Genomic DNA, 72089 nt, shown 5'->3' on the forward strand with positions numbered 1-72089 from the left:
GCAGTCACCTGCACCCCTGGCCGTGGTTTGAAAGTGTAATATAAAATAAATTCTGTAAGTCATATGAGACATCCATCTGAAAACACAAATGAGCAGCATCAGTATGTTTTTAAAATTTAACATATTCCCTATATTAACATAAACGTAACATTATTTAGCATAATTTTCATATTAACATATAGGGATTTAACAATCCTCCAAACAGCTGACCTATCCAGGTGGAAGAGGAACCATGTGAAACAAATAAGGATGTGTATAAATACCAAAAAAAAAAAAAAAAAGAAAAAAGAAAAAAATTTTGGGTGGTCAGTCATTAATTAGTTATATTAATTACACTTCCACTAAACAAAACCAGATCAGTCAGTATTTAGGCTCAAATAGAGCAGTGTTCAATAAATGAACTCCCTGACCCCTGTGGCAGTCTGATGCATTCCTGGAAGCTGTTTATCCTGTAAAAAGTAGGAGTGTAACTTGTTCTCAGGAGCAAGCCCAGCAAAGACTAAAGGAGTAATTAAAGACCAAAACTTCATGCTATATACCATAAAAACCTCTAAACAACGTTGGCCATAGTGAAGCTTTATATTATAAATAGACTGAAACGCTAGGTTGGCTGTCCAAGCACTCTGTTTTCAGATATATTGCTGAACTGAGAGTTTTCACTGGATAATTAGCTGTGGTAGAACAAATTTCTGCACCTTAGGTTGATTTAGTCCTTGGAGTCCCCATCTGACTTTCTGAAAAGAAAGTATGCGATTAATTGCTCAGCAGCCTGACTGGAGAGTTGTAAGGAAACTACAAGTTAATACCCTTTGAGTGCATTTGAAAAACCTTCTGTGTAGGTAAGCTAAACGAGAGATCGGCACGCAGGAAAAAAGAGGCATATTTGTACTCTGGTTTACTGATGCAAGACAGACCACCACGCAAACATTGTGACCCCAGGAGGTGAAGAAATGCATTTTCCCAGTTGTTGTGCTTCTGGCTGGCAGCTTGGGGGCAAGAAATGTATCTGCATTGTGCCAGGGCTCATCAGCATATGAAATAAAGTTTATCCTCAGTGCCTGTGGATTACTGGGATGGGGAAACATGAAGAAACATCTCACACCTGACCCCTATACTTGCCTTCCAGTGTTCCGATCAGTGAAAGCTGTGAACTCTGCTAACCAGGGAATTTCCCTGGTTTAACTATCAGAAAACAAATAGTCTGTGAATTCTATGTAAAAATAGTATAGAAAGACATGGGCAAGTACTTAAACTTTCCCACCAACCGTACAATTGTGCTTGTGTGGGCACTGGCACATAGCTGTGACATCATCTGCCTGGGTCTGTGTACAGTCATGGTTTGCAGAGAAAATATGCAGTGTGTGAGATTCACCATGGGTGTGAAGCTTGGCATGGTCAGTGCCTTTGTTTGCAATCACTCAGAGTCAGGAAAGGAGAGGGAAATGGAATCTGTCTTTTATTACAAAAGCACAACTGGGGGCAGTTCTGTAACGTACAATAAATAATAATAATAGTACCAAAGTAAAAGTCTTCTATCTAACAGCCTGTTTGGTGTGTGAAACACTTAATTTAAGCATTTCCCTTTGTGCATGAATCTTTGAAAAGCCATTTTTAACATGAAATCTGACAGCATTCATTCATATTCTCCAATTAAATTTTGCCATTTCATGGCTGTGATGCAAAATTTAAAGGCTTCATTTTTAATGCCAGAGGAGGTCATACCACAGAAAAATAGTGATCTCTTTTGGCCTTAAGGTGTAGGAAGAGCATAGTCTATATATGCGTAGTGTCATTTATGGAAAAAAAAGACACATTTCTAACACAAGCAGAAAAAAACCTTCTCTCTATCACATATAACACCCAGAAAAAGTAGTGATCTAGTAATTTGTGGGTGAGAACTCTGTTTTCTAGATACCTATCAGTAAGGAAATGTCAGGTAGTGAGCAATTTCATCACTTTTTTCTGTATCTCTTTTTTTTTGTTGTTGTTATTACTATTATTACTATTATTATTATTACATCATCATCATTATTATTATTATCATTATTATTAACATTATTATTGTCTTTTCCTTTTCTGCCTTAATGAACACCCCTTATCTCAACACACAAATTCTACCCTTTTTTTTTCCCCACAACTCTCTCCCCCACCCCCCTGAGAGGGAAGAAGTGAGCAAGAATCTGTGTGGCATTAACTGCCAGGCTAAGCCACATCAGGAATTGCAATTACTTTATTCCCATAAATATGAATACGTTCTGAATAAGTCCCATCCTGGTTAGATGAAAATTATAATAAGCCTGGAGAAGAGAAGTTTCAGAGTGACCTAACTGTGCCCTTCCAGTACCTGAAGGAAGCTGACAAAAGAGATGGAGAGAGACTATTTACAAGGGCATGGAGTGACAGGACAAGGGGGAATGGCTTCAGACTGACAGAGAGCAGGGTTAGATTGGATGTTAGGAAGAAATTCTTCTCTGTGAGGGTGGGAAGGCCCTGGCACAGGCTGCCCAGAGAATCTGTGGCTGCCGCATCTCTGGAAGTGTTCAAGGTCAGGCTGGATGGAGATCTGAGCAACCTGGGATAGTGGATGGTGTCCCAGCCCATGGCAGGGCAGTTGGAACTGGATGAATTTTAAGATCCCTTCCAACCCAAATTATTCTACGATTCTGTGAAATGGCCAAGATGCAAGGAGGAAGTGAGGCCAACATTAAAGTTCACCCAAGAGTTCATGTACTCATTTTCATATCTGCTACGTGGATCCTTGTGGGAGGCATGCGAATGCGGGAGGGTAAAACAGCCTCTAGCAAGCACCCCAGCATGCCTCTTGCTCTGTAGAAAACTTGCCTGTACAACTATTTCTTTTGGCTGGAGGCTCCACAGTTCTGAAACTTCTTATGAAAAGGGAAAAAAAAAACCAAAATGAGAGAAAGAAAGTATCCCTAAAGGCCTCATTCCATGATTTGAAAGCCAATTTTAACAGCACACATAACTTTCAAGATTAGATGCCCCGAAGCAAAATAGAGTTCAGAAAGTTTGCATTTTTTTCTCCACAGGAAATGTTTGGAAGTTCCATGAAATTGTGTGCAGGGACTGCTGGCAAGGGGTGGGAAGGGCAAGCCCCAAAATAGAGAAGTGTAAAAGCAGGACATGTTTTTTAAAAATACAGTGTTGGGCAGCTGCCTTGGAAGACAAACATATTTCAGGTCTGAAAGGTTAGAGTGCTTGTCCCACCATTTTAATCATGGAAAGGCTTCAGACAACTGACCCCTTGCAGTGATACTGTGCCTCATTTAGATCTCTTTTACAGCTGTTTGGGCCAAAGTGAGTCAATTCACTTAATGAAACTCCTCCTGATTTACATCATGGTAAGTAGACTTGGAAGCAATCAGAGAGAGTAATTCTGGCATATTCCATTAACCTACATTCACACAAAAATGCTGTCCCTTTCTCTTCTCCCTTTAATTTCTATTATGCTCAGTTCTGATTCATGAGGCTGGAAGTTGGTTCATTCCTGTCTTCACACTTAAGATAAATAACATAACAGATGTGTCACTGTGACGCCCTACATGGATCGCTATTTTTCTCCCACTGAATTGTGACTTGGAAACAATGTTGGATGACAGTTGTGGACATTGAAAATTGCTTGAAATGTGAGGGGAATATTAAATTCTGAACTCAGTCCAGCCTTTAATAGTGTGCCAGCCTTTGTCATCAGTTACTTAACAATAGATATGCATTCTACTAGAGAAAAATGCCCCGTGGTATTATCTCCATATACACAGACTGTAAATTATCATATGGCACTACAGAACATGGCTGCAACATGGGCCTTTGTAATCTTTTGGGTTTTGTCTACTGGAACCCTCTTTGGCTAATACAATGCAATTTGGCACCCAGTGATGAAGAGGAGGTGCAAGGTACTTTATTCATACAGTTCTTTGTGCTTGGAGATTTTATTTTTGCAGTTTGTTGGGGGGGGGTTTATTATTTTGTTTGTTTTCTTGTTTGTTGTGGTTTTTTAATGTATCTGTGTCACAGTAAGTCTGGACATCATGGCTCCTTCATACTGGATGCTGCAGAAATCTTCCACTGCTATTGTGGTTCTCCGTGGGGTTTCCTTTTGCAAGTAAATATATAACCACTGGTTATATATTTTTATTAGTGATAAGAAGAAGATAAAGAAACTGTGAGAAGTAGCAGGGTCACTGTGTTAGAGCTGGCTTGTGGCAAGCATTGCAAATGGAAACAGGGCTTCTCCATGTATTTCTATGAAAGGGACAAAAGAAAGGGGTGACATAAAAATTCAAGAGGACTGGGAATACTTAAAACCACATAGTAGAAGAAGTAGTGCATCTGTTGAAAACAGTTATTTCAATGTTATTTCAAGAATAACTACTTCCATAGGAGTATTTCACTATTTACCACTTGCAGAAAGTCTCTGTTGACAAGCATACATGCATTAAGTCCTCAGGTCCTTGGCAAAATGGACAAAAATTATTTTCTGTGACACACCAACCCCTTACAAGGGAAAATTTTACTATGATAAAAAAAATTGCTAACATTTTGTTTTGTAGAAACCATTTTGAAATATTTTGAAAGCTGTTCTGCACCAGGACACTTATTTTTTACATCAGTGAGAGAGGAAATGGACATTTGCTGAAAGCAAATGAAACCTGTGGAAATGTTTTATAGACAGTACATTGCCTTATTCACACCACAGTTTCCTTAAAACATTGTAACAATGACTTTCTAATGTTGAACTTATATTTTATAATTTATGCTGCTTCATTTCTTTTGGCATATCATTCAGTGAGAACAATGAGGAGGTCGGTCAATCCTATGTTTGTTTCTATTGATTGTCATTATTTATTCATTAGCTCATTTATTTGTGTCATGCTGGCAATACACATGACACTATACAGATAAGAAAGCATTGACAGTCAACATGCAAATGCACAAAAGGAAGTTACAATTCAACATTATCAATTCGACTAAGGACTGTCTTGCTAACTCCAGTAATTTTAAGAATTCTGGGGTTTGGTAATTTTTTTTTTCATTGTTTTTCTGGCTGACATCAGTGAGACTCAGCTGGGGTTTTGCACTGACATCAACATGAACTAGTGACAATCTATGGGAAACTGGGGAGACTTATGGCTTAATAGGGGCATTATGAAAAAATATTTGATGTGCTTGAAAGGGGAAGCAACAGCAGAATTCTGTTTCTTCCTTAAGGACCAGGTAAAACAAGCAAGCAACACAATGAATGTAAAATTTTATAGAACCATGATAAATATTTAGCACTGAGACTAAGTACTGGGAGTACCTTAAAGTCCTGGTTGGGAGTCACCACTGTCACAGCTGGACCTTTGGGAAAAATTTCTTATTGTTTGCTCCAGCCGTAGCACAAGTTGTGACTAAGTGCCATGACTTTGCTTTTAAACACTCATAATATGACACTTTTTTCTTCTTTTTTTAACTTTTTAATGTTTTTCCCCCTATATTTCTTCCTTTTTTTTTTTTAATTAGTAACTTTCAACATTTATGTCACATTCATAAGTGGGCACTAAAATCACAAGAGGACTGGATTCACAAACCTGGCCTTATGCAACCTTTCCAGATTCTACAGTCCATTGTTTAAGATATAGTTTCCTTAAGGTGTTGGAAACTTAAATTCACATTCGTACTTTCAAGCAAAGAGGAAATTTAAACTCCCATCTTCCTCTTCCCAGACAATTACCCTGGTCATTTGAGGTGACATAGAAAAGTACAAATTTATTTGACACTTCTTTTTGTTGTGGCATCTGAATTCCTTTGTGAGTCTATCACCCCAGTTTGAAAATACTGTATTTAGTATTGTGTATTTTGGACATTTCTAGTTGTCCTTCAATTCTGCTTCCCAATTGACACAGTCTAACCCAAATATGTGAAAACTTTAAGCTGAAACTGTGCCTTCAGGAAATAAATGCTTTCCTGAAGAGAAACTATTCACCATGTTGCACTCCAGGCTCAGTCCAGCAATGATTTATGTCTATACTTAATTTTGCACCAGGGGTAGCTGTGCTGAAGTCAGAGGGACTGCTTAGAGTTCAGAAAGTTAAGCACATACTAAAGATTTTGTGGGATTGAGCTGATGAAGAAGAATTCTGCTATTAACAGGCGGTAGAAAGAGATGAGCAGTTTGAGTCCTTCAGCATCCCTTAATCCAGCCATTAAACCACATCTATGTCTTGCTGTGCTTATGAGGGTCACAGCAGAAATGGAATAGTTCTTAAAGAACCTGAAGTGCCTGAGATCCCTGTGGTTTCAAGTTGACTGGATTTGTGCTGCAGCTGCTCTTTCCCTCCAAGTTGTCCATCTGCATGCTCTGTGTCCAGTCTGGCACAGTAGAGAGAGCCCAGGTTGCTGGAGGGGCCAAGAAGCTAATTCTTGAGAATTAGTGTTTGGACTTTGTACCCCAAAAGGACAGGTGTCTCCAAATCCATGGACTTCAAAACTGTCCCAGGATTTCTAGAGGTCTTCCAAAGGGCGTTAGTGAGAAAATGCACGTGGTTATAGACAATAGGGCTACAATGATGGTGAAGGGTCTGGAGGGGATGCTACACAAGGAGTGGCTGAGGCCACTTTGTTCACCTTGTAGAAGAGGAGACTGAGAGGAGACCTCATTGTGGTCTTCAACATCCTCGTGAGGGGAATTGGAGGGGCAGCACCAATCTCTTCCTCTCTGGTGACCAGGGACAGGACCTGAGGGAATGGCTGGAGCTGTGTCAGGGGAGGGTTAGTTTAGATATCAGGAAAAGGTTCTTCCCCCAGAGGGTGCTGGGCACTGCCCAGGCTCCCCAGGGAATGGGCACAGCCCCAAGGCTGCTAGAGCTCCAGAAGCATCTGGACAATGCTCTGAGGCACAGGGTGGGATTGTTGGGGTGTCTGTGGAGGGTCAGGAGTTGGATTCGATTATCCTGGTGGGTTCCTTCTGACTCAGGACATTCTATGGTTACACAGGTGGTAGGAACACATGAAATAAATAAAAATTAAATTATTTTTGTTGCTCCTTAAACACACAGATTACTGTTATGTCACTTGTGACAGAAGAGCATAGGGCCAAAATCTGGAAGTGTACTCATAGCCCAGGAAAAAAAATGCCTCCTGTTACCTTCAGTTATGACTACCTTCAAACTCCTTTTTCTAAGCACAAAAAAGAGACCTGAAAAAGGTCTTAACACTTGGTATTTGCTTTTCCCAGTTGTGAATAACCAAATCAAAGGTATATGACTATTTCTCATTTAAATAAAAAAAAAAAATAAAGGTACTTCCCTCCTCTGTGATTTTAGTCCTTGGAAAAAAACCACTATTCAACAGTCAGGAAAAGGTTCATCCTGAGTTAGGAAATGGTTACAGATCTGAGGTAGATCAGTTCAGCTGCTTCCCCACCAAATAATTCCTCTATGACTGCACAAATCACCTGGACACAGCTCCTCAATCTTCTAAGATTTCCCTTGGAATCGAAGGGATTTAACTTCCAAAATTATCTTGAGGCTCTGGGCTACAACCTGTTTGATACTTTGTTTCCAACAGATAAAAATATGGAGAATATTTCTTCTATACTCTTTTGACATGACATCAGGTTAGAAAACATTTGATGCATGTAAGAAACTTAGGGTAGGAAATAGTAAGACAAATGGCAAACAAATCCTGTATATATCTAAAAAGGTGCAACTTGACTTTGAGCAGCTGAATATGGCTTGAATAAACTGGTTGCACTTATTTACGTAGAAGTTTTTTAAGCTAGCTGACAAAATATCATTTGATCACTTGACAATTAAAAATATGTTCAACAGTATCAATAAATTAGTACCTAGTGCTTGTTTCCTAATGTATTGTATCAAGTGAAGGGCAAAGATGAAAATCCATAATATGAAATCAATTCCATTCAAAGCCAGTAAGCCCAAACAACATTAGGAGATTTGAATTATTTCCCCCTGACCCCACCATCTTGTTTTTATTAAATAGGAATCAAACTGGGGCTTTTGGGAATAAGATGATCAGATGATTTTGCTTAGTAAACAGTAACACCTAGAGATTTGATTTCTGGCCAGCTCCTGTGTTTGGCAGGGATGCTGTTTGTCAGGGAGCACTGCTTGCAGACTGATTCATTGTGCACTTTGATTCACAGATAAGAAGTTCAGTCAGTGTGTTTCCCACAAAACCAAATTCCTGTGCTTTGGTGATGAACCAGCTGATGGAAGAGAGAGAATGAAGGAGAGAATCCAGTGCAAACAGATATGTGTTTGTAGGGAGCATCTTTGATTTCTAGGTGGTGGTTGCGTGGTTTATCTCAAAGGAGTTACTCAATGCTTGGTGTAAGCAGAGTATCATTAGAGTGACTAATGCACCCCTAACAAAAAGTACAATGCAGAGGAATGTTAGATCTGTTTTTCTAAAATATATCTGTAGTAAATCCAGTGAAACTGTTGTGTCTGCAGCAATGTTACCTTAGCAATGAATGTGCAACCCAAGGGGAGGGCTTACTGACTGTAGACTTGCAGTGAAGTATCCTCAAAGTCCCCAACTTTGAACACAGAAAACAGGTAATGCATCCTCTATAAAAATGTTCTGCAGGTTCTCCTCTTTCAGTTCTAAATCACATCCTTTTTCTTGATTTGCTGATTTCAAATATTGCATGCATCGCCTGTATCTTCTTATTAGTAGTCACAGTCCACCTAATGTACAGCTGCATTTCATGAGCAGAGCACCCTCTTTACAAGCTCTCTCGTTTGCTTATGTGCCTATAAATATATAAATGCTTTTTAAGAAATGTTTAGGGTTTTTCTTTTGCGTTTATTGCAAGGGAACACAAAATACATGAAAAAGCACAAAAAGAAGCCTTTGGGTGTCTCTGAAATTCAGTCTCGTTCTCCCAGGAGAACCGGTGGGTGTGGTGATATGCTGTGCTATTTATGGGTGAGTAAGGATCAGTATGGGACTTCCAGAAATGCATGGTGCTTTGTATTGCTGGAAAAATCTCTGAAACTTTTGGTCGTGCTACTGACAGTGAAATCCCACAAGCCCTCAAGTCCATGATGAAATTCGTGGCTAGAATCATTTTAAGTCTCCCCATTTCAGCTCCCATTTAAAGAGATCAGTTGCCATTTGAAGCCTTCAAATAAATGATGACATGCAGACATAGCCTTTACAAATTACTGTTATTAATCATTCTTCTTCCATCCTATGGCCTTTAAAACCCTTTTGGGAAGAGAACCATTACTCAGAATCTCAACATGAAGGGATGTGCACAGCAGCAGTTCTCCTCTGGAGAGGCTGTGCAGCCATGCAGACATGTGTACATCATGTCCTGAGTCTCCCTGTCCTACAACAACCAGTCCTAGCCAGGACACTGGGTGACACCTCTACCTACACTGCAATGAAACCATACTCCAATTGCAGACTGGATAGTGTCTGTATTATATATTGACATCATAGGACAGTTTGGGTTAGAGTGGACATTTTAAAGGCCACCTAGTCCAATCCACAGCCATGGGCAGGGACACCTTACACTTGACCAGGTTGCACAGAATCCCATCCAACCTGACCTTGAAGCCCTGTCCAGCCTGACCTTGAGATTCAATGTCCTTTGAAGCAAAGCTTTAATCAGCTCATTCTCCTTAAGCTTCTCATAATTAAGGAATATGTGTTTGGCATTGCAATATCAAGTGTTTGATATTGTCCTCAATAACAGGATGAAGAACCTGGTTTCCAGCCCAGAAACACATTTAGACCAGAATAAACAGTCCAATATATGATAGATATCCAATGGGTATAACCAGGGGAAAATTAATTTCCTAAAGTTCTGACCAGTGGGAAAAGAAGTGGGTACCCAAAAAATGCTGAATGTCCTTTCATCAGGGTCTACCCCTTGCTATTGAAGAGGCCAAAACCCTTGTTTGTTGCAGGCCAAAGCTGAGGTAAGATGAACCTTGGCTTTATTGGCAATGGATGGAGGCCACAGAAGACACCAAACGAGCCATGAAACAAATGTTAGGAAAGATGAGGATAGGTCATGAAGATGAGTGATCAATGCAGGTGTGGGACACCTTGGTGGAAAAGGAATTGTAGGTGTTCTGTCTTCCCCATTACCTCACGATTTATGTATTTATATAGCGAAACTGAGATCGTGTATCCAAATCAGACACTTACATTTCTACATGAAAAACTGCATGTTGAAAAGCTGGAATTACAGAAAAATATCACACAATTATTTAAGAGCTGGCAAAAATGCCTCCTACTCAGAGACTTTGGGAATACAATGTGCTTAATTTTTCAAAAAGACTATGTGGAGTTAATTGAGTACCTCTGGAAGAAAAAAAAAATGCCAAAACTCTTAAAAAAACAATGAGAAAGGTTGAACAAACCTAGAAGCTGAAGTCTGGTAAAATCAAAGGAGAAATCAGGCACAGAATGTGTAGTTGGCAGGGGGTTTTGTGTTTATTTGAGGGGTGGGGGGAGGGGTGGTGGGGATTTTTAATTCATTTGCTTGTTTATTTTCTGGGGTTTTTTCAGCCAGGAAAGTCAATCTAGCACTGATTCCACAAGTTCAACTTAGACTACAAGCAGACAAGTATTCATCAAACACAAATTATTCACTAAGCCAAAACCCCTTTCCACAGCCTGGCTCAGTTATCTCACAGAACTGCATGGTGAGGTCTGTGGAAGTGCCTGGTGGAGGTCTGACTTTCTGCTGGCTCCTGCAGCCAACCTCTGGCTTTTCCAGCAGCTCTTTTCTATCTGGGATGGTCCTGGCAAAATCCCAACCCAATGAATTGGAACAAGTGTTTTTAGAGGTAGATATGCTGAGTATATACTGCTTGAGGGAATCTTCTGAGACTTGGGCAATCTTTGACCAGAAATTGAGCAACCAAAGGTCAAGATCCTGGGAGTGGCAGGAGGGAAGTCTAAAAGAAAGGAGGAAAATTCTACATAAATCAAGAAAAAGTGGAAGTTGGAAGACGAGTGATGTTAAGTGCAGGAACAATACTAAGGGGGTGATGCTGGAGAGTCAGACTGGAACAAAGAGTTGGAGAGAAGTAAAATCCAAGAAAATAATTTTGCAAACTATGCTGGAATCACTGGCCCCTACAGAGGGGTAATTCAAGGCCAGGCATACATTATAGCTGGGGAAAGTTAATAATGGCAGTAAAGCCATCATTCCTGCAGTAACTGGAAGTGGTGAACAGGAAGCTATTTTCAATTTGGTGACTATGTGAGACTTTCAATAGCTATTAGGAGGATAATTAGGGGTGAAATGAACATTAAATCAATGTTTGCGAGCTAAGCTTTATGTGTGTGTGTATGAATAAGCACGTCTGCTTTTGCTTTCACTAAAACAGGACAAAACTTTCCCCTCAAAGTCATATTTTTTTTCTCACAGAAGCAGCATTTTGTCTCATTTTCTGCACTAAACCCACATTATTTCCCTTTCAAAGCACTTTTCTTATTTCCCTGAATTCCTCATGGCTACATTTGTGTAGGAAGGGAGCTCTGCTACATGACAAAAGGAGACTGGGTCACACTGGCAAGCTGGAATCTTAAGGGTAAATCACTTACTGATGCAAATCAGAAACCTCCCAGGTCCAGATTGGAGTAAAGAAGGGCTTGGAGGCAAGAAACCACACATATGTATGAATCTGCTTAAAACCAGCCGTGGCTGTAGTGAATTTCTGGATAGAGTTGTCTTTTACTAGGGAATTGTTTATTAATAATGACCCTGGGCTCACCGAGTTTTCAAAACCCTCTTTCAGAGAGTACAGTCATCTGCTGCATACATTTCACTACTACCTCCTCACAGCGTGGATTTAAAAGAAAGCACCTTATTATAACAAGGGGAGAAAATGGGTAGCACAGAGGTGCTTGGCTAAATGGAGCAGCTGCTTTTGGCCTGAATAGCTGCTCAGTGTAAATAAGCCGTGGCAGTTTTTCAACTGGGTTCGGAGCCAATGCAATAAGGCAAGAGAAGAACAAAACTAACCAGGTAATTAAAAAAAAATAAAATTAAAAAAAAAGCAGGGAGGGGAGACACAGTTGTGGACTGCATAATATCATGAAATAAAACAAAAATCCTCCTCCCGGGTGTTCTCTTGAGCCGGGTGGAGAGCACTTCTCCCCCCTCCCCAAACTGATGGTCTAAAGAAGACGTCGGTGCTGTCAGGGCCTGATGAACTGCTTCCAAGCCACAGGGCAGGGCTTCACGCTGCCTTCACACAGGGAAAGTTTTCTGCGTTTGTCTATGCAGCAACACACATTCTCTCAGATTAATTCCAGCTGTGCAGTGCCTCGCTGGCAGGGTCGTTATGTATTAGTAATGCTATCCGATTTGAGCAAATGGTCTCCCCTCGCACATCTCACTCTCTTACCAGTGCTTTCTCTCACATGTACATACTAACACAAACCTTGATTATCTTCTTTCTTCCCCCCCCCTCCTTTTTTTTAACAAAAGAGACCTGATTTTTCTCTAGTGATTTCGATACACAACTGCTCTCCTCATTAGCACAAAGTCCTCACCAGCTTCACCTGGAAGTAGCATCAGACAAAGCTGTGCTGACAGCTTTGTCATTTAGAGGCAGGAGACTGCAAGGACCACCCTGGTGGTGTAAATTAGGAGTAACTCCACTATCAGGGGCTCTTCTGTGTGTGAATCCAGATAGGATGAGAATTGTGCTGACAGCACACAGTTGCAAAGCTTAAGGATGCTTAGTCCTGATTCTTAATTTTCCAACCTATTCATCGCAACCATCCACTTACACAGAGCTGATATCCTTATACATCTACATTTTTCATTTCTTAGCCATGTTATTTTTACAGCTTGCTTCTTATCACAGAGTTATCTTCTGCAGCGGTGGCACACTGTGGGTCATTTCATTTCCACAACAGATATCCAACAGCTCTGAGACTGTCTTCCTCCAAGAATATTACAAATACTTGTTGCATTGGCCGTACATACACACACACACATATATGTGCAGCACTTTACAACACACTGTAAGAACCTACATGTTAAAACTGAGATACGCATCTGTGGTGTCTTGCCGCAAAACAATCCTCGAGGTGGTTTGCCAGAGAGCTTTCCAGCTTCCTTCTTTTCTGAGCGTTGTGTCAGTCTGCAAGCCAGTACATGGAGAAAGTGTTTGTTTAAATCAACAGAAATATGATAGTACTCACTAGAAATCTAGTAAAATTCCGAACCATTAATTTTGCATGTTACAGAATCATCTTTCAGCAAAGACTGTAGAATCCTAGAGCAGTTTGGGTTGAAATGGACCTTAATGCTCATCTCATTCCAATTCTCTGCCATGGAGAGGGACACCTTTCAGTGTACCAGGTTGCTCAATACCCCCCCCAACCTGGCCTTGAATGAACAGTCTTCTAAGTTCTAAAATATGTGAGTCAGCACTCAACATTTCATTTATTTTGTTCTTGATCCTTTGCTCTTCCGGCCTTCTCAATTCCTTCTCTTCCTAAAACTGCTGAAAAACTGTTAAAAGGTGTATTTGAAACCAAGTGAGAAATAAGGTTGAAAAACTGAGAAAATTAATTGCAACACCCTATTTCCATGTCCTGGAACTTTTTTCCCCAGGCTTGGGGAAATTTGCTACCACAGCCTTTAGGAGTGATCATGGGCAAACCAGTTCAATGTGGATCCTCAAAGACTTTCAGAAGTCCTCTTACAGACTACCTTCCAGTTGTTGGCTTCTTTGTCCCTCAGTTTTCCACATAAAATGGGAATTGCTGTATGAAAATGGGGATTGCTGTGTTAAAATGAGGATTGCTGTATTGTCCTTCCTTGCAACTGATCTTTCCAGAACTTCAGCGTGTAACACAGCTGTAAGACTGCAGCAGGAGCTCCACATCATTGGTTTTGGAGAATATATGAATAGGGTCAATCTGTGCTGATTTATAAGCTCTTACAGACCAGAGTCACCATCTGTAAGGCTGGAGGGCAGACCACCACCCTGCTCCATGGAATCATAGAATCATTAAGGTTAGAAAAGAACTCTTAGATCACCAAGTTGAGCCATAAACCCAGCACCATGCTCGCCATTAAACCATGTCCTCAAGTGCCATATCCACATATTTTTGAACACTTCCAGAAATGGTGACTTCACCACTGCCCTGGGCATCTTTCCTAATGCCTCATCTGAACCTTTCCTGGTGCAACTTGAGGCCAGTTCCCATGTGTAAGATCTTTATCTGACTTCTGAAGATACTGTGTTGGAGTAAAGGTAGAGAGAAACACTCTGCTTCTACTGCTGAGAGCTGTGGGCAGCTATGTGTGGTTCACAAATACATTATGTTCTAACTTTTGAAATACTAAGCTTAAAAACTGACTCTGAATATGTATAGTAGCAGCAAAATGCTCAGAGAAAGAGAAATATCAATCATAACTTTTGTATAATGTACCTGCCTGCTGCAAGGTCCTTCTGAAACTCAGTTTAGTGTCAACACAGTTTCAGGCCATGCTGAGAAACCTTATCATACTGCCAGGGAATACAATAGAGGTGGTGGGGTTTTTGTGGGGGTTCCTGTGGCTCACATATCTGTGACTTGACAGCCATGTGGTTCTGGTTAACATTTTGGAGAGCTGTCCAAAGTGGAAAAATGCTATAAAAACAGAGAATGTTACTGAAAATGTGCCCAGCTATTCTATCTTGTCCGTGTGACTGCTCTGGGGGGCTGATTTCTCATTGTTTTGGTGTGCACATCCCCCTTGGGGAAGTCAGCCTGCACATTTTATATCTGCTGCGGGATGAGGAACTGCAACACATCTACTTCTTGCAGAGGTTTCTCAGGTGCCATGTTTTGAAGTAACTGTTTGCCCACCCAGCCCATGAAGCCCAATATATCTGCCCTAGCCTCAGGTCTTGGTTTGTAACCTTAATATCTCCATGTATTTTAATATTCATCTCACAGTATTAATCCCTTTGCTTCATAGGTCTGGGCTGTATTAGTAAGTTAGTAATGTCCATTGCCAAAATATCCAACTGCCTTTTAAATTTGCTGCTGAGGCCATGCTGAGTGCTTGGACATTGCTCATGTTCAGTAACATGCAAAATTAAATATGTAAAATGATGTGTAAAATGGGATCCATTGCAATGGATGTTGATTTATTTAGTGGAATGGATGTCTGCAAGTTTGTTATTTTCCTTGATCAGAGAGAAATATTCTCCTTCTACTGCCATAAGTAGTGATACAAATTATGTTCATAAATGATTTTGGGTAGAGTGGTTAGGAAGAAGCCTTTGATCCTTGAGCCATCAATAGTTCTTTGCCTTCTTTGGAGCACATTAAAATGCTGGCCTACTATTTAATTCTACAAGCATCCCTAACACTCATTTCTTATGTAGGTAAGAGAGTCCCTTGTGTACAGTGTCCTTCAGTTTCATTTCCATGATACAGCTTTTGAGGAAATCAGAGCCAGAGAACTATATGCCTCTAGTAAAGGCCAATGTACAATAGTTCAGACATATTTAGGACAAAGCAATGGCATAAGCTAAATAAATAAATAAATAAATACACAGCCCTGCAGTGGATGAGGGGAAAAAAAAGAAAAATAGGTTTCTGGTATAAGGTTATTGAGTGCCAAAAGAGTGAGGCTGAACTTCCTCAAGATGGCAGGAATAAAAATATTGATAAAAGCAGTAGCAAAATAAAGTGTTCCAATTTAGTGACACTAGTTCTCCAGAAATAATTTAGAAGACTATGCGAGAAGGAAGCACAAAGAGAACTAAAGGTGAAGAGTAAAGATAAGAATGATTCATAAATTGAAGATGATATTTTTATCCCTTCTGCTGCTAAGAAATAATGCGCAATGTAACAAGTACTTCTTCAAGGGCACTGAAGGAGCGCTGCACTTTAGATATTGAAAATAGAAAAGCCAAGAAGAATATGTCCAAAATGCTTGAAGGTGTGGGGTAATAGTATTTTATTTCCTCAGTAATTGCCATGTATTAAAGCTTGAACTGACTCTGAAGATGCATTCTTGTAAAGAGGAACAAAAGATTAAATGGAAGCAATCTACAAAAATGGACTGAAGAGAAGTTTGCTCATAACCATAGGAAAGGAAAAATGAAAGTAGGAGGAATGTAAGAACATATCTCCTACCTTCATTTTCTCTAACCAGGCTCTGGGCACTTTAACCTCTTTTGTAGGTAAGACACCACTGCGAAAGGCAGTACAAAGGTTGTTCAAGGCAGAAATGAACTGCCAGTCAAAGTGTGTTTCAGAGAGCAGATTAAATATGTCTGTATTTATTATAAGTGTACATCTTGAACAGATCTTTGCAGGATGACAGAGAGATAAAATTGGCAGTTTCTTGGTCTTGAGTATAAATGGTTTAACCCTTTGCAAAAGTGTTGAATTCAGAATTACTTTTGTAGAACATTAGAGGAGAACTAGTGTTCTCGCAATCAGTGGCTTGGATTAAGAGTTCGGCTTCCAAGATTTAGTCCATACTCTCCATGTGCATTGGTGTTGACTTGCCCAGAGGACTCTTCACTTTTTCTGGTTTGTCTTCTGAGTTGTCCATCTCATCTCTCAGATCTTTGGTATTTCAGGGCTTGCCTCTTCACCATGTTACGAACAACCAAAACTCCTTGTGACTCATAATACCGAGGAGTATAATTTTATTAATTAAATAATACAATTCATGCATCATCTCAAATTGAAACCATATCCTCCTGCCTTTTAATTTTTAAACCTCTGAGATAAGGCCTGGGAGAATGAAATCTGCCAGGTAGGAAAGAGCAGGGACTGCTTTTTCAAAGGCACAGTAACCTTTCACTCCTCTTAAGCAAGTGGGAGCAAAACATTTTCAAGATTAGGGAGTACAAGACCTGTGATGGCTCCACAGATAATGTCTCAGGATCAGAATCAGAAAGTAGAAGACCTGTATCATTCTGTATTTTTCCATTAACTGGTGCGGTCTGACTCACCAAAGCTGACAGAGAGCTGACTTAACTCTAGAAAGGCTCTTTTTCCTAGCAGAATGAACTGTGTAGAAACAGGACACAGCTTTTTTTCTTAAACTAACCATGCAAACTCGAGCATATTGGTTTGATCACAAAATGCTAGTCTAGAGCCAAATCCTTCCCTTACTTAAGAATTTAAACAATAATGTGCAAATTGGCCCTTGGCAACTCCTTTCTCTTGAGTATGTGAGCTGTGACCTTGATGGCAGCATATTCTGTGTTTTCTCACAATACAATTTTCATTACTTTTTTCCCTAAGTACAGTAGCCTTACTAACAGTGGTGGTGAAACACAAATTCTTGGCATGCTTATCAAGAGAGAATTTTAAAAATTCTTGAGAAGTGTTGGTGAAGTGGTTGAAAAAATTTGGCATGGAATTTCAATGCCTTGCTCTGTTACAGATTTGGGATTTAGGGTTTTTTGAATAATAATAAAAAGGCCCTGAAATACTGCAAGTTGGGTACCATTGACTGACAAATCTGTTTCCTTTGTGAGAAAAGAAGTACAATTCCAGTTGAATTGTTCATGTTTGATGAAGATGTAATGGAATTTAACAGCAAAAGGCACAAATCAGGAAGCAAGGAAAAGAAACCTTTTCTCCACCTTGCTGAAGAATAGATGAATGTCCTCTGTTTTGAGGAATACTTTTCATAATCTGGTGACATCTAAAATATGAGTTTTAGATATGTATTAAAAAGAGGTGTGAAATAAGTTATAGCATATCTGAAAAAAAAAATCATAATGTGGAGAGGTTAAAACATGAAAATATATAAAATTCAATTATATAATATATTAGGGACAAAAAACCCTCAGTGTTTGCTTTTCATTACTCAATGTGCATGCAATGATGCCTTAAAATGTTTTCTATCATATATTAAAAATGTTTAAAAGCAAGTAGTTCTGTCCTGTGAGTGATGTGAAGCAGGAGAATGATCCCAAGAGATAAAGCAGTGGTACAGTGGTGGCCATCTGGTATAGAAGAAAATACAAGTCACTGTTAAATAATCAGAGATAAATAGGTGTTAGGGTGACAGAAAAAGAAGTAGCTGTCCAAACCAGATTTTAACAAGTTTTTGAAAAGTTGAGGAAATTTCCTGAAGATTGGATGGCTGCCAGTGAAATCCCTGAATTTGAGCAGATCAGAAGAGATGGCTCAGTAAACTGGTTAGTCAGATGTCAGTCTGACCAAACTACTGGAATGTTTAATTAGGGATTCAGTCAAAAAATAATTAGAGGCTGAAAATACACATATACTGGTCAACATGTTTGCATGAAAGTAGGTATTGTCAAACAAACTTTTTTTGGTTTTTTTTCAGCATTGAAGGTCTGATAAAAACAATGGTGTTGACATAATAGACTTGAATTTCTCTAATGAATTTGACTTTTAGATTAAAAACCAGCGCATTATATTGAATTAACAGGGCACACATTAGAGGGATTAAAACTCCCTGTCTGACAGGTCTTGAAACAGAGTCTTTAATGTGGAGAAATCCATGAGTTGAGTTACTGCTAGTGCAGTCTTCAAGGGATTAGGGTCTTAATCCAGCTCACTTCAGCATTTCTATCAATGAGATAAATCTTTACCAGTAAAATCTGCAGATGCCACAGTGGTTTTAAAATGACAAGTAATGAGTGCAGTAATGAGTGAAATGCCTAACCAGAGGTTCAAAATCTATTAGAGTAAGTTCATAAACAAAACAAAATGTGCAACACCCATCAACAGAAACTATGGATCAAATTTATAAGGTGGAAGACAGTGAAAAAGAAAAGCAAGTGAAAATTAATCTCAAAAGTAGGAAATATAAAACAATGACTGTCTCAATATGGGATTTAGGATTGATATTTGAATAACTATGGTCTCAGAAAATACCAAGAGGGGAATATCATAGAAAATATGAAATATTGTCATTGTGTTATAATTATAAGATTGTTTTTAAAGGAAACGTTTTCCAAATTTTCAGATAAAATGACACTTGGAAAGAAAAATGGCAGTCTTTTCTTCCAAAAATATCAATACAAAATATTAGATATTTCCAAATGTTCTTTCAGCTCTCTTGGTCACAAAATTTATGTTGATTTTGACCACACTTCATGAATAACTCACATCCCTCTGGAGCCATGCTTTGTTGATGGGTTTGTTGGGATTTTTTTCCTAACGAATGCACTCATTCAAAACAAAACTCAGTCATCTCCGATCATTACTCAGCATTGTTAGAAAAGCTACAAAATTTCTTGTGGCTTCTTGAAATATAAATGGAGTAAGAAAAGAAAAGCATATGGAAGGTAAGTATTATCAATTTCTATTTGGGGAAAAAAGCCTTTCTGTGTAATTTTAGAACTGTGTGTGGCTAGGGACATGTGGGAAAATTACATAGCAGTAGAATGGGCAGAAATGGGTATTTTAATTTTCAAGACCCAATTATAAGAATCCTCTTATATTAAAAGTAAGAGAAATTCAAACTTGAAATTGCACCCAATTTTCTACTAGTGGCAGTTGCAGTATATTGTATCTGCTCATCAGCCAACATGGCAGATTCCCTGTTATTCAAAATCTTTAAGGTATCTCTCTAAAAAATGTTTGGTTTAATCCACCTTTAGGAAAAAGAAATTCAGACAACACACCTTACATACAATAGATCATCATTACCTGTCTTTTCATGTACAGAAGATGGAAAATGAAATCAAATCAAGCTGAAAAAAAACCTCACCATTAAAAAAACAACCAGAAAATTGTTTGAAAAAAAAAAAACCCTCTCAGAATTAGTGGACCTTTTGTAAAAAGGTTTGAATTTAAACTTTTATAATTTTACTCTAAGGTCATGCTCAGACAATTTAGAATGCTTTAGATTTCTTATTAAAGAAAAAATAGAGTAACTCCCAGCTCAACCTCTGAAACTCCCTCTAGAGCATCAGTGATACTCAGTTACAGTTTCTCTCCCTGCAACTGGGGTAAAACCCCTCTTTCTGCCTGTAAGTGCTCTGACCTTCCCCTGTAAACGCTGGTCTGCTGCCACATGGTTCCCCCTGTCCTCAGAACACTCTTTTGTAGTTGTTTTATCTCTTATATCTGAGCACTGTCTATGTTTAATTCTAAGTCATTTTTCTAAATGCACCCATGAGCACACGCACTGTGCATCCAGTTTGGTCGTCTTCTTACACATGCATGCAGTTATATGCATTTCACTTAACCTGGATCCCAGCAAGGATGTGCTGGTGGGGAATGTGAAGCTCAAGGACAGCAGGAGTGGCATCCTGGGCTGGCATCACCCAGTGTGGGCAGCAGGGCAGGGGAGATTCTGCCCTGCTCAGGTGAGACCCCACCTGCAGAGCTGCCTCCAGCCTTGGAAATAACAGCACAAGGACCTGGAGCTGCTGCAGCCAGTCCAGGGAAGGGACCAGAGTAATCAGAAGGATGGAGATCCTCTGCTGTGGGGAGAGGCTGAGGGGATTGGGATTGTTCAGCCTGCAGAAGAGGCAGCTTTGGGGTGACCTAATTGTGGCCTTTCAGTACCTGAAGGGAACCTGCAAGGAAGATGAAGACAGACTATTTACAAGGGCCTGGAGTGACAGGACAAGGGGGAATGGCTTCACACTGACAGAGAGTAGGTTTAGGCTGGATATGGAGAATGCTAAATTACTAAGCCACTATCCAACATATTTGTAGAAGTGATGTGGTGAAGTCTGCACTGACTGGAAAAGGGAAAACACAGACCTTGTTCCTAAAAAGGGATAAAGGAAGACCCAAGGGACTACAGACCAGTCAGTCTCACCTAGCAAGATCATGGAGCAGTTTGTTGTGGAAACTGTGCTAAGGCACATGAAACATAAGGAGGTGACTGCTGGCAGCCAACATGGATTCACTAAGGGCAAATTGTGCCTGGCACATTCAGCAGCCTTCTCTTTGGGGTCACAGTGTTAGGGGATGATGGAAGAGCAGCTGACTTCATCAGCCTGGGCTTCTGCAAAGCATTTGACTCTATCCCACATGACATCCTTGTCTCTAACTTGCAGAGACACGGATTTGACAGATGACTCTGGTGGATAAGGAATTGGCTGGATGGTCTCACTCAAAGAGTTGCATTCAACAACTTGATGTCCAAGAAGAAGCCAGTGGTCAGTGGCCTCCTCAGGGGTTGGGATTGGGACTAGTGCTGTTTAACATCTCTGTTGGTGACACAGGCAGGGGGATCAATGCACCCTCAGCACAATTGCCAACATCACGAAGCTGTGTGGTGAGGTCACACACTTGGCGGAAGGGATGCCATACAAAGGGACCTGGACAGGATGGAGAGGTGGGAATGTGCAAACCTCAGGAAGTTCAGCAAGGCTGAGTGCAAGGTCCACCTGGGCTGGCGCAATCCCCAGCACAGGTACAGGATGAGCAGGGAATGGACTGAGAACAGCAGTGGGGAGGAGAACTTGAGGATGTTGGTTAATGAGAAGCTGAACAAGCCAGCCATGTGCCCTTGCAGCCCAGAAACCCTCTGTGTCCTGGGCTGCATCCCTAGAAGTCTGGGCAGCAGGGCAAGGGAGCATCCTGGCCTAGTGGAAGGTGTGCCTGCCCATGTCCGTGGGGTTGGAATGAGATGATCTCTAAGCTGCCTTTTGACCAAAACCATTCCATGATTCTCTGTTTCTACGTGGCTCATTACATCACACTCTCTGTGTCTGACATGATAACTTATTTACTAGCTCCATAACTCAGCAACTAATCCACTGAAACACGGCAAATCGTTTTTTCCTTCTGTTTCTTTAAATATGAAACACTGCAACGCAGAAGTGTTTGGACACGTTGCAATACCCTATTTTGATATTCTTTCAAACCTAAGTGTTACTGCAACTATCTGAAAATATGTTGTGAATACTTGGCAGGTACTTTTTTCCTCCATTTCCCTACTGTATACAAGGTGAGTTGTGGACTTGGAGGATGACATTTTTGACAGATAAAACTCCCATCAGAGTCCATGCCTTGTATTAATTCATAGTGATATTTTGATATAAATGTTAAAAGAAAGAGTCTGTGTGAAAGAATTTTTGACTGCAAATACCAGACAAAATTAGAATGACAATTACTCAGATCTTAATTCAGTGTAAATACAAATATCTATTTAATCCTGTGTTGACTTAGTAAACCAGAGATGCAAGGTACTACTTTTCTGGCCTATCCCTATTTTCATATAATGCAGAGTTTTGGTGAAAATCAATAAAATTTTTCAAAAATTATGTGTATATTAGGTTGCCTAGAGAGGTTGTGAATGCCCCATCCCTGAAAATGTCCAGGGCCAGGTGGGATGGGGCTTGAGAGAACCTGGTTTAGTGGACGGTGTCCCTCCCCATGGCAACTGGATAATATTTAAGGCCCCTTCCAACCCAAATCACTCTGTGGTTCCATATTTGCCATTTCCAATTCTTCCTTTCTCAAGGCACTTTATGTTGTTCTTTGGCTGTTAGCAGCTTGGATAGTCCACCTGCAAAACAAAAGGTCAAACAGAAAGACAGAGGCAAGCTGATAAATATAAATGGTTCCTAAAAACATCTACAGAGAAGATTAAACCTTCTGAAAGTTCTGGAGGAATCTTGAATATGAAGAGCAGGACTTGCTAGGATTTTTTTCTTCTTTTTCTTCCCAAACATGGGAGACCCAGTTTAATGACATATGAAGCTATTTCACGCCTGTAGTGCAAATGCTGTTATCTTCCACTGACTCCATCTTAGAATCTACTGCTTCTTTCTGAGGCAGGATTTTGCTGTTGTCGCACATGTCTGTGGCAGTGGTGGTCCTGGTGGTTTCCACTGTAAATTACATTATTTCTTGAAACATTAATTCAATGCACAGTTCATGAGAAGCTCATGGTGCCCGAGTCTGTCTTTAAAAGAGAACAAACCATTCAGTTATAGATGGACATATCCCCGGATCCTTCTCTCCCAGTCAGAAAGTTTCCAGCACACTTTGGCTGTTGGCTACATTTCACAGGGACAGCAGAGATGCCCAGTCTTGGACTTTTGGAGTTACATGGAAACTTCTGCTCATAACTAAGAATTCCCTTGATGTTTTCCATTACCAGTGCAGAAAAACCTGGGGCATAGTCCAAGTTTCTTTTGTCTCTGTTTTAGCCAGTTTTTTGTTTGGTTCTTGTTTATAACTTGTTTGGTTTGTTCTCGTTTGGTTTTGTTTATAACTTCATATGCAACAATCCCACTCTTTCCTTTTATGTTGTGACCACCAAGTTGATCTTCTTCAGCTTTACATCAGACTTCTGATACCACAAAATCACTTTTTTGTGTGTTTTGAGACTAATTGGTGCAGAGCATAAGAGAGTAAGATGAGGATGAGCAAGAGGTTACCGCAAGTCTGCTCTGATTACTGGAGTTAGCAGAAATTTCTCCTTTCAATGCAAAAGATTAAAAAAAAATAAACTTCACCTTTAATTACTCCAGAGACCAGAGTCTGTACCACCTAGGAAAGAACATTTCCCACTCAAATCAATAAGTGTTTTTGAGAGGTGAGAAAAACATACCCAGCAGCCAGTCTATCCTGTTTATGTTAACTAGGATGTGTGTGTGTACCTCTGTATTAATATTGCTCTGTGGTTTTCCAGTTTCTTTTTGTTCGTTCCTCAGCAAGGACAAGGATCATCACATGGTACCATGTGTGCTGTGTTACATAATGATGATTCACCCCCCAGAGGTAGCATAGGGCTGGAAATGATGAAAAGGCTATGCCAAGTTAAAAAACACTCTGCAAGCATTAAAATGCAGCTGTGAGTTTCCACATAGACATCTAGGAAAAAAAAAAAAAAAAAGAGAGAGATAGATACATGTTGATTTATTGAACAGGTTGTCCAGCCTATGTGTAAAATCTTTGTGACAGCAGAGTACATCTTGACATCCTGCAGCTATCCCTCAGCTTACTCATCTCCTACTGGGAAATGCACTGTCCTTGTTCACTGCCGCCTCCTCTTTCCACAGATATACATTTGCAAGTTGTCTTCCTTTTGTACAAAATAAAAAATAAATCAAGCATGAAAGCCTTTTTCAGGTTTATTATCTTAATTTATAACTTAATATATTCTTCCTTTGCACATGTTCTGATCTGCTTTCTCTCCTTTAAGCATCGTAGCAGCATAAAGCAAGCAGTCAAAATCTGAAGTATCTTCTTCTGATAATGGGTTTCTTTGCTGGTTAAATAGGGGTGTTGCAGGCTGTAAACACAGTAGAGACAAAATCAAGTTGCCTGCTTCTTAAAGGGTCTTTTCATGCCAAATAAGGTATCCCTGGCCAAACTCATCTGGTTTGCTTCACCTGATGAAGAGAAAGTCAATGGCAATTAAGCAGTCAGGTCTTAGCATCAGAGGGATATCTCCAGACCTGCTGAGAGCTTTGTTAAAAATTATTTCATTCAAAATAAGATTTTAAAAAAAAAATAATGAAAGGGTATTTCATCCAGATGGAGATGTGTTTTTGAATGAATTCTGTTTGTGACAATATTTTCCCAGTTTTCGTCAGCTTTTGTCATCTGTTTAGTTTATTTGTTGTCTGACAACCTTAGAAATAAAATGTTTGCACAAATGTGAAAACTTCCCATTGCCTGTTTTCCATGTCATCCAAAAATTATTAAAAGAGAAAACACAAGAACAAAAGAGTTATGTGATCTAGATGTTTTCCTGGTCCTTAAATCTCTTCCATTGAACACAGCTTTCTACGGACTCAGGAAACAAGCTCATTCCTATGACAAGGAGCTGAAGAGGAAGGTATTAGTCAAGAAAAAGACTAAAAAAGAGGGAAAAGAAACTGTAACACTTCATAAAGCAAGCAGAAATTCAATCTGTTTATACTCTGTTGCCTTCCATATCCTTGGCCAGCCACACCAGGGCTCGGGGGCTCCTGCAGGATGCAATTGGCCTTATGAGCAAAAATATGCACAAGTCTAACAGCTCACCAAAACTGTGCTCATCTCCTCCAGCCCCAGGCAGATGCATGTGTGTACCTGGAAGCTGTAGGCAGCACAACAATGTAATATTGCAAATAGGAGCCAAAGCCAAAGCAGAGCTGCAGTTGATCTGCACGGTAATACAGAGTACCTCATGAAGATCTCCTGATGAAGAGCAGGATGTTTTCCACAAGCCACATTCATATGAACATGGTCCAGTGCTGAAAACAGTTATGTTATAAATGTGGACAAATTGTCCATGAAAAGAGCAGGAGCTCAACAGCCAGACCACAGCAGACAGCTCATTGCACTGCTGTACTACTGTTGAAGCAATGCCTGATGCTTTAACCGTGAATCCCTTCTTTTGGGTGAGAGAAAAGATACAGGTCAGTCCAACGAGTTCAAAGCAAAGATTCTTGTTGAATAGGCTCATCCTTTGCTTGCCTCCTCAGTTGCAACAGAAAGGCTTATGACAACATTGTGCATACAGATTTTCAACTGTTCTTACATATTCTAGAATGCAGAACTTAAATTTTTACCAGAAAGCACCTTAAGGTTTCAGATTATTGACAGTGAAACTGTTTATCTAGTGGGCATTTTGCATCTAGACTTTGTGTGCAGAACTGTATTAAGCATATCCACAGTGTCTGTGTTGAGAGGCAGGTGGAAAACATGGGAGACATAATCATTCTATTCCTTGTTCTTTTTTGATAAGTAGTGAAAGACAGTAAGGGCGATCCCTCATAAACAAAGATAAAGTAGGTTCAATTTTCTAAACCTGTGTTTGTTGTTACTAAACCTTACTCTTTTAAGAAAAGGAGGCTCAGGGGGCACCTTCTGGCTCTCCACAACTCCCTGGCTGGAGGAGGTAGACAGGGTGGGATTGTGCTCTGCTCCCAGGGAACAAGGCAGGGACAAGAGGAAGCAGCCTCAAGCTGTGCCAGGGTAGGTTTAGATTTGAAATTAGGAAAAATTTCTTCACCAAGAGGGTTTATTAAGCATAAGAACAGGCTGCCCAGAGTAGTGGTGGAGTCCCCATTCCTAGAGGGATTTAAAAGCCATGTGGATGTGGCAGCTGGGGACATGGGTTTGTTGTGGGCTTGGCAGCATTAAATTTATGGTGGGATCTTGAAGGTCTTTTCCAAACCAAATGATTCTATTATTTGTTAGTTTGTAGCTATAATATTTATCACCCAAAAAACATGAAGACCTACACTTTGATAAAAAAATATGGTCCAAGAACTCTGAAGTCCTTTGGGCTTCTGAGCTCTCAAATCCTGAGGTGTCTTTCATTCCATTATCCATGTTCCTGCATTCATGACCAAGGGTGAACAAAATGAAGGAAGATAGACTACATTTGTAATGGGATTAATGGAGATTTTAATGGATAATTTATGCCTGATCAAATGCATTCGGATGGGATGCTGAACCAAAATGTCCTGGCAGACATTTAAAGGAAAATAATAATGACAAAAAACTTTCATTTCCATTTATAATCTACCTTTGCTTGACCTTAATCAGTTAGTTTATGCAATATTCATAGCAGAAAAAAATCCTTCCTATATCTTTCTTAAATAGTTCCACTGTAAGCCTGAGTGGATGCGAAAAGGAAATAGTAATAATGAATAGAGAGTTTTGAAATATTCATAGGGAAATTCAAAGGGTTCAGAATCTGATCTTTCTCCATTGCTTCAATTTTGCAAAATTATTCTGTTTTGGCAGAATTTCCTGAGAGATATATATATATCGATATAGGTAGGTAGATAGATAGATAGATAGACATAGACAGACAGATAGATGTAATTCTTTTTGTCATTCACGACATAAGAAAACTTTCATTCTCACATTCTCATCTCTGTTTTTGAGCTTAAGTTGGTCACAATCAGTTTTCACAGCACAACATCCTAGGCAAAACTCTAAGTCATAAAAACAAGTATTTTAGGGATGCAAAATTTACCAGTCTGAAATTGCAGTTTAGAAATATGTCTTTTCCTTTAAAAAAAAAAAAAAAAAGTGCTACGTAAAAGCTTCAGATTGCAGTATCTTGACAAAGACATTGTAAACTCTTTGTGTTATACAGAATCAAACTAAGCTTTTCTCTGCTGTTCTTGACCCTGTCACAATATTGTGTGAATATCCTCAACTTTATTTAAGTCATTGCAGTCCAGATGAAGTCTGTGAAAATGAGAGAGTTGAGGTAAATGAAAAACAGGCCTTGAGCCTTTGATTAACACTATACATCCTTCAGTTGGCTTTATATTTGATATATTAGTGTTTAAAGTGTGATTATGACCACAATGCTGAGCACAGAATATCCTGAGCTGGAAGGGACTCACTAGGACCATCAAAGTCCAACTCCTGGGCCTGCCCAGGACAATCTCAGTTTGTTCACAACAGATAGGTCATCATGGGATGTGGATACAGAGCTAAAAATCTTACTCTCTCATCACCTTCTTAGCTTATAGGTTTGTCATATTGGAGAACCATCCACACCACCCACCTGCCAGTCCCCTGAAATCTTTGGTTTCAGACAGTAGAGAAAAAAACAAACGTGTGCTTCAAGGAAAATCAAATTTCTGGTGAAAAAAAAAATAGAATTTTGTGAAAATCAAGACCTGGAGAACTAAAAAAGATCTGAATTATTGTCCCTTTCAGGGTAGAAGTAAGCAGACCACAATGAGTATGCAGCTGACATTTCCAACCCATATTAACACAAAGTCATGTCATGACTCTTTCACTGGGCATCCCTGGACCTGGCTCTTGCAGGGAGGAAGGAGCCTCTGGAAAAAGTGTGGGAAGCAGAATTATGGATAGGTAGGGGAAATCTGGGGGATTATCTACCTGACTGTAGGAAACTGGACTCATGCTGCTCATGAAACAACTTATTGGCTCAAAGTTTCTGCAGGGGGAAAGAGTAATCCCACAGTCCTGCTCCCCACCAGGAGGCCAGGGAGGTTACTGTCTGGCCTTCTACATCCCAGCCATCCCAGCCCTGGGAAAAAGAGATTTTGTTATGATTTTTTTTCAGATTTTTAATTAAAGTGTTTATCATTCCACAGGAGACAAGTGCACAGATTGAGGGGATCCTTTTAGTTTGCTTATTTCTTTTTCTTCAGTGCTTCCTCCCTTATGAATAGTACCTCTTCAAGTAAAATAAAATTCACTCTTTGGTCAAACACACTGGTATTTCATTGGAAACAAAGCATCTGAAGTTGTTTCCATCTTATTTCTTTCTCTCTAAGTGGTTTGCCCACACATTTTAGGAAGGCAATCCCTTTCATGTCACATAGCACATCCTCACTGGCAGCTACAGTGTGTGCACTTTATTAGAGCATTTTTTCCCCCTAGATATAATGGCACCAATTAAATTACCTTGCAGCCTGACCTTAATCTGGCAGGAATGATTATTCCATGAAACAGTTAGGGCTCTAATTGACATGAAGTGCCTGCAAAATATGTCTTTTGCAGCAGACCCTGTCAAAGTCACATTGATATGCTAATACCTATAGCTGGCAGAATCACTTCATAAAGAGAGACACTGAAAATTGAATTATTTCAATTTCAGTACCTAGGAATCTAGTGATCTGTCTGTATATGGAACTAAGTAGGTGCAGTACTTTATATGGGTAAACAGCTGTACTAGGGCGTTGCTATGGAAACTGCTTGACTCATGACAATTGTGTTAGTGATGAAGTCATTAGTGGTGTGAAATGTACTTTGAGGTTGTCAAGTGTACACTCCAGGAATATTTCAACAGTATTAGTGGAGCCTTTTCATTTGCATAATTTAGGCTTTCACATGCGATCTCGTTACGGTGCGGGGAGATGGGATGCCACAGCCGTGGCAGCAGGGCTCTGGTGTGGTTCTGCAGCAAAAGGCACTCGGTCCCTGCATGCACAATAAACCTCTCTCTGTAACAGAACCTTTCTTTCCCTGCCTTTTTTTTTTTTTTTAATAAAAATGTTTTGAGACACAGCGCTCTTCAAAGGATGAACTCCTTAAACTTTTATGGTGCCAAGCTGGCTTTGAGCGTCTGGACCTCTGTTGTTTCTTTTTACTGCAATTGCTCCAGATGTACTCCAGAGAAAGCACGAGTAGGTTCAGGATCATAGGGGGCCACTTTTTCCTCATCTCAGCTATTCACTATTTATTACAGTTAGTGTGATTTCCTATGCTATAAAGATGAATTATGAATCCCAAGGCTTTTCTTGGAGTCATATGTCCTTTCTTCTAGTTTTAAGTATCTCAGACTATGGAAAGCTCTCTTTTTTTCTGCTGGCAAGGGGATGAAAAGAAGATCTTAGCAGGGCCTTGGCAAGTTGCCTGAAGGGACTCCTCTAGTTTTCATGTACCCTTTGGCAGTAGAGTGCTGGCTAATCCTGGATTTATTCCTTTACACGTTCTGCCTCTTCTACTGGGCTGCCTTTTAGCAGGCAGGCGGGGAGGGAGCACCAGCTCTGCTTCCTGGAGGGACACTGCTTCTGCCATGGCAATCACTTATCAGGCCCATTTCCAAATAAATGGTAATGGTTCCCTGGGTGACATAGCCCCAGAGGATGGTCAGGCACTGGAACAGGCTGGCCAGGGAAGGGGTCACAGGTCCAAGCCTGCCAGAGTTTAATATTTTGGGCAATGCTCTCAGGCATATGTTGGGTTTCTTTAACCCTGTTCAGGGTGAGGAGTTGGACTCAATAATGTTTGTGAGTGCCTTTCAACTCTGAATATTCTATAACTCTATGAATCTACAAATTTCCAAAAAAAGTTAGTGGGGAAAGAGCACCCGTTTAGTCTGGATGTACACATATAAGCACACACACACAGAGATGCAGAAGATGCCACCTGTAGCAGGAGATCAATGCAAGAGCTCAAGATTGTCACCCAGATAAGTTAGCAGCCTGCTAATACCAGACCTTATGAGTTGATCTTATTTCTTTACAGTGTCTGATCTATTGAAATGCAATCTAATGCTGTATGTTCACTCTATATGTTCAGCCTAATACTGTATAATCACCAGTATTAATTACAGCTTAACTTTACAATTGGGATGAGCAGAAAAGTAAGCATGAAATCAAAGCTGGATTTGATTAGCATACTTTGACAGGATCTTTACCAGTCAAGGGTATCTTTAATATTGTATTTAAAGTGTGTGCTTCTGTGTGTGAGGTGCTGGAGGAGACATTTCAGAAGACTCTGGTAGCATAATAACAAACTATTGCAAATCATTACTAGTTTGAAGAGATTTGAGCTATTCATAGAGTTCAATGGCCTTCTGAATCAATTTGTTTTCCTGTCCAGTGTCCCCTGCTCCACCTGAAAAAAAAAAAAAATCAACTTTTACCCTTGAAAATTCTTTTAATGATGACAGAAAATTCATCTTTCTTCTTTTTTTTCTGAAAATTCAAGATGATCTATTGGTGTTGGTAGGCTAATGGAAAAGTGAGTAGGACAAGAAAATGAGACTCTCATACCTTGACATAAGAACTCCATATTAAGGAAAAAATTATACATCAAACTTCATACTGAAATCTTCCATTTCTTTCAAACCTAGTTTCTGAAGCCATATTTCACACATTCGTCATTGCTTTGGTTTTGATTTTTTTTCCTAATACACTGACCCCTTGGGATTTTAATATTTTGGACCAGCCAGGAGAGAGGATTTTGCATAACAGATCCCTAAATTAACTTCCTTCTGTTGCAGAATGGGAATGCTGAAATCAGCCCTAGAGATCTGGCTGGAGAAATTAAAAATATCTCCATAGTAAACTGTGATCAAAAAAAGATTCCATTTTTGCATTAGTCATTCTATGATTCCTCCATATGCTTTGTGCAGCAAATTGTCTATGTATTTTTTTTAACAGCAACCACAACAACAACCACACAGATAGAAATTTTTGAGTTAATCTTCAGGGTCCTATCCAAGCATAAGCAGTTAGCTGGATTTAAGACCATGAACAAGATCTTTACATACAGGATGGCCACGTATCTCTCCTAAATTCAGTTTAACCTTGAGAACATCTGTGTGGGGATATGTGGTTTACAGGGAGTTGTTGTGAACATCCAGTTTCCAAATCAACTTTCCTGGGAGAGAGATCCTGTCAGTTCTTGCATGTTCACACAAACAGGGAATGCCTCCAAGTGTCAAGCACCTATCACTAGGATAAGAGGATCAGGAGATCGAACAGGAACCAAAACTGGCTGTAAACCGTATTTAACTTTGGTATATTTGAAATTGCAATGGATAAGCTTTAGGACATGGATGAATGGCTTATGCCTGAGTTGTGGCTGGCCCCAAAAAAGTTTTCTTTATGGAGGATTGCATATATAACAGAAACCTACTCAGGTCTCAATTTGCTGGAGAAAAGGACAGCCCCATATTCACTGCTTCAGCCGTATGCTGAAGTTCCTCATCATCATTAAGGGGTAAAACTGACTCATTTATTTTGGGAGCCACATTCTGAAATAAAGATTTGCAAGGGGGGAAAAAAATCAGGTTTGAACATCTTCTACTGTTCATCTGGCCTTTTAGATGGATTGAGCAAGATGTCAGGGAACTTTTTCTATCACGGAATCCTGTGGAGAAACTCTGGCGCAAAACTCAGTGCTGATATTGTGTGGCTAACACACCTGAATTTAGCTTAATCAGCAGTGGCTGCTCCTTACACTGGTGCATTGGGAACTTCTACGGGTTCTTGTTGGCACAGATTCACTGAGGCAGCACCACCCTTAAAGTCACATTTTTGCCTTAGAGACACAACTGTAAACTCCTCCAGACAGCCAAAGCCCTTTTTTCTTTCTGGGTTGGAGCTTGGTGGCAGGGGGGATTTAGAGACTGCATCTCTCCTCTTCCATTTATAATTGGCATTTCTTGCAAAAGCTTTACAACATTTTAATTCCTTCTTGCTGATACACTGATGTTTCTCAGGCCATTTGGAATCTGGCTTTGGTTTAGCTCAGCAGCAAGCCAGGGCTCAGCAAAGAGAAGAGATGGCGTGTAAAAGGGAGCGAGACTATGTTGTGATGGACAAATAAGAGAAGCACTCCAAACTAAAGACTTCAGGCAGGTATGAAATGACATGTCTGGCAGGTTTTTTCAGGCTTCCCCGTCAGTGCAAACCTGATGGGTGAGTGGAAGTGAGCAGAGAGAAGCTTGATCATCTTTGTTCAATCCTCCAGAGGAAAGCTCCCTGCAGCACTGATGTGAGTTTGCTTTTTTTTCTCCCTAGAAGAAGCAGCAGCAGAATGTTAACAAGCTTCATTTTCTATTCCCAACAACGAGGAAGTGACCTTTGCCCGCTTCCCTGGCTGTTTGTGTTCTTGATGCTGATAGAGCTAGATTTTCACAAGACAGACCTGGGTAATTTTCATGGCTGCCACACTGGTGCAAACCAATTAGCAAGCCAGCTTGATAGGGTAAGGTTGTGGAGATGCCCATGGCTGCTTTAATAAAGTTTCCTGTGTATCAGTATGATACTATTGATTTTTCTCCGTTTGGACCCAAAGACTAAAGTTCAAGCTCTGTAGCAGATAAAGTGAAAACCGTGGAGATTCCATAGCATGTATACTAATCTAACCTTTTGGAGAAAAAAAAAAAAAAAAAAAGGGAGAGATGCTATATTCAGTGCTCCTTTCACTTTTGTACACACTATTTAACATTAATGTAAATAGGATTGTGCTGATGATTCCAGTGGCCTAAAGGTCACTGTGGATTACAAATTGAGTCATCAGCAGGGAGTGAGGCACTTTGCAGGGACACATAGGAAAATATGATTCCCACAGGCCAAGGTAGACAGGGCAGGCATCAGAGGCAAAGGAGTGTGGGAACTACAAAAGCAATGACACCGAGGGCCCCTGTGGAAGCCATCACTGCTTCACGAGTTTGTGCCCACCAGTGGAGACCTTGGCTCTCTGAGAGGTGAAGCCTCTGCCACTTTGTTGTACTAAAACTCTTCCTTGGAGAGATTCAGCACTTGTCTGCAATGGTATTAGAAGGAGAGTGATCCCAGCTGGAAAGGGTGGACAGATCACATCATGCCATTATCATTTCATGTAACTGATTGTCTGATCTTACTGGAAAACAACTGGAAGTTGGCACTGTTGAGCAGGGGAGGGGATAGCCTAAGAGAGAGCAGCACTCTGAAGCGCTGACAAGGCTGATGCTTGTTTCTGGGTTCCTGGGTCAGTTCTGTGTGGACTCAGTTTCTGCCCACCCACAGTTCCACCAAGGCTAAACACTTAAGAGTCGTGAGCCCAGCTCCACAGGTTTTGAGAGAAAAACAACAAGGGATTTTATTTTCTTTTCTTCTGTGAGATTGGGTGTTTTAGGACAGCCTTTTGCCTTTATCTTTAATCTCCTTTCCTAAACACAAGACCTGTAATACAATTTAAAGAGAGAAAGAAAGAAGATTTGGGAGCTTTGCTGTGATGCAGTGTATTCCTGACAGTTTGTGGGCTCTCTCCCAAATTAGGCTGAACCCCAAACCACATTTTCCCTTACTTTTCAGTTGTAGAAATCCAAAGGAATAAAAAAATTTGCTTACTTTGGACAAACAGAAACATTTTGCTTAATGCAATCCATTTATTTTTTTTATCCTGCTGTCTGAAAACTCACTTGCCTGAGCACTTTTCCAAAGAACTGAATTAATCCTGTGTTATAATGAGTGTTCCAGTAGGTAACTGGTTGGCAAAGGGCCAGTTTTACAATCTACAATGTACAGAATGTATTGCTTAATGCCATTAATAATAATTGTGAGCTCTGTGGATTTGGGTAATTCCTATAAGATATTGTTTCCATAAATAAAAGTCAAATTTCCAGCTGCTGAGTAATCCTGGTCTATATATTTCTTTCTGCTTTGTGGCTGTTTGCTGTAGATTACTTCCTCAAATTTGAGCATGAAATGCCTCTCAGTGTGAATAAACCCATAAATTTGTATTGAACACAGTCTTGCATTTGCCTCTTGCTGCTTTATGTTCAGAATGGTCAAAAGGAGTAAATTGGCTCCATTGACTTCATTTTACCTATGTTGAGAAGAACAAAGTGCGAAACATCTTCTGGCCTGTCCCCAGTCTCTGCTTTTGATGGGACGCTGCCATGTACAAAAGGCAGTGGAGGCCCCTTTCATTTCTTCTAAGAGAAGGATTTTATAACCCGTGGCACTTTGGGGAAAGGATTGCATACTGCTGTGTCTCTGCAATGTGGCATGCTACTTTGGGAATGCAAGAAGAACACACAGGTGTAGTGTGGAGTCGGAGAGCTGCCTGTCCAGCTGAAGTGGAAATACAGTGTTCAGTGTGGGGGAAATGCAGTATGCACTATTTTGAAATAGCAAACTGTATGGAATCTTCAGGTAAATCTCTGTAAGCAGTACACTTACATAGTGAACCCCTACACTGAGAATGCATGAGCTAGGAAAAAGGTAGCTCAATCTTTATTTTGTTGATCTCTCTGGTTAGGTACTATATGAAATGGTATATTAGACATAACTCCCTCATTTGTTTTTTTGGTTTACAATTACATCTCCCAAGACAGCAAGGATTCAGTCTGCCTGGCACAGGGTGAGCTCTCAGAGTAAAATGGGACACTGCCTAGATCAACTTAGTTCTTTGCCTTGTACTTCGTTTCCTTGAAGAGCTATCACCTGTATCTGCACCAAGAGCACTGGGCAAGGATGTTTCCAGTCTATCACTTTGAATCTGACACCATGAGCAGGAGTAAGTTTAGCTTTCAGGAATATTTCTTCATGCTGTGAGATGTTTGCACTTTCGCCAGCTGGGTTACTTTGACTGGCAGAAAACTCATCTGGAAACTCCAAATCACTGAGAGCTTAAGGGAAAGTCAAGGGAAGGTTTGCCTTTAGCAGTGCACACAAAGTAAATATTGTATGGGCTGACTTGTTTCTTCTTGATCTGCTACAAGGAACAGTGGGTCTTTAAGGAAATACAAAAGAATTTCTTTTGTATTCATGGATTTTCCTCTTCCAAGCAATGGGGCAAGCTGGGGAGGTGCAAAAAAAAAAAAAAAAAAAATCCAGCTAATAATAGAGAAATAACAGTTGTGAAATCAAGTAGAGGCTGAAATTCAACACATTGATTCCATTTATATTATTGCCTTTTCTTTTACAAGTTACTCAAAGACAAATAATCAAGACAGAAAGCAGTTTAACTTTCCAAGTCATAAAAAGAGCAGAAATATATAGATTGCTTAGTCATTTTGCCAAGGCAAGAAGCCTTCCATCAGTCTGGGCTGGAGAGAATAATCACTCAACATATGGACCTACACCAGGAGGTGGCTGCTGATGCCACCAGAGCTGCAGTTCTGCGAGGCACAGAGAGACAGGCCGTGTATGATCTTCGAAGAGATGGTGCTGTTGAGGCATTTTCAGTCTGGTGCTTTATTCTGCAAGATTCAGTTCAGGTGCCCTTCATGTTCTAGCCCAGCATACAGGATCACTGAGAATAAGGTTAGGCAAAAAGGAAACAGGAGGATAAAAAAAAAAACACCCCTTCCCCTTCTTCTCCCATAATTTCCCTAGTGTCTGAGCATTTCTGGGGTGGAATCATTCTGCTGATACCAAAAGTAATCAAAACCATGTCCTGGCTTTTTGTGGTCTTTCAGTGTTTCCAGGCCAAGTTTGGAAACCACTTTGAGTTCTCTTGACTGTTCCTAGGACTTAGTATGTTGGATGGGGGAAGAAACATAGGAATGACTCCACTCCATGGAGTGAGTCAAAACTGGTAACTCAGGAATCATAGAATGATTTGGGTTACAAGGGAATTTAAATCTGGTTCCAGCCCCTCTGTCATAGGCTTGGCTCTTTCCTTTGAAGGAACCTTCCTCTGGAAACTTCCTTCCTCCTTTGCTGCATAAGCTGGGCAAACCACTTCTCTGTGTCTTTCCAAAATTTCCCTTGTTCGTGCAGAAAATAAACATACTAGAATTTTAGTGTTGTAGGGCTTTGCTACATCTCACAAGAACTGCTTTGTGAATTTCTTCCTTCTCCCTTGTACATCTTACCAGATCAGATCCTTTACCTGTACCAAGGGCTGATTTCACCTGTGCCCATTTATGCTGCTCAAACCACCATCCAGAGGGGTGTCCAGAGAAAATCTAACAAGACACGGCCTTTCACCAGATATTTTGTTCACAGGACACCTGCCTGCTTCCCCTTTTGATCTAATATTAATATTAGTGTATTTATCTCTTTTAAAACTGACATTGTTCTTTTCAACTGTACACGTTGTGCAGAAGGGAGCAATCCCTAGGCAGGCATTACATCCTAACAAACAGAGGAAGCACAGACTGCTCCATATCGAGAGCTGGGGCGTTTATAAATCACGGGAACCTGCATGAAATTAAACATCTGACCTCTATACAGTTCAGATACACAGTTTCCAGGCCCTGCCAATCCACCAAGATGGATTTCTGAGCTGTCACTCGAGTCCTTTGAAAACAACCTCTCTGACAGTTAAAACAAATTGGCAGAAGAGACATATGGGGAGTGTAGCTTCCAGATTGATGAGGTATTTGAAAGAAAGCAGGTTACACATGTAGGTTACTTAAAATGCCTTGCAGCTCTATGGCCGACTCAGATTTCGTGCCTCCAGCTTATCAGGGTGTACAAGATTTGGAATATGCTTTTTCATTTTGGAAACCCCTAAACTGAAGCCCACATTATGCAGATGTGGTGATGCAGGGATGTAAGCCTGACCTCCACAAGAACATATCAAGAGAGAATGCAAGTTCTCCTTTTCCCCAGACAATCCCTGCCTCAATTTTCTGTCAACACAAATTTTATCAACTGACTTTTAGGTGTCTTTGACTCAAATAGACAAGGTTGTTTTGTTTGGTTTTTTGCTCTTTTTTAAAAAGAAATTAATTTTTATTTTACATTTAGGAAAATAACCAAAAACCATGGACCCCTTCGTACCTCAAGAAGACTAAAATAGGTAATGGGCAGAAATTGATGCACAGGGAGTTTCAGCTGAACACAAGGAAGAACTTCTATACTGTTCAGTGACTCTGCACAGGAACAGGCTGCCCAGAGAGGGTGCGGAGTCTCCCTCACTGGTGATATTCCAGAACCATCTGGACAAAATCCTGTGCCATGTGCTCTGATATGACCCTGCTGGAGCAGGGATGTTGGGCAGATGACCCACTGTGATCCCTTCCAACCTGACCAGTTCTGGGATTCTGGGATTACATGAAAACTGAGCTCTCAAAACTAGGCATTTGGGAAAAAATCCACAACCTACAGGGATGGAAGTTCTTGTGCCAGTCCTGTCTTCACACTTGGGTTGGCATGAGATTTTAGCTCGTCTTTTCAGAGCTCTAAGGCGTTCTCATTCTGACTTTCACATTTGTAAGATTTGGAGTAGTGAGCAACCACACCCCACAGGATAAAAAGGATCCAGTCCTGCCTCCTGACATGTACGAACAATTTGGGTTTCTGTTAAAGCTTTGGATTCATGAACTCTGTCTTGTCACATGTAGGAAATCTGCAATTAGTGATGCAAAGCTCTTTCGGGGTCAGAACACAGCAAATGGGCTGCATGGCAACATGGGCCTGAAGCATTTGTTGTCCTGGGGCTCTTCTCTCTTCAGGACAATTTCAGGGTAGTTCTGGTCATTTTCAAAACCCTGCATGAGATCAGCTCAAGCTGCTTGAGTGACAACCTCAGCTTGAGTGTTCATATCCATGAAAAATGCAGCTGTCAACTTGAAGCATACAGCTGCATGGAAAACAATTTTCCCCTCCCATGAAAATGTGAATATAAAAGCATTTTTTTCCTGCAAAAACAAAGATAAAAAGTCAGTCTAGGGATATTTTCATGGGCTGAAAATTTCAAAATGATATTTCAGCACAGGTCATCTTGAACATTACCTTGTATTGATTTAGTTTTACCTTTTCCATTTTTGTTAATATTACCATTTCTAAAAATTTAACTGTACTAATGCTCTTTCTATGAGAGTGAGAGAGAGAAAAAAAAGCCTGAAAAAATATTGCTATCTCTAGTTGGAACTCAGACTTGTGTGGGCCAGGGAAAAAGCTTTCCTGGCAAATTCCTAAGCCTGAACTCACTTCCAAAAGGAGCCAGTCAACCACAGTGTTTGGAAGCTAAAGAGCAAATATCTCTTTTTCTCTAGTCACTGTTTTGGTGGGAGCTGTGAGGAATCTGGGGGAAAGACTTCTCCCTGTGTGTGCCCAAGGCCTGATACAAAGGAGATGGGCACAAACAGAGACTTCCTCTGACTTTTCCTTTCCAAAATTCTGCTCTTTTGGGTGAAAGAGAAACAAGAGGAACAATAACAGGAGCAGAAGAGAGGAACCCAAGGCTGTGGATTTCAGTTACCTTGGGGTTTCACCCTGTACTTCCATACATATCTATGAACTCTCAAGACATCAAGGTAGCACATTTGTTACTCCCACATTGCACACAAAAAATGAGGCACATGAGGAACATGTTTAGTCGCTACCATGTATGACTTGGATCAAGGAATGAGGCATTCCTACTGTAGGAACTTTTAATCTCTGACTAGCTTGCCAAACTTGTTCAAGAATTTTTGGCCAAGAGCAGTAAGATTAGCTATTTTTTTTTTTTAATGCACTCCTATCTTCCCCCTGCTTGCAACAAATTTTCTCTCTCTTATGGGGTAATATCTTTTTTCAATAGTCCATTCCTCATTTGCCATTTTTGTCTCTTAGGACTTATTAATACCTCCACCCTCTGTTGGTCTTGGGTAGAGCTAGAGAAAATATTACTGTGAGATAAGTAATTATATGGAAATTTGCTCAAACTTAACATATGACTGTGCAGAGGTCTTTTTTACATTAAAAAAATAGATTCTTAAAGCTGCAAAATGAAAAATTAAGTTTTAAAAAAATTGAAAGATTTTTTTCTTAAAATCAGTCCATTCAAAAACAATCTTTCTTCTTTTTTTTTTAAACAAAAAAGAAAAATTAAGGTGTTGACAAAATTAGGGAAAGGGAAAATAATCTAAACCAAATTTTTTCACTAAAACCAGAAAAGCTGCCTTGAACCTGAATTAATTTTTTTTTTCTCAAAAAAACCTTTTGGTTTTCTGGGAGGCTTTTTGGGTTTGAGTTAGGCTTTGGGTGGTTTTTTTCATTCCACTTAATAAACCTAATTGTTTTGCTTGGCTTGACTCAAGCTATTTTATTTTTCATCCTGATTTTTCCCTAAATACATAATTTGTCTGGTTCTTAACATGGGTTTTTAGGAGGAAGAAAAAGGATGCCAGGTTGGCAACAGGGCCACATCAAATGCCTGAGATGAGACACCTTTTCCATGTGGTCTTTGTTTTGGAACCCTCTTCTGCCCTGTCAAAAGTACAGGTTGAAAGAAATAGTGACCACCAGCTTGTTCTGAATGTCACCATGGTTTTGTGGATTTGGTGGGGTTTTTTGGGGCTGCAGTTCTCCATAAGTTTTTTTCAGCAAATTGGTTGTAATGTAAGGGGAATAGATACTTCCCCCCCCTCACTGTGAAATGTTCCCTTTACCTTACTATTGTTTCAAAGCTCTAAAACATAAAACTGAATTTTTATGTTTCCAAATGACCTTCAAAATTCGAGACAAGGCTGACTTCTGCTCGAGTGTAATATTCTGGATCATTAATTTCACTAGGGATATTCCAATTTGTAATTTCATTAAGTTTAAGAGCATAACCACTCTTAATACCATGTTTCTAAATATGATGGGCTGTATGCTGAACCAGCACAAGTCAGCACAGCTTGAGTCACTCTGCTACAGCACCCCACGCCAACCAGGACCATGACGGTAGGATCTTTCTCCACATTTTGTTTCAGCCTCTGTTTGATAACCACAAATAATCTCTGCCACAACACACATTAAACATAGCTGATTAAGATATTTTGGTAGGAAAAACCAGATGGTCTTGTGCATGGCATGTCATTATTACCCTTCTTGTCAGAAATGATTTGCAGAGCACTGGCCACATGAAACTTTACAAATGATAGTGGGATCCTACAACACGTTTGTTCCACTGGTTGGCGTGCAATGATTCCCTGGCCAATCCCAGGGGACTTCACCTTTCAGTGGGACATAACAAGCTACACCACGAATTCATTTTGGTTTCTGTGTTATCCCTACACAGTTTAAACATCTGTAAAACCTGCAGCGTTTTAGGCTATGGCCACCTTACAGTTTTCCCACAAGAGAAAAACTGAAGGATGGTGGATGTGAGAGACTTCTGAAAAGACAGGGAAAAGTTTAAAGCAAGGATTTGGATGAACGACTCCTAAGTTTGCAGTGAATGTCCTAATCAGAGGCTGTGGGCCATGGGGAGGGCTGGCCTTTCATCGTCTCGTCTGCTGGAACCTTTGTGCTGTGTTTCAATAGAGGAATTGAGCCAGGGAGAGGCTGAATGACTCCGTGACCTGGCGGTTCAATGCCGTCTGCGAGCCTGTCCCGGTGCCCGTGATTAACAATTTATACAACATAAAACAGCGCCCACAGCAGAGAGCTGGGCAGTGGGGAGGAGGGACCGAGTGTGCCACCATCAGGCAACCCACAGAGCGTCATCATTAATTCACTGGCCTGGGATACGCCAGCTCAAATTGTGAGCAGCAGAAAAGGAAATTGGACTGGACTTTTCACAGCGTAGATAAATATCCCAGCTCTCGGCCACGAGCTGATGGAAGGCCACTCCTGTTGCCTACAGCTGTGCTAGGTGAAGTTAACCTTGTCCTTGCACTATTCAACAAACCCATGGATTAGTGAAAAAGCTCTTGATTCTGAAAGATTGCAAGAAAAAGCATTGCCTCATTATAAATTTCTTGAGCTCTGATCCAAAACTTTTATTCTAGTCAGGATTTCTACACAACGTTTCTGTCTACCCTGAAGCTGGTATTTCTTAGCATTAATAAAATAATTGTTTCAGCTGATTACACTCCTGGACGTAATTGTTGCAAACAAGCCTACAGAAATTAACAGTCTTGTTTTGCCAGTGGATTTCTCATGAAGGCTATTCTTGTAGAACAGGCAAACAGAACACAGTTGATAGGTTCCTAAAGCTGGCAGGTGTCATGTAGAGATGTTGTCTTGGAAATAAGATGAGTGGCCACAGAAATTTTGCTGATCTGGAGGAACTGTCCATTTTGTCCTAATGAACCAACATCTCAATTTCAAGGCTGATGGATTGAAACGACACAAGAAAATTTTTCACCTTTTCAGTGTTTATGTCATCAAGCTTTGACACGTTCATTAGCAGTGGCAGCGATTAGCTGACCAGCAAAATGTCTTCTTTGCTTCTCAAGGTGCAAGGCTTTTCTTTACAGAAAACAGCAGAGGAAGCATTTTTAAATAAACTATGGTTTTTGTATATTTACAAACTGATTCCTTTCCATCCAGAGATCTCAAAGACCCTCCCACAGCCCTGTTCCAGGAGCTGGTTACCGATGTGGACACAAACAGTTAAAAAGCTTTCCTTCAGAACCCCCATAGAAAGTTTGTGTGTTGAGCTTAAAAAGCTTCTGCAGTGGTTAAGATTTCATGCTGGCCACAGTCCATAATGATGAAGAGTTTACAATTAAAGCTGATGAGCTGGAAAATAAGGAATGAATTCAAAACTACTTTGTCTGAAGAGAGTCTGAAATTATGAGAATATTTAGCACCGGTGTTTCATTTCTCTTATGTCAACTGATCTTGGGTTAATCTTTAATTCTGCCAAGAGATTAACATAAAGCTTTTTTTTTTTTTTTCCCACTGTCTCTCTCTGTCTATAACCAGGTTGGCTAGAAGACCAATTGTGAAATTGACTGTAGATAGACTGTTTGTGAAACAAACTGATATTCTAAAGTGGAAAAATTTGCTGTAATTAAGAAATATAGTTTGCATTTTCAAAATACAAGTGAAATTTTCAGCTTACACCAACATTTGCTAGACTAATAGGAATACAGATATATTGTCTGCAAGATAATCAAAGAAAAATTAGAGCAGAACTGGGTCAGGTAGAATCTGTAAAATCATAGACTGTCTAATGGGCTGAATTGCTGAACTGTAGAATTCCTTTCTTGCCAACCCCTCTAGTAATTTTCTCTCTGAGTAATTTCTCTCTGCCTATGCCACTGGTATTCTCTGGTTTGATATTTAAGAAAAAGGAATTCAGACTCATGCCCAGCACATTACCATGAACAGTCTGCAATTCATAAATGATAAGGAGTGTGCATGTCACTAGTTCTCTAGATTTGATGAGCAAGCTCCCAAAAAAATATGACTTCTTCCTGAAGCAAACATTTAAGGTCCATTGACTTTTACCACACTTCGGCTGGCCGGGTGTTTGCAGAGACCCTGGTTCAGCGGTGTCTTCAATTAAACCACTCTTTGGCCCCTAAATGGAAGGTACAGCTTTTGGAGAGGCTGTAACTGCATGGGAAGGCGTTTCAAGCGCCCCAGAAGTGAACCGGCTCAGAAGCCATCATGTTGTTTTAACAGCTGATGGTATAGGAATCAGTTGTCCTGAAGGGGCTGGCACAGCTCTGCCATGAGGGGACTTGTTAACGATACACACCTGTGCAATAAGTCACTTCACTTTTTGCCCATCTCACCTGGTGAATGCTCTAAAAAAGAGTACAAAATTTTTTAGTCTACTGAACTAAAAGGCACTAGGGACATGCACTAGGGGGAAAAGAGTAGGGCATCTAAGTAAAAAATGGCATTTATGCCAACAGTCATGAAGAACTACAGGTAACTTGGAAAAAGATTATGTGGCTATAGATCTGGACCACTGAATTTAGCCTTGACCACTACAAATGTCTCATCTAGTTCACTCCATACACTTAATAAACTTCAAAAAAGGAAATACCTTTAATACGATTGGGTTTTACCTTACATTTGCAAGAATTCCTTTATCTTATTACACTACAACTTCTTGAGCACTTGCTCCATCTCTCTTGAATATATCTTCAAGGGGACTTCTCACCAATAACGCTTCATTTGCTCCACTAGAAATTACAGTCTATATTGCAAACTATTAGATCATACTTGTCATTCCACTACTTCCGCTTGTGATCAACTACTGCCTCTGAGTCATCTCTTCCTCTGTTGTTCCAAGGGATAAACTCTCAAATTATCTCTATACCAAAATTTTGAGATACTTGCCCTCAGGGTTTGTGATTTTCCACTGTGCTGTTGAATTACATGGAGTCATGGAATCAAAGAATGGTTTGCATTGGATGGGACCTTAAAGATCATCTCATTCCAAACCCCCTGCCATGGGCAGGGACAATTCCCACTAGACCAGGTTGCTCAGGACTCCATCCAACCTGGCCTGAAACACTTCCAGGGATGAGGCACCTACAACTTCTATGTGACATGATATGATATGATATGATACGATATATGATAAGACATTCTTAATCAATTCTCCAAGCTCTTGCCATACCTGTAAGACTTTCTGATGTTCCTCTGTACTACCATTCCTGTTGCTCTCTGACAACAGAAGCAGAAAAACAAAATGTAGTCCAACAGCACTGTCTCCCTCCAGAATAATAATTCAATTTTCAGTGCTACCCCTGGCTGTTGGTTCTTCACGTCTTGGGTAGCACTTTATCGAAAGTTGTAAAAATATCCTAACAAATGAGGATTTTCACATCTCTTTTACCTAGTAAAGCAGTTACATTTTTCTGGAAAACCAGGCACAATCAGTTTTGTGAACACATCTTTACCAAGAAGGTTTCTAAACCATCTGAAAACTGGGCTTTTGGCACTAAGGGGAAACAGAATTTATTTAAGATGCTGACGGAGGCAATGCCAGAAGTGCTTGCTTTTTACAGAACATCAGGAAGAGGGTTTGTTGGATGGGGCTTGGAGCAATCTGGTCTAGTGGAAGGTGTCCCTGCCTGTGGCAGAGAACAAGATGATCTTTAAGGTCCCTTCCAACCCAAACTGTGATTGTAAAGATGTTGTATTTCTGATACAACTGCTGAAGTCATTTCAATTCCAGTAACTTTTTGTTGTTGTTGTGTTTATTTCCAGTTTTATAAAAGTGTAAATATGCTTTGTGACCACAAAAGTCATCCAAACATTTGTGTTAACAAATAAAAAAACCACGTTCTCTTTCTCATCTGTTTTTCCTGTAGTTATGCCCAGCCAGACATTTAATTAGTGTGGCATATTGGATCTGTTCTCAGCTGCTTTCCACAGTGCTGAGCCATTTGCATCTGCACACAGTGGGTGTTTAGCAGCACAGCTCTGATGTGCTGTGCTTTTACAGCAACCTTTCACAAGTGTAAATGACTATACGAGGTATGAGGGACAGGTCAATTGGCCCATCTTTGGACGGCAAGCAGGATAGAAGATGGTATGTGTTTGAGTGCCATCCTAAAGGAAAATGCCATGACAGCATGAAACAGGATGTTTTGGAGTGTTAGACTCTCAGCTCTGCTCTGCTTTTTAAAGGTCTATTTTGAGAGTACACAGGCTTCTGTATCTGTGCACATGACCACAAAACTGAATACATGAAATTTCACAATCTGCAAGAAGCCAGGTTAGCATACCATAAGCAGCTGAACAAGATGATCACTGTATGTTGTTTTCAGCTGAAATAGTCTATTCTATTCTATTCTATTCTACTCTACTCAATTCAGTTCCATTCTGTTCAATTCCATTCCATTCCATTCCATTCCATTCCATTCTATAAGCAGCTACTGAACAATACACCAAGTGGCTTTGCTCTCATTTTGCATGACAACATGAATGAGCTAAGAAAACTCATCAAAGATTCATAGAATCACAGAATGATTTGGGCTGGAAGGGACCTTAAAGCTCTTCTAGTTCCAAGCCCCCTGCCATGGCTAGGGACACCTTCCTCTAAGCCAGCCTTGGAAATTTCCAGGCATGGAGCAGCCAGCTTTGTCTGGGCAACCTGTGACAGTGCCTCACCACCCTCACAGGGGAGAATTTTTTCCCTAATATCTAACCTAAACCTACTCTCTTCCCATTTGAAAGCATTCCCCCCTGACCTGCCACCCCAGGCCCTTTAAAATAGTCTCTCCATCTTTCTTGTAGGCTCCCTTCAGGCACTGGAAGGCCACAATTTGGTCACACTAAAGCTGCCTCTTCTCCAGGCTGAACAATCCCAATTCTCTCAGCCTTTCCTCGTAGCAGAGCTGCTCCATCCCTCTGCTCAACATTGTATTCCTTGTCTGGAGTCACTCCGACAGGCTGATGTTCTCCCTTTCTGGGGATCCCACATGACATGGTATCTTAGCAGATACTACCTTGATCTGGTGGCTGTCCAGGAGGTTAGTTATGATTCTCACATCGTGGTCCCTGTGCTTGTCTCCACTGACTGCCTTTCATCCCACTGGGGGTTTGGGAGCTTAGAAAGAGGAGGTATTAATATCAGCAACAATAAATGTGATGAATCATAGGGAAACCCCTTTGTACAAGCAGAGCAATGCTGCTTAAACAATTCCTGGGGGATAACCTTGTACAATCTTGCAATTCCCAGTTATGCTAACCTATTCCCATCTTTTACAATGCCTGACATAGACTTTGATGCTGTAGTTGAGGACACAGAACTCTTAATGCCTTTTCAATCTGAATGTTCTCATCTGCTACGCCAGCTGTTTGTATCATCTACTGTAAGAAAAATATAACTGTTCACTTCAACCCATAAGCATTCAGTAGATATAGCTCAAAGCTGGTCAAGTAGGGATTATCTTGAATAAAGATCTCCTGATCATTGCCATGTGCCTACAAAACTAGTAAGTGTGTAATTGTCTGCACGTCAGAAATGGGGGTTCTCTCCACTGGAGGGAATGCTTTTTTTTCAAACTTCAAGCTCTGCCAGAAGGAGACATTTTCCTCCAAACATTTCCCTGAAAGGTTTCTTGACAAACTGATGTCAAGCTTCAGTGTTGGGAGAAAGGCAGAAATGTGTTGCTCAGTTTGGAGCTTTAATGAAAATGTGTATATAATCCTGCTCAGCCCAACTAAACTGATGGAAAAAGATTGTTAGTACAAAAGATGGTAGCAGACGGGTGAACTACAAATGCTCTCTAATATCATCTGTTTGCATCTGTAATTCAAGTAGTAATATGCCCCACTATTCACAGGATGTTTTCCTTCTGTTTCCAAAGCAGCTGGTCCATTTCAGTAACTTCTTCAAGTCCATTTGAGAAGGAGTGGGGGATGTCTCATTCTTCCGTGATGTGGTTAGACTTTTTTATTTTCACCCCTTGCTTGTTATCATTCTTGATTGTTCTTATTTGTCCTGATTTCAGACTCAACAGCAGTGATGCAACAAGCTTGTTTTGTCAATTTGCACTTTCCAGAATGACCTCCAGTATTTTAGGAGGTTTATTTGTTCGATTCCTTATGGATCTCATCCAGACATGGATCATCCATCTCACTCTTTCTTGAATCCCTCACTACATTAAGCAGACTAACTTATTTTGTCATTCAGGACACTGCAGACTCTTGTTGCCTAAAATATTTGCCATACCTTGAATCCTAAAGCTATAATAAGTAAAGGCTGGAATTTGCATTCAGGTTTTGCTTCTTGTTCTTTCAGTAAACAGGGAAAAACATTGCTGGCTTCGTAGAATTCTCCCTCAATTTCCATCCCGATGTGAAATACTAATTAATTAGTGTAACATTTCCAGATTAATTTAGAAACACCAACTCTTGGTTGATTTCATTTTATCTGAATGAATCATTTGCTTAAGAAAGCAGCCAAGGTAGTCTTGGAACTGAATATGGAATATGGCTTAATTAGGGTGTTGAGGGACCTTTTCATCAGCTTTCTTAGCTTTTTTTAGTTTTGCCCCAAGCACTGTGTTTTCAGCCCAGAACATAGATATCTTTCTGGGTTAACCCCTTGGGTTTTGTTTTGTTTTGTTTTTTTTATGACAGCAACAGCTATGCCTACCCTTACTATTTGGGCTCTGAATCTTGCTTCATTCACACCATTTAACCTAGTTTTTTTTCTTATGGTTCTCCCTTCCAGGAGGCATGTTCTGTTTGAGTCAGGCAGAGGTTATTTTATCAAATAGCTGCTGTCAGCTATCACCAGTGTTAAGAAAACTGTGGTTTCATTTGTATTCCACCATGGAAGACAAAATATTTGAAGTCCTGAAATTGTATATATTATTAGCTTTTTTGATTAGGTGGATGAATAACTTGATTGAAACTCTGGTTGTAAAAGGTTTGGAGACATTGGCATGCCTCCAGGCTGAGGGTGAGTCTGGATTTCATGGCCATGTTATGGTTTTAGTAACAGATAACCAGATATAGTCTGGAATGTGATTTTTTGGGCAGGGGGAAACAGGATGAATTTTACATGACAAGAATTTTTCAGGAACTCTCTGAAATAAGGTCTGACCGCAAATGTTTTTACCTTCTCACTACAAGGCAGTGGGTGTGACCATACAGGGGCATTTTAGAGAATGGCAGCTTGAAAGAATGGAAAAGCACAAAAAATATTTTCCACACTTATTGTGCTTTCTGCTGTCTTTGGACCTTTTCTTGGACTGCTGTCTTTGGTTTCTTCAGTAGCTCTGCTGCAAGGACAGATTTAGCTGTGCTATTTTCAAGCACTCTTCGCAAATCACACATTCTCCACTGGGTCTGGTGTAGATCCCTCTTCATCCTCTTGCTGCTCTGAAGCTCATCTTGTTTATACCCCAGGAGGTTGTTGCAAAACCAGGTAAGAGATAGAAGGGCACTTCAAGGCTGCACTTGGCTCCTCCCCTGCTCACCTGCAGGTTCCAGGGGAACTAGTAGACCCAAGACTCTATGGAGGTTGAAAAAAATTGGCCAAAATTACAGAAGGTGTCCCTACTGCTTATTCTTGGCTGAATAGGACTACTAGTAGAAAAAAATTGCACTACCCATTCTCTGTTCTTATGCAGTCCCTTGACTGTCTCCTTTTAACAAAGTGTATTTTTTTATCTGTTCCCCCTTTATCAGGGACTCAACAAAGAGCAGAGCAGCAGTGGAGCTGCCCTACCAGCAGCTCTGCAGCCCTGAAGCAACACTCAGCAGCCCTGAGGACAAATCACTGACTTTGTGACTTAGCCAAAATGTCCTACCTCCCTCTGTGCTGCATCCAGGTCTCTCAAGAAATTGTGATTGAGAGTGTTCAGTAAGTCACTACTCATCAGTATTTGGGATGCCAGACAGTTCTTATGCATTTGGAATGATAAGCTGAGGTGGTGAGAGCTGTGTCATGAATGACATTTTAATGGAAGCCACAATCATTATAGGCATCTTATCCTGACAGTATCTTTAGCTTCATGAGGGGATTCAGTCATACCAATTTGACTAATGCTCAGTCTCGTTCCCAGTCAAGTGTGTAGAGAAACATCAGTTAAGTGCAGCAAAGGTGGAGTTGTACCAGTGGTATCTGGTTGGCCCAGGCTGGTCAGATACACTCTTGTCTGTGTGTGTGCATGGGACACCAGAGAGGTGACACCCCTGAGGAGCCTGCAGGTGTTGAATTCCCTCCAAAGGAAGTGAAAGGGTTAGGAAAAGGGATTTGTTATTCATCCAAATACACAGAACTTAGACATGGATATCATGTTCATGTCAGGTACATCCACAGACTAACTTTATTTTGGTAAAAACCTCCTCTCTGTCCTGTAGGGAACACACAAAACAGTTGAGGCTGGAAGGAATGTCCAGAAATTTTCTGGTACAACTCCTGCTCATCCATGGTCAGTCTGAGCAGGATGTCCAGTCAGGTTTTAAGCATCTCCACGGGTGAAGTGCCTGGGGTTGCTCCTTGGGACAAGAATTGTCACTTCCCTCTTCCAAGCTTCACTGGATTCCTGCAGACCCATTCCTCCCAGCTAACCATGCCCTCACAGTAGCAACACACCCACCCAGTCTCTCTGCCTCCCAGTTTCATATCTTCTCCAAGTCCTATTGCCCAGTGCATCAGTGAAGGTATTAAGCAGTGTTGGCCCCAGTACAGGCACCTCTGTGCCCCGGGGACACCTGGTCTCCAGCTGGATTTTGTTCTGCTGACTGCAACAACAGGTAGCAGCAGAAGGTGATTCACAGCTGGTATCTCTGAGGAGCATTTTCTGGAGCAGCGCGGCTTTCCTTGCAGTGAGGCTCCTGCTGAGATTGCCACAACATGTTTCCCACTTTAAGCACCATTTCACGCCAGCAAAGAGAAAGCCCAAAGGGTGAAGGTAGGCATGCACTCACCTATGAAGCTGTGGTAGCTCCTGTCCCCAGCAACAGGTCCTGAGAGTGGCAGCGACCCTGAGGCTGAGGGTAGGCAGAATTTTCTAACACAAGACCCATCACCTCTTCACTTTACATTGAGAGTGAGGTCAAGAGTAAAAGATCCTGTTCTCTCCAAGTTATTAAACATATAGTCACACTGTATCACAAGGAAACACCTTCTTCAAAAAAACCCAGGTTAAAATCAAATAAATTTAAGGTAAACTTTACATGCTAACCTAGATACATTAGGAAAAAAAAAAACCAAAACAAACAAAAAAAAACACTCTTTCCTTCAAAAATATTTTATTTCTATTAGTTTTTAATTAAAGGAGATTCTTTGATTATTTTAGATTTAGGACATTTACTATTGCTCTCGCATACAAAAAATGAAAAATAAAGCCTGGTAAAGAATCCTCCAGGCTTTTTGCAGTATGGAAAAATTGCAACGAGGAAAAATATAATTGGTGAGGTTTTGGTGAAGACATTTGTCTTGCTGCCTGTTCTGTGGTGTCAGCCTCTCATCAGCAGAGTGCCAGCAGGACACGGTGACATCTTGGTACCCTCTGCAGAGCCTTCCTACCCTCCAGCAGGCGGACACGCCCAACCAAATTTGTGTTATCTGTAAATTTGCTGAGGGTCCATTCGGTCCTCTCATCCAGATCATCAGTAAAGATATTAAACAGAGCTGGCTCCAATACTGAGCCCTGGGGAACCCCACTTGTGACCATCCTGCAGCTGTCAGAGAGGTGTGGGCTCTGCAGTAGGGACCCCTCACTTCTTCTCTGCATTCAGGCACATAAAAATAAACACATTTCATTTTTGCCTCATCTTCATTCGCCCCAGAAAGTAAATATCCCTTGCCTTATTCTCCCATGACTCATTCACAAACCTTTCCACTTCTAAACTATTTTATTTTGTCTTGTCTCATACTTGTTTATCTTGGGTGCAATCCTAACCTCACTGAAGTCAGTGGCAAAACTCCCATTGACTCAAACTGAGCCAAGATTTCTTCTTTTGTCTTGATTAGATTGTGGGTGTGTTTGCCTTGAATATACTTAATCTTGTCCTGGTTGGATTGTAGCATTTGGATACCAGCCCTGCTCTATCTCTGTATTTTAAGCAGTGTATAAGCATTTGCTGTTCTGTGAGTCTTAAAGGATAATAATTAGCATGAAGGGTTTACTGCAGCAGTTCAGAAAGGTGTGGATGGAGGCAAATAAAGGAAATCAAACACAGGATTCCGTGTTTCAGACCTAATACTTATTTAAAATGAAGGCAGGGACCACAGAGGGGGAAACATTGCTCCTGTGATTTGAGGCTCAGGGCTTATGGAGCACATCCACAGGGTTACAGTGCGCTGCAACTGCTATTGCAGGGAAATGCTGATGCCACAGAAAGCAAAAAAGGACAGGGTGACTGCAGTGCAATAATAACTCAGACAGGCTTAGTGAGAGGGAAAAGCAGCTTCCGTGCCAACAAGCCAGAGCTTCTGCTGTTCCAACAGCAGAGGAGAAAATGCTGGTTGGCAGCCACAGACAAAATAAAACAAAACAGCCCATTAAAAAGGCACAGGGCAGGAGGTCTGTGCTCAGACCTGCTTCCTTGCAGCAGGCAGAGACAACCCTGGCAGGCACTGCTGTGCTGGAGGCAAACACGGTCAGTCCTGCGCCACACGGGGCCAAGAACCTTATCGTCCTTCCTGGCATCCCCTGCCCTCAGAATGGGGAAAGCAGCATCTTCTCCCCAATTTTTGTTTGCCTGGGATCAGGACTGCGTTTTGCAAAGCACCTTTCGTTCACTGTAGGGAGTGACTTCCCAAAAGATAAGCACTTCTTCCATTCCCAAGACCGTTCTAGGGGGAAATGGTGGAAATTTGTTTTTTGAGGACACAGAGACTTGACTGCAGACAAGTCAGAGGGGAACTGTGGGATGGGTAGAACAGCTAAAAACATCTATTCTGTTTCTTTGTGTAGAGATCTGTAAACTTCATAAATCAACAAACTACAGAGGGTATTGCTGCCAACAGCTGATAAATCATTTCTTCTGGAGTAAGTAACATATTGGTTGTGAGGGGGATAAAGCCCTGGCAGAGGTCTCCCGGAGAAGCTGTGGCTGCCCCATCCCTGGAAATGTTCAAGGCCAGGTCAGATGGAGTCCTGAGCGACCTGGTCTAGTGGGAAGTGTCCCTGCCTATGGCAGGGGGTGGAATGAGGTGTTCTTTAAGGTCCTTTCCAGAACAAAACATTCTGTGAGAGATTTGATAGCATAGGTTTGCACACCCACAGTCAAGAATTCTTTCTAAAATGAACTTCTATTTACCTGGTAGTGAAAAAGAAAACAAACAAACAAATAAAACCCAAAAAACACCTAACCGAAAATACAGTTAAAAATTTCAGATAGCCTATTATAAAACTAATCACTAATTGAAAGTTATTCTGAAAGGTGTAAAAATTACCCAGAAAATATATCCTTTTCAGAGAGAAATTACCATATGTTGAACACAGAGGGGGAAGATAAGCAAAAATAAAATATGATCTTCTGATTGAGATACCCGAGGTTGCAATACTTTGGAGTATGTTTCAACACAGTAACCTGATATATATTTACTAAATTGTTTGGCACATTCAGCATGTCCCCAGGGAACTGTTGCAGGGAACTAGCAGTACATTTTTCACTCTTTCCCTGTGCATTAGCAGACATAAGGTCACACTAGTATAGCAAAGATGGGTGCAGCCTCAGGCTCATTAGCTCACAGCAAGCTAGCCAGATGAGGCAGCGTGGTGTTTTCCTTTCATCATTCAAGCTTGAAAGGAAACTGTCGGCAGCCACTTGCTCTTAAAACAATGAAAATTTAGGTGACAGCAATCTCATTAGCTGAAAAGTAGCATTCAGTGAAGATAAAGATTTCTAGGTAAAGATTTCCCTCTTCTGCAACACACACGCACAAACTTATAAGCAAACCGTGTCCTTTGAATGCAAAAATCCATGTATGAGAGGAGGAAATAGTGCTTGTTAAACTGCAGCAGCCACTGTGTTTCAGTGAATTATATTTCTTGCAGGAAAATCAATGTCTGGATGACTGGCTTCCTTTCAGAATAATGCATACATTGTGGATGTATATACATATTTACAGAGCAGCAGTTTATTCTGTAACCTTTGCCACAGGATTGACACTTTCCCTGCAGATGATTTCTTTGTCTTGCACAGACCTGAAATGCAGAAAATGCAAAGGGCTATAAATACTGCTGTTCTCAGGGTTTTCCGGGCTTCAGACATGATACATGCCCTGCTTGACAATTAAATACCTTTTGCATTCCAATTACTGTATGTGAAAGTTTATTGACGATGTTTTATTGGTAATATTTCATCACTGTGAGCTTTTAAGCTGAGTGGAGCTGTATGCTTATGTGGATTTCCTCAGGTTCAGGAGATCTGGTGTTGAAGACATATCTACACTCTTTCTTTTCTTCTTTCTTTTTTTTTTTAATTTTTATTTTTTCTCTGCCCAGTTCAAAACTGACTCAACAGAGGAATGCTTTCCTTGCTGTGTTCTGTGGGAACCTGATAGCCTTAATGATTATTTCTGAGTTTCCTGGTGGAGGCATGAAGAGGGTTTGTGTTGTTCTCAGTGATGATGGTGTTCCAAGGTGTCAGCAAACACTGGGAGAAATGTACTTGCTCCCAGTCCAGCTGTCAGATATGAGGAGGCTGATTACCAGAGGCATGAAAAGCTCCTAGATGTCAAGCTTCCAGCAAAAATTTGTGGCATGTCACTCCCCAGGAGTTTCTTGAAAATCATAGATGTAAAGAGTTATATTTGCCCTTCAAGTTTACATCTCAGCTTCTAATGTATTTTCTTAACTACCTCCCACTAACAGCATTAACTTCCTTTTAATGACTCCCTGCCTCAACTATTGCCTTCCCATCTTTTATGATCTTCCTGATTCCTATCTCTCCCCAGCTCCATAGGGCACATTCTCTCTCCAGGAAGCAGGAATCCGATCATCCATCCCTATTATTACTGTTGCAGTAGTGCTGACAAGCCCAAACAGCCTGTCAGTGCAACCAGGAGAGAGTCTCCCAAAAATTCCCCCATGGCCCAGCTGCTGGTGACTGACTCTCTGTGTTCCATCAGGGAACACCAGGTAATGGTCTCCAAACCCCCTCTAGATGACCTTCCTTCCTCTCCTGGTCACTCCTCAATCCTTCAGTTCTTCAAGATGAGATTTGATTTTGACCTCTGAGCCATCTTCTTTTCCCCAGCCCACAACAGATTCTCTCCCAGGTCCTTTCTCATATTCTTATATTCATCTAAAATGCTGAGGGACAAATCTGCTGGAGTCACTCCCTCAACCTTCTTCTTTGCACTGGGACTTTTCCAGTTTGGACAAAATGCTCTTGTTTTTTGCCTACAGTGTGTTTTACCTATTTTCTTTTTGTTTTTTTCACTTAGCTTATTTATCAGAAATAATATACCAGTGTATAAAATAGCCTTTGGTCCCTTTGTATAAACAATAACCAGCCTGGATGGAGTTTGCAAGGAGGGAAAGTAGGTCAAAACAATGTGACTAAATCACTCCAAAACAATTATTGGAAAGAATCAAATTCACACCCACAGGGTTTATGCGAACAGATTCAAACTTGCCAGGGCTTTGGCATCTATTGACATTTCTGGCACTTATGAGGAGGATTCACCAAAGCTTTATGAGTCAAGGAAACGAAACAAAAAGTTCAAAGCTTAGAAAATAGTTTTCATCTGCTCTTAAAAAAAAAAAAAAAAAAAAAAGATTATTTGATCTTCAGAGCAATTTATATTCATTTTTTACCAGGTCCAACTCAGTAACTGCAACAGCTTTTTAGCGTGGATAGGCTTCCACTCCTCTGCAAAGCTTCCAGAAAAGCAGAAGAGAAATGGGAAAATGTCTTGGTCATTGCTACTTTCCATTCATTTTGCAAACTATGCAGGATCGCGGGAGATATCTGCTGAAAACCCCTGTGAGACACTTTTCCCCAGTTTTTAAGTTTCCCCAGTTTTAAGTTTCCCCAGGGAAGGGCTAAGACCAGAACTGTCAGGCCATGGTGGCCCAGGAGAATCAGCAACACTGGGTCTGATGGCTGGTCCTCTACAGGGCAGGTTTCTGTCTTCATTTTCTCTTAATTAAGCCTCAAGAGCAAAGGATGTGATGTTCCTAAACCCAAATATGTGGCTGTGGATTAGCTAGTTGCTGATTTCACAGAGGCTGGTGTAGAAGTGCAAAGCTGTCCATCTTTTCATTATGAGGTTTTTTTGTTTATACTAGGCATGAGTCTGAACCCAAAACAAATCAACATTAATTTAAAAAATTAAAATTTAAAAAAAAGGATAAAAAAAGGAAGAAAAAGAAAAGTCCTTCTTTCCAGTTTCTTCCACTAAATTTGAGCTATTTGTAGGATGATTTGGAATGAAACTTTGTGGTTGGCACCATTTTCTGAAATAAACAAAACAAAATCCTGGATGCAAATACTTCTACATGTAGGAAAGCCTGAATCTGGAAACGTGTCCTCAGCTTGTCCTAAATGTCCTAAATGTACCTACAGCACCTTTCCCCAGGAGATCTCTGTTGTTTTGCTGATGGCAACTGCACAGCACCACAGGGTGGCAGCAGCCAGCAGACAGGGAAACTGAGGCAAACTATCTAAAAGCAGAATAAGGCAGAAAATAGAGACTTTAGTCACCCAAAATCTCCCTCACTGGAGAAGGTAGGGAGAATACAATTTGCTTTGTTTCTTCATCAAGCCTACTGGGTTCACAGAGTTCGTGTTAACAATTGACTCATGCCAATCATCATTTTCACCTTTAAAAGAACTGATGAAGATATTGCTTCACAAAAAGCACTTTTCTAGACTCTTCACTTTTCCCACATGAAATATTTTCCAATCTGAAGTAACAAAAATAAGGAAAAAAAATTTAAAAGTGTTGTTGGCTTTTGTTTTTAAGAACGGAGGAAAAAAAATGCTACAGACCTTCTGTGAATCCCACCCTGTATTTCATATTTCTCCAGTGAGGCTCACATTCTTTTATTCAGATTCCAAAAGTAGACATAATTTGTTCCAAATGTTTTCAAAGGCAATCAGCAGCATCGACTTACATTCTTTCCAGGGTTGGGAGAAAACTGTGAAATCTTCTAAACACTAATAGAGGAGTGAGTGAGGGGGAGGGATGGTGGAGAAGGGCAGATGGAAGAAAGTGAGAGGGGAAAATGAGGAGAGAGAAGGACGAGAGGAAAAAAAAAAAAGAGAGAAAAATGCATAAAGGAATATGCTGATGATCTATTTGTTTATATTGTTACAGTTATGACTCCTTGAACAGCTCTGGAGAGACTTTACCTCTTGCCAGCTGCATATTTCCATTGGCAAGGTAGCTCACAGTTCTTAGCATGATATTATGGAGCAGAATATGATTGAGAAATAGGCCATAAAATTATACATTTATTGCCAGTCTGTCAGTGCGATTTTTGCAGGGAAGCTCAACGTATAAGTCCCTGTGTATTGCATGTCTATTTTGTCTGCTAGAGATCTTTGCTGAATTACTCACCAGTCATTGTGCAGGTTTAGAAGTCTGGACAGATGTTACCCGTGCAAATAAAGGCAAAAATGCTACAATTTGTCTTCCATTTAAGCATCTATACAAGCCACAGGGTGGTTGAATGCTTGCCTTTAAGATGCAGTGTGGTCTGGAGCTGCCTCGGAGTGCAGTGAAGGCTCGTGGCGTGCTGCCTGCTCAGCCCCTGGCTCTCTGTGCGGCCTTTGACAACTCATTTAATCCCCAGCTTCCCAAACCTATAAAACAGGAACAGTAATTCTTGCAGTGTTTCCCACACAGGGACAAGTGTAGGGATACATCCCGTGCAGCCATGACCCTGGCCAGGTGTACATCACCACTGACTTACAGAGCTCAACAGCTGGCCAGCAAGATGCCACGTGATGCTGGCCACCAGAGCCAAGGCTTCTCTCCATCTCCCTGTAAGCTCAACTCCCACAGCAAATCCAACTGAGAAACAAGATCACCATCCAAGTGTTTCCATCCTGGAGACGTTTCTCCAAGCTTCACAATGGTCAAACATCTGCTACTGGCCTCTCCCAGGATGGCCATGGTGCCATGATCCTGCGATGGTCCCCACTAGCACAGCCCCACAGCCCACTCTGGCATGGCTGTGAGCACCAATGGCCAGCAAACAGAGAGTAAAGGACTGGTGGTTAGTGTTTAATGGGCACATATTAACTCTTAAGCCTTCAAAAGTTCTAATTAAGCCTGGCTTTCATTTGAAATGCACCCAAAGTGAGAGAGTAGGCCATTTGTTTTTACACAGCTGAGGAATGTGTATTTAACTATCTCAGGAAGGAAAAAGAAATGAAAAACACTAGGAGAGCTGGTAAACTCCACCACCTGTACCCCTGCAGCTGACTGGAAATTTCCCACTGTAGGCCAGAGCTTTGAACAACTACAAGATCTGGCTGGCATAAAACTTGAATTTAATACAATGGCCTTTGCTAAAAGCAGCAGGGCTTGGAGAGTTTTAACCAACATTTTGTCACTCTCCACCCAGCACCAACAAATTAATCTGCTCTGTGCTGTTGTACCATGACGCATCTCCACCTCTGCATTCCTGCTCCTCTGAGGTCCAGATCCTAAATAAGACAAGACATCCAGACAAAGCTGTGCAAACTCAGCTCCCTCTGACTAACTGTTTGGACAGTTTTCATCATAAACAGTATAGTAAATTAATGCTAGTCATGCCAAATTGTTTTAATGCCTGCATGCTTTCTGCTCCATGCCCAAAACAGTGCTGGTTTGTCTTCTGACAGTTGCACCGGCCTCTGAAACATTCTTGTACAGCTTGAGGAAATGTCTTGAGGGATACTAAAGGGGCCTGGAAAAGACTGGATTCTGCCTTTAAATTGTGGGTGGACCTGGGGAACTGGTGCATGTGAATGAGGCAAGGGTTTGTGAGATGTTTTTTTAGCACCGACACCAGAACTGTGCACTAACTTAGAAAAGTTTTAAATTATGAAATAAAGCCTGCTAGTGATCAAAAAATAAAGAGATTTTCATTCAAAGAGGATTGAAAAAACAGAAGAATTACTTAATTTTCAGTGGCAACTGGAAGCATGATGTTTGGTTAAAAAAAAAAAACAATGAAAAAGTAAGGAAAAGGAATTGAAAGAAACACTTATGGTTTATTTGTTGGGAAAAAAACCCAGTTAGATTAAAGAAAAACAAGTATTTTCAATAAAAGGAAGTAATTTAATGTTACAGAAGGAAATCTTGAGATTTGATGCTCCAAGTTGTAAAACATTTTTCATGGGAAGGAATTGGGAACTGGGAGGAAGAACAAAATGGCTGCTGAAATTAAACTCTCTTCTTCCATCTGAGATACCTCCACTTTGGTAAGAATTTGGAAATAATTAAGGACTAGATTTACAACGTGGGGACAAAAGTAAAATAAAATAAATCTTTAACTGAGATTCAACAATAAGCTTTTTCTCCAGCTTTGCAGATGGGAACCTCTACACCTCTTCTAGAGGCAAAATGCATAAGGGTGTTTTGCCTGAGCAAATTAATTTTTCCCTCTTTCCACCTGTCCAGGTATAAAGCATGTGAGGGAATTAATACGCATTTCTGCTCTTGGTCTGCTGCCTGCAGAGAAGGAGACACAGCACAGCACTCACAAGTGTCACTATCATCTGAGCCTGAGGCTGTGCAGCGTCTTCCAGTGCAAGACCCACCAGCAGGAGGACTGCAGGGTATCCCAGAGATAAATCAGAAAGGCTTGGGATGGGATACAGGGCATCCACCTCCCTGACAGCCACTTCTCAATAGTCCAGAAATCTCTACCAATTTTCACACGTGGTCCCCAGTGTCTTATTTATTGGGTCTTCAGACCAGGGTGAGAGATTGCTCATACATTGAGAAGTAGCATGCAGGGAGTACTCTGGTTCTGGATGCTCAGGATTTTCTCCACATTATTTTCTAGCCACTCCATTTTGATAGCAAGTTTTGTTTCTAGAAGTTCTTTTCTAGTGTTCTTTTCTGCAACCTCACTGCACTTTCTCAAACTAGACAGAAAAGCAAAAAAAAGTAGGGGAAAAAAAGAAGCATTCAGCTTTTCCCAAACAGGAGCTTTCTCTGGAGCAACTGGTTCCTCCCACTCCTTCATGAGACAATGTTTACAATTAGCTTCCCAATAACACCCTCAGCCTTACTGTGCTTTCACACCCAGGCCTCAATATGACCATGAAATCAAAACAAGGCAATTTTTCCAACCACCTGGCAAGTTTCCCCTGGATGTCAGAATTAAAGAGCTAGTGCAAGAAACTATGGCCTGATCTAACCACAGCTACTCTGCCTTGCAGCCCATGGTGAGAGTCTCACAGATTTAACCACAACCAGAACTTCCTTTTCAGCAAGGGGTTTTTTTCCCCAAGACCTTTTCTTTGGAAACTTTTCTTCATATGGCACCACTATCCAGGTCCACTGGACTCTGGCCCCAGTCTCTAAGCACTGGTGTCTGTAAGCTTTCTTGAAAGTTTGGAAGCAAGGGAAGGAGGGTAAGGCAGAAGCAGTCACTAGGGTTCAACTCTGAGCCTAATGGCACTCAGCCCAGTAAGAATTCCCTCTTCTTACCCAGTCACTGCAGTTGTGTCATGGTCCTGATAAACCAAGGGACCCTGTGACAGGCCCTCGGGAAGTTGCAGTGTGCTTCACTCTAACCTCATTTTATAATTTTGAGCAGGATGACCTCAAGTGTCGTCCTGTTCTGCAGTACTCCTCACCTAGTTTAAGGTTCCTGTTGCACATCCCTACACATATTTCCACATGGGCACTGGGCCAGTGAGAGCATCCCAGTCAACATCTCTCTGAAAATAAAGCAGATTCTAGCATTTCATCCTCTATCTTCCAAAGAAGACCTGTTTCCACTATGCATTTTTAGCCAAAAAGGTGGTGAGATTTCAGGACAGATTGAAAGCTAATTCATACTATGCTGATAACTTCCCCCAGGGATTTATTCAACTCTTCTTCACACTGTGACATGACGGAGTAGCTGCTCAATGTATGCTGTTGTGCAAGTCTCCATCTTCATGGGCATCATCTATATTTTCACTGAGAGCAGGAGTACAGCTCTGGAATTGAATTCAGAATGATTTTAGGACATATTGTTGCATTATTATTACTGGTATTATTATTATTGTTTTTGTAGTCATGGTTATGGTTATTATTATTCCTAAATATTTAGAAATCATACTTTAATTAACCATCCTCTCCAAAATACTTTTCTAAAGATTGAATTTGCTGGCCACTTATTCCTGTACCACAGCTGCTACCAAAATTGCAATGAAATTGTTTATTTTTTCCTGTGGACAGGTTTCTGAAAGAACCCCAGGATTCAAGTCTTCCCTAATCTTTTCCTGCCTTCTTGTCAACTTTCTCTATCCATGATGAGTTTGGGCTTCATTTCTCTAGAATCACATGAAAATCAACCCGTAAAATTTGTCCAGTTGTCCCTGTGCCCTTCACAGATATTTGTATTTATTAGCAGAATTCCCTGATGGGCTTGGTACTGCCTGTGTTGGAACACAAAAGTTTCTTCCCCCATAGGACATCTTCAGCTGGGGATCTGCAGGTTCCCACAAGCAGCTAACAGGGCAGTGGTGAGGCTGTGTCCTGTCCAGCCTTGGATTGACTGAAGTTTCTTTTGGTTGTGTCAGTATTTAATTAATTTGTTACTGCAATCTTTATTTTTCCAGTTTCCCATTTCCCTCAGTTATAGACCCAAGTCCCACAGTTCGCCCTGTCAGTCCCAGAGCTTTCATGAGCCATGTTAAATCCCCTTAGCCAACATGCCCAGGCTGTGTCTCCATGTGTTGCCATGCGTGATGGTGGCTGATTTCCATGGTGAGTATCCCCTTCTTCTTTCATTCACCTGCAGCGAGGAACTCCCCAGGATCTTTGGTAAGGTCAGGAACCTCTCCTGCAGTCCTGGGTCCTCTTTTTACTGATCTTAAATTTCCTTCACTAGTAGATCTCTGTCCTTTTTCAACCCTCAGCTGCTCTGGGAATGTGGAGTTTGGGCATGCCAGGAGGACTAGTCTCCACAGGTTCTTTACAGGTTCAGCTGGGGTCTCCTTGGGTGTGTTCTGCCAAGATGAGGTGAATCCTTCCATCACACGCCAAAGGGCTTCTACCAGATTTGGGTAATGCAGCTTCTTTCCTGGGAATATAATGCTGCAGTACCACTGAAGATGAGCTAATCCAGTTGGCTGTCAGGAAATGCCCCTGTCCTTTCCCTTTCTACCTCACACACTTTTTATCTAGTCTCCAAGTTTTTCACTTGGACCATGGAATTAAACAGAAGCAAGAACTCGAGGAGTTTTTCGCTCAAAAATAATTGGCTTCTGTGTTACTCAGGCTGGGATAATCCAGCCTTTCTCTTCCAAGACGCTGTTGGTTACAGACAATGTGGAAGATATATGTGCCCAGTCTTACCAAATCTTCCAACTGGCCCAGTTCCCCCTCCACTGACTCATCCAGACATGCTGGTCCGCACGCCTCTCATTTCTTGCAGAAGCTGATGTTTCCAGCTCCCTGAACCCATGCCACAGCACATCTTGGGCAGGAACAGATCAGGCCATACCTTTCTCCAAGTCCTCTGCTGGGCTTGGGAACAGCTTTCACCATCCTGATTCACCTTGCCAGGCTAGGATGGGACCTTTACCAGAGAGGTTCTGCAGCTGTTCAGACTTTTTTGCAGCTTTTGTCCCAGGAAATATTTTATATTCTCCAAATACAGCTCAACACTAAGCTCTTTCAGAGATGCTTACAAATACTCTTTTAAAACTTTCTTGATTCACATTCCCCCCTTGTTTTGGTTTTTGTTTTAGTCTATCTGATCTGTAGGATCATTTCCATTATTTGTTCCATTTTGGATCAAGAGGAATTACCAGTCTGCCATTTCTCTCCCTGGGAACCGGATCCCACTGCTGATATTAACATGACTCCTTATGTCATGAGCAATTAATCAGTATTTGGAGCCTCCAGGGCTGTTCTGTCAGGAGGCAGAGTTGCTGCTATAGCCAAGCAATGCATGAGTGCCATCCTTTTTAGTCATAAAGAATATGTGAAAGTATGACTCATTTTCCTAAGCAGAGCAGGAGGCGCCCAGAACGGATTCCACATTTCCAGGCATCCTTCTGGAGGGAACTTCATCTTCTGGGTAACATTACATAGGCTTTCCTCATATCATCCTCTTCTTCTTCTTCCAGTCTAAATAACTGCTGTCTAACCCTTCCCCAAAACTGTTTTTTAATTGCATTTAGAAATTGAGGCCAAAATCAAAACCTTTGGTATGAATATCCTGGTTTTCTTACACATTTTTTTTTGTACTGGCTGTGTCTTGGACATTTTGTTACAGCTTTGTGCTGTTAGCCTTGACCACAGTATTTTTAAAATTCTTTGTATTCTGCTGTTCCTTATTCACTGACATCCCTGAAAAATCTCCAAAGTACCTGGCTGAAACACTAGGTCTGATTTGGTTAAGTTTCCACCCGCCTCAGGTACACTGGGTAATGGAGTGTTTTTCATTGCATGGCCATTTTACTGCAATTCCACTGTAATTACACTTAGAATATATTTTTAAATGTGTATAATTACCCCTAAGTTGAAATGTATGACTGGCATTATTAACTCTCTGTTCTTAATGGAACAGAATTTAACCTGGAGCTGTACTAGAATTATTCTGACAATTTTTGCAGCTGTTTTGTATATATTAAAGCAAAATAAAAATTTTTAAATAATTGCAGTGTAAGGTGAGTTGTGCACTCAGCCTCTAAAAATTCTTTAATCATAAAAATCCATGTGCAAATGACATAATTACCCTTAATATTTTTTTTATACCAAATATATTTGTCAAACTCTTTTACATCAAAGCAGTGCCAGAGTAGTGTAATAAATCTGAAAGCTGGGCTAATATGGATGACCTTCCTTTTGATATGAGTTTGTAATAATTATAGACATAAAAAGTGGAACCATTTCATAATTATGTAGGACAAGTAATGAGAGTGCAGTTGAGTAATTACACCGTGGTTTTGTCTTGTATTTGGATATTTCTTTAGCCACTGGTCTAGTGATGAGGAGACCTGGGTTCAAAAGTGAAGACAAGAGGCAACAAAATATACTGTATCCTACAGTAAATCAAGTATGACTTTAAAATTGTAAAAGGCTGAGTCAACACTCCATTATTTTTTGCTCTGGCATAGTGTCTCTGATGTTGATGGAGATAAATGGCTGTAAAATTGGTGTGACAGGCTGGATATCAAGTTCTTTCAGAACAAGCTTATGAGACTTCAGGTATTTCCTACTTTTGGTCCATGGAGCTCAGACCAGCCATTTCTCCTGGTTAAGAGCTGGTCACTGACAGCCCTGACACAGCCTTGATCTGGCTATCACGGCCAATAAATTCCCAGGCAGACCCAGAATTGGAAAAAAACAAAAGAAAACCCAAAAAATAATGAGGACAGAAACATTATGAGCCAGTCTCACTTGAACTGGAACAAAGTTATGTTCAGGCTTGGTCTGAGATAAGGGCAAGTGGCTGAGAACAATTTTTCTTGTGAAAGGTCTATTTTAATGGCTGAAATTCAGTCATTCCTATTTATGCTCCTTTTCAGGTTCTAAATTATAACAGCCTGTAAAATAAGCAGCAGGTGACCAAAAAGAGAGATACGGTGGTTAACTGGACATGCAGGAGAACTCCAAATGGAGTAGAAATGCACATCTTCTATAGAGATTTATGGATTTTTTTTTCCTGTTTCAAAAATCCTTTTTTGTTCGAAAACTGTTTCATTACAGCAAAAAATGGAGAAGTGTGAAGAGGAGACCTATGCCAGATGAAGGGAAGTGTGTGAGATCTACTGTGTGAGAATGTCCTAGATAATGACTGACAGCTGCGAGGTTTTGGTCTCACTTTCATTTTAATGGCATCCTCCAGTGATATGCACTGGATTTCAAGCCTTTGTCACACTGTCAGCTCCTGTGATGATCCACAGAATATGGGCATTTGACAGGTCTTTAATAAACAGTTTGCTGCTGGGATGAATTGAAGTTCAACTGGATCCAGCTCGAGTTCAGCAGAACACATAAGACTGTTAACTCACCTTTATGCTACAAAGGGAAAAAAAGAGAAGGAAGGGGGAAAAAATCCAGGCTTGGACACCTGCTATTTTTTCAGACATTAATTATGAGACCTTATTTTTGCAGAGGATGATAATGGAGTAGCAAGCAACAGTAGCACATACTCTCTCCAAAAAACTGCAACTAAGAGCACTAGAAAATGCTTTTTAACTTTTTTCTTTTTTTTTAATATACCTGTAGTCGACTAGAAATCCTCCAGGGGGATTCAGTTTGTTGGCTTTTCGGCAGAAATGGGATTCCAGGGCTGTTCTTTGTTTCTTTTGCATTGAGATTTTTCTGGCACTGGCTCACAGAAACAATCACAGAACCACAGAATCTCAGAATCATTTGTGTTGGAAAAGACCTCCGAGGTCATCGAGTCCAAGCTGTGACTGATCCCCACCTTGTCACCGAGCACCATGTTCAGTCATTTCTTGAAATCTCTGGGGGTGGGGACTGCACCTCAGCCCTGGGCAGCCCCTGCCAATGCCTGCCCACTCTTCTCTGAAGAAATCCCTCCTTGATGTCCAACCTGAGCCTCCCCTGGCCCAGCCTGAGGCCGTTCCCTCTCCTCCTGTCCCTGTTCCCTGCGAGCAGAGCCCGACCCCCCCGGCTGCCCCCTCCTGTCAGGGACTTGTGCAGAGCCACAAGGTCCCCCCTGAGCCTCCTTTGCTCCAGCCTGAGCCCCTTTCCCAGCTCCCTCAGCCGCTCCTGGGGCTCCAGCCCCTTCCCAGCTCCGTTCCCTTCCCTGGACACGCTCCAGCCCCTCCATGTCTCTCTTGTCCTGAGGAGCCCAGAGCTGTCCCCAGCACTTTAAGGTGCCTCAGCAGTGCTGGCACAGGGGACGGGCCCTGCCCTGGGGCTGTGGCCATACCCTGGCTGGGACAGCCCAGGGGCCACTGGCCTCTTGCCTACTGGGCATCCCTGGGCTCATGTCCAGCTGCTGGCACCAGCACCCCCAGGGCCTTTCCCAAAGGGCCCTTTCCAGCCCCTCTGCCCCAGCCTGGGGTTTGGTTACTGTGGTCAAAGTGTAGAACCCAGCACTTGGTCTTGTTGAACCTATCTTTGGTCTCAGCCAACTGCCCCAGCCAGTCCAGATCCTTCTGCAGAACCTTCCAGCTTTCCAGCAGATCAAAACTCCCACCCAGCTTGGTTCTGTTCTGTTTGCTAATGGTAACTCAGTCCCCTTATCTAGATAATGTATTTATTCATATAATAAAATATGTAAAAATAATTTACTTTTGTACACAATGTCCATGTCAGGGCATGAAACCACTGTGGAGATGAGATTCCAATGAAAAAGGAAAGAGGAGCTGAGTCTCAGCTGCCTAGTCTAGATCTTGCTGCTTCCTCCATGAAGGTAGAGGAAGGGGTTGGAGCTGGGCAATATGGATCAGGAATTGCCTCCATCATTATGATCTTTTCCTCATCATAGTTGAAATGGGAATCCCCGTTTTTTAGGAATTCTCCACCCTACTCAAAACTTTCAGGTCTTCCTTTTCCTATTCCTCTTCCTCTTCCTGGATTGACCTGGATCCCTGCTTTTTAATTTTTTTTTCCCCCTATAACTTATTTTCCTTACTCGCTTTGTTATTCTTATGTAGGTCAGCTCTGATCCGAGTTGTACCATGTTCTCAATGGGAAGTCTTTTTAACTTTTTTTCATTATTTGCTTTTTAAATTTATTTTAGCAAATTTTAGCAAAAGAAAAGTTTTTATAGTGTCACTTTAGCTAGAGTCAGTGCAGCCAAAGGAGGGTGGGTGTCAGGGAACTTGCACTGTTTACTGCAAGATTTGTTACATAGAAAAGCCTTCACTCCCTTATTTGGTTCTCACAGACATGAACATTCTCAGACCCAAGCTTCCCACTGATCTGTGCTTTGTGCAGATCATTTTATCTTGCATCCTGTGTGAATACAGAATTGAAGCAACATAATAATAATAAAAAAAAGGGAAAAAAAACCCAAAACCCAAACCTAAAGAATGTTGCTGGCATGGATAGGTACAGCAAGGAATTGAGCCAAATTAGAAAGGGTGAGGTGATGTTCTTGGACAAGACAGAACCTGGTGTAGTATCTGTGTTATCACTCAGCAAAGATCAGGCCTTGATATGCTGTTTTCTGTGTTGTGTGTTGAGTGCAACTGCTCAATTACCATCTCAAAAACCTCCTCAAGTTAATGGAGAGTGCAGCAATTGAGAAAACTGGGACTAAAATGGAGCAATTGTATGACTCTCAGGTTTTTTTTGTTTGAAGAGCAATGTGTATCAATAACGTGACCAGTATAAAATACAGAGCCTTCCTCAAGGACCATTTTAGAATGAATTGGGAAGGAAAATAAAATTCATGAACTCAGTTCTTCACTTGTCTGTACAGTCTGAGGTCTCAGTCATCTTCTCCCACGCAAGAAAATTCTAAAATAAAATCAGGCATGCCAGAGGCATATACCCAAGTGACTGAACATTTCAAGGTGCATGAGTCCCTAGTTGCCCCATTTCTGTATAATTCAAAAGATTTTTGCTCTTACATGTCCTTTCCCAAATATATCTAGACTGTATAATGCCTACAGTGAGTACAATTGAGAGTGACATGTTAGGAAAGGTTAATTAAGGATCACCTATGCTCAAATAGGAAAGGAGATGAACATTAAAGTAGCCCAGTTGAATGAAATTGGACACTGTATGCTATCATAAGTGGCAGCTGACATGTTTAGTTCCCGGTTCTATTCAGGGCTGTGAGCTGATTAGTGTTATCTCACCAGCCTGTGCTTCCTCGGCTGTCTCATGGAACACAGCAGTCCCTGATGTAGGACTCTGCCACAAGGGACTTTGTTGTGACATTGTGGCTGTCTGCTTGGCCCTGTGAGAGTGAAAAGAAGGGCTATGAATGGTGAAGGAGTAAATGGAGACGGCCTGGAGCTCTATCAGGTCATTGCTTTAATTTAGGGGTTGGACCAGTATAATGAGTTGCAGAGCTGCTCTTAGTGCTGCATCCAGAGTGGGGAGATATAAAAAGATGCATTGATACATAATCCACTGAAGGCCCAAATACATGCAATTTTTCAATAGAAAAACAGAAGTTAGTTAGCTCTCCTCAAAACTAAATTAGCAACTGCTTTCACTTCTAATAATACAGAATTTCTCACCTTCCTGGACTGCTGTAAATATTTACCACAACCACCAGGCCATTAAGATAATGATAGAAGCAATAATTTACCTTTAATAGCACATTCTGTGGTAACTAGTCCGTATGCTGCAAGATGTCCTGGCTTAGTTCTCATTCAGGATTTTCCTATGGTAGTTAAAATGCATTTTTCTCATGATGCCCAAGGCTTTTCCACTTCTTTATTTACCTCTGTATATGCAGTTAGGAGACCAGTTCTGAGGCTGACTGACATAGCCTAGAAATAAGGGGAGAGGCATGGAGTATATCCTAAGGGAACAATGTAAATCCTGGTAAATTCTGCCTTTTTTCTCTCTCTCCCCCATTTTACTGCCTCTCAAAATGCTGAGAGGCTAATTTGTGGTGGAGAGGAATGGCAGGGATTGAGGGGAAGCTCTGGGTCTTCTCAGATCGACATGAAGGAACATAAAGGATTCTGAAAAAACTGTAGAAATGCTGGAAATCTGGGAAATCCAAAAAGTGATGTTTATTTAGAAAACATATATGCTCTTCCCAGTGTGTGAGTGCTTGCTGTGAGATTTTTTAGCCTGGTACATACTGGTCCCGAGTAATTGCAGATGTCAGCCTGATCAAAGCAGGAAGATCTGGTGGATAACCAAAGCCCACAGCCCCCATGCCCAGAACCAGCAGCCCTTCCCAGGTGCAGGTTCTGATGCACCTCCCAGCCTTATCTGCTGTCCAAAATTTCATTATTATTTAAAGTGAAAATAAAGCACAGAAATGAAAAGCAATACGCATTAGAGATTCAGTATCTTCAAAGGCTGTTGTCTGTTGGCACTTTTTATTTATGTGGCTTAATCTGAATAAAGACGGTGAATACCAATGGCTCAGCATTCCTCAGAGCTCAGCTGACAGCTCCCAAGAGCATGCATAGTCTGAGGATAAGAAGTTATTAACATAACTGTCTTGTTCCCAACCACAATCTTTGCCTCTTGTGCTCCAGCAGAACTTTGTACCACTACTTGCTTACGTTTATGTCAAATTCAGCCTGTCCAGATGTCTTTTTGTTCAGCAAACATCAAGAGGTATGTGGCCTGGTTGAAGATCAGGAAGAATGATTAGAGATATTGAAAATGTGGTCCATGAAGGAAGACTGAAAAAAAAAAACCAGGTAAACTCCAGGTTCATCAAGTCCTTTAGCTGTTGGTGTCAGATGGTACCAGTAAGAGGATGAATAATTGACTAAGGTGCAAAGATCTGGTCTCCTAACCACCAGCACTTCCTCAGAAATGGAGAAGGATCTGCAGGATGCCACGGGGAAGGGCTCTATTGCCTTTGCTGAATGACCTTCAGCCTTTAAATACACCTAAGGGTCCACCACGAGCTATTAGTGTAAGTTGAGAACTGCACACAAACCATATGCAAATGTTATTGGTTAGGAAAGTGAGGGAGTTATGCACTACAAAACCTCTCAGAAATGCAAGAGGAAAAGGAAAATAAACATTTAATTTTCCTAGACTCCATCAGAGGCCAGTTTGTCTGCACATATTTTTTTTAAATGTTGCTTCCTTTTGTGCACCTTTACAAAGATTCTTCTAATTCCTTTGCATCAAGATGACAATTGCTGTGCTTACTGAAGAGAGATTTTTACTGTGTCTGTGGCTAATATTACAGCTCAGAACTGTCTCACCCTAAGTCTGTACTATCTCTTATGTACTGCTGGTTTTAGTCCTTTCTGAATGATTTCTTGAGGACCACTGGATAGGTCTATTCTCAGAAAAATGATAGAATTTTAATGGTTCTTTATCTGAAGTGGCTGCCTAGATTTTCTTTACAACAATTGGAGGAAAATAGGAACTTTAATGATAAAAACCTTCTAGACAGAGTTAGCTACCTAAGTTAGATCAGCTGAGTCAACATTTGGTGGTGATTTCCTTTCAACTATAGCCAAAGAGATTTCTTGATGGCTAGCTCAAATCAGCTCATATGCAATATCTAAAAATTTTTTAAAACTAATTCTCTCACTTATATGTCATACTCAGGTCCCAAAAGCAACCTCTAGGAAGAGCTGCAGACCAAACTATAATGATACCATCTAAAAAATCTTTACCATCCCAATACTATTATAAAAACAGCACCGCAAAAAAATCCACCCACCCAAAAAAAAGAAAAAAATCCAAAACCACAAACTCTGTGTCAATAATTCAGTGTCCACATGCTGTAAGAAAATTCCTTTGGCAAATGGCATCTATAATGTTCCTTGACTTGCTGCCATCTCTTCTCATTCCCTTGTAATCAAGTTTGTTTTCAGACAGACTGTGCCTGATTCTTTCAAGATAAGGAGGGTGTGTATTCAAACAGAAGTCACCAGTAGATAGATCTGTAGCACAGGAAGGGCCAGAAAGTAATTGAATAGAGCTCTGTGTATTTATGTAACACTTATAACTGATTTCCAGGAAGAGGGAATGAAGTCTCCAGAGGTGGTGGCAATAGTCTCTGCAATTACCCACTGGGAAGGGAAAGAGCTTGCAAGTTGGGACAACATTTGTGGTGAAGAAGGAGAGGTATCATTGAAATATATGCATGTCAATATATCTCCCTATAACTCTGCTAATGGAGATTCAAAGGACTTCAAAACAATTCTGAAAAAATAAAATTTTAATTGAAAATTCTATGTCTCTATAAAAGTTTGTGTTGAAGGTATTATAAATCTCCGAATCTCCTTGAGTGGCAAAGGAGAGAGTTTGGAGATTTTGATATGGAGATGTGAATACAAACACAGATATAAATAGAGATAGAGATAGAGATAGAGATAGAGATGATAGAGATGCAAATATTTTTTCATCTTCAGTGCCCCTGGTGTACATTGAGGTTCCTGTATAACCATTAGTTTCAGAACACTATCTGAAGTTTTGCACATTTACATTGCATTTTTTTATTAGAACCAGAGATAAAAAGGGGCTACAAAGTGACCATTTCAGTTACTTTATATCTCCTTTCCCTAATGTCATTTTAAATTTCACAGGATAACACAGTTCTCAGTTCTCCAGCATTTGTTAGTATCACCAATTATTTGTGGGGGTCAAGGATGTTTGACCTCTCAGACAGTGGAGAAGAATAAAGCCATTCCCCAAAAGACCCCCAGTTAGTTCTTCAGTGTGCTGGAACAGGCCAGCAGGTTATGAATTGGCTGTGCTGAGTGCAGAGACAGTGTGTGCCAGCTCCCATCCAGCATGGTGCATCCTGCATTTCTTGGGCAGGGGAAGAGGGGCATTCTCCTTTTGGCTTCAGAGTGGCAGGACAGGAGAGGCAGCACCAAGCTGCCACTGCTGGGCCAGAACACTGTAAAAACCTGGCTGTCCTCTTTCAGACTCAAATAGACTCACCAGCTTGCATCACCACTAATCTTTCTGCATATCAAAGTATGCAGTTTCCCTTCTCTTCCTTTCCCTTTTCCCCTTTCCCCTTTTCCCCTTCCCCTTTTCCCCTTTTCCCCTTTCCCCTTTCCTTCCCTTTCCCCTTTCCTTCCCTTTCCCCTTTCCTTCCCTTTCCCCTTCCCTTCCCTTCCCTTCCCTTCCCTTCCCTTCCCTTCCCTTCCCTTCCCTTCCCCCTTCATCTTCACTTCTCCCTTCCCTTCCCTTCCCCTTCCCTTCTCTCCCTCCTCTCCCCTCCCCAGCCATCTCCCTCTCCTCCCTTTCCCTTTCCTTCCATGAAATCAGTGACTGCAATTAGAGGTTAGTTTGTGTCACCCCCAACCTCTTTCACTATTTAGGGTGTGATCCTTTTTCGCCCTGTGCAGTCAGAGTTGTCTGTTCTTCCTGAAGGATGTCAGAGAGGGAAGGACAGAAGGAAGTAAGACAAGGAGATATCATTGCCTGCATTGGATGGATTAGGGGAACATCTCTTCTGCAGACAGAACCTTTATAGTATCCATTATGGGCATGTTTATATCTGTTTCTTGGAAGATCTAACATCAACAACTTCCCTGGATGGGCCATCAAGCCTGGTGTGGCTGTTTCTGTTTCCCTGCAGTCCTTCCAATAAAACTTGTCCAGGTCCATTAACAGAAGCTATAGAGTCAGGTGTGGGTCTGCTTTCCAGTGACAGGTCTGAGAAAGTGCATCATTTAAAAGGTAAATAGTTTCCCCACAAACAGAGCCCAGCAGCAAAGGAATTTAATTCGTGGTATATATCCTAACTCCAAAGGCTTGTCAAATGCTGGGCTGTTCTCTCAAAGGAAGAGATTAAAACCACACACCTCAGCCTGAATTGTGGCCAGATTCATCTGCCGGTACATTCCTGTTTTCACTGGGGCTGACCAAGGAGGGCTGATAGACGATCTCATTCTGATGAGATCCTCTGACATCCATTCTGACATCTTAGAATCCAGTGAGAGTTTTGCCATTGGGTTTGTAATTGAAATGCCAGCATCCCGTGGGTCTGGGGATACCACAGGAGGAAGTTTAACCAAACCATTTTGAGGAAAGCTCACACTGATCCTGATTTGAATTTTGAGTCTCCCTACACGGAAACCAGTTGTGCTTACCTTAGCAGGGCTAAATGACTGCTCGCTGCCATGCTTAGCAGGAAAGTTCTGCAAAGTTCAAATCATATTTCAAGCCAAAAAAATTGGACTTTTCTAACTTAAGGTATCAAGAGGACTTTGGGTAACCATGCTGTACATGAAAGAGCGATCATCCCATTTTTTTCTACCATTACATCTTGAAGAAGCAGTAATAATAATAATAACATTAATAAATGATGACCAAGAAGAGGAAGAAGAGGAAGGAGAAGGAGAAAGAGAAGGAGAAGGAGGAGGAAGAAGGAGAAGGTGAAGACGAAGACGAAGGAGAAAAAGAAGAAGAACCACAATAAGAACTGTTTAGAACAGAGAGACAAACAGCATGTTTTTTCCTTGCAGTAAGCCTTGGAAATAAAAGGTTGCAAAATCCTTGGTACCTCCTGCTGAGAGTTTTAACACTTTAAAATAAAGCTGCCAAAGACACAAGCAGTTTTGGGTTTGGTTGCATTCTAACTGTCAATATTGCTGTTTAATACCTCTTGAAGTAATGAATTGCATTGAAGGTCCAGCAGCTCTCACTGGCCCTATTGATTGAAAACCTGATCTGTGGTTCACTGTTTCTGAGTCAACTGTTATCCCTCTATACAGTGACCTCTGCCTGCACACTTGTAGTTCTGCTACTTTTGAAGCATGTATCTAGTGAACATGCCTTCAACTTCTTTTCCATCCAATTAAAATTCCTTGCTATCATTCCCTTTTATCTAGCCTTTGTAATTGGATTCCCAGTTTCTCAATTTTCATGTCAGCAAGGGGGAAAACGATAGCAAGTGCCTGATAAGAAAAAATGTTATTATTTAACTCTGTCTAAATGGTTTGTTCTTTCTTTAGCTGAATTTCTGAAGGGAAAATAGGCTTCTGCAATCATACTATGATTTTTCCACCTGTGTTGTCCACTTACCTCTGAGATTTCTTGGCCTGTTTCAGTCAGATTTGAAGATGGATTTGTGACTCTCCTGTAATATCCTGGTGATGATACATTTCTAAACGCTAGAGAATATTGGAAACTGGCTAGAGGAGGTG

At 41.0% G+C, this 72089-nt stretch overlaps 1 long non-coding RNA gene across 1 annotated transcript; it reads right to left on the reverse strand.

Annotated features, from left to right (window-relative positions):
- Positions 1 to 2505: 2505 nt before the first annotated feature.
- Positions 2506 to 22354, reverse strand: LOC121665054. The gene is made up of 2 exons (XR_006016210.1): positions 22321 to 22354; positions 2506 to 2572 (listed from the first exon to the last, which is right to left on the reverse strand). It is a non-coding gene; the product is annotated as an uncharacterized LOC121665054 (long non-coding RNA).
- Positions 22355 to 72089: the final 49735 nt, after the last annotated feature.

The sequence above is a fragment of the Corvus kubaryi genome, unplaced genomic scaffold, assembly GCF_017639235.1.
Source record: "Corvus kubaryi isolate FWS band 111438036 unplaced genomic scaffold, C.kubaryi_AGA036_p1.0 37308, whole genome shotgun sequence".
In the NCBI taxonomy this organism is placed as follows: Eukaryota; Metazoa; Chordata; class Aves; order Passeriformes; family Corvidae; genus Corvus; species Corvus kubaryi.